We start from the raw sequence: 72,089 nt of genomic DNA on the forward strand, positions 1-72,089 counted from the left end.
GAATCCCCGTGTCTGATTTCCTGCCTCTGATTCCCCTCCTCTGATTCCCCATCTCTGATTCACCGCCTCTGATTCCCCACCTCTGATTCCCCATCTCTGATTCCGCACATCCGATTCCCTGCCTCTGATTCCCCGACTCTTATTCCCCACCTCTGATTCCCCAGCTCTGATTCCCCGACTCTGATTCCCCACGTCTGATTCCCTGCCTCTGAATCCCCGCCTCTGATTGCCCATCTCTGATTCCCCACCTCTGATTCCCCGTGTCTGATTCCCTGCCTCTGAATCCCCGCCTCTGATTCCCCGCCTCTGATTCCCTGCCACTGATTACCCGCCCCTGATTCCCCACCTCTGATTCCCCATATCTTATTCCCCGCCTCTGTTTCCCCCCTCTGATTCCCAGCCTCTGATTCCCCATATCTGATTCCCCGCCTCTGATTCCCCATATCTGATTCCCCGCCTCTATTTCCCCATATCTGCTTCGCCGCATCTGATTCCCCAACTCTGATTCCCCGCCTCTGATTCCCCAGCTCTGATTTCACGCCTCTGATTTCCGGCATCCGATTCCCTGCCTCTGATTCCCCGCCTCTGATTCCCCATCTCTGATTCCCCGCCTCTGATTCCCCGTGTCTGATTCCCTGCCTCTGATTCCCCGCCTCTGATTCCCCGCGTCTGATTCCCTGCCACTGATTCCCTGCCCCTGATTCCCCACCTCTGATTCCCCGCCTCTGATTCCCCGCCTCTGTTTCCCCGCCTCTGATTCCCCGCCTCTGATTCCCCTTCTCTGATTCACCACCTCTGAATCCCCACCTCTGATTCCCCATCTCTGATTCCGCACGTCCGATTCCCTGCCTCTGATTCCCCGCCTCTGATTCCCCGCCTCTGATTCGCAACCTCTAATTCCCCACCTCTGATTCCCCATATCTGATTCCCCGCCTCTGTTTCCCAATATCTGATTCCCCTCCTCTGATTCCCCAACTCTGATTCCCCACCTCTGATTCCCCAGCTCTGATTCCCAGCCTCTGATTCCCCATATCTGATTCCCCGCCTCTATTTCCCCATATCTGCTTCGCCGCATCTGATTCCCCAACTCTGATTCCCCGCCTCTGATTCCCCAGCTCTGATTTCACGCCTCTGATTTCCGGCATCCGATTCCCTGCCTCTGATTCCCCGCCTCTGATTCCCCATCTCTGATTCCCCGCCTCTGATTCCCCGTGTCTGATTCCCTGCCTCTGATTCCCCGCCTCTGATTCCCGGCGTCTGATTCCCTGCCACTGATTCCCTACCCCTGATTCCCCACCTCTGATTCCCCGCATCTGATTCCCCGCCTCTGTTTCCCCGCCTCTGATTCCCCGCCTCTGATTCCCCTTCTCTGATTCACCACCACTGAATCCCCACCTCTGATTCCCCATCTCTGATTCCGCACGTCCGATTCCCTGCCTCTGATTCCCCGCCTCTGATTCCCCGCCTCTGATTCGCAACCTCTAATTCCCCACCTCTGATTCCCCATATCTGATTCCCCGCCTCTGTTTCCCTGCCTCTGAATCCCGGCCTCTGTTTCCCAATATCTGATTCCCCTCCTCTGATTCCCCAACTCTGATTCCCCACCTCTGATTCCCCAGCTCTGATTCCCTGCCACTGATTCCCCGCCCATGATTCCCCACCTCTGATTCCCCATATCTGATTCCCCGCCTCTGTTTCCCCAGCTCTGATTCCCTGCCTCTGATTCCCTGCCCTGATTCCCCATCTCTGTTTCACCGCCTTTGTTTCTCCACCTCTGATTCCCCATATCTGATTCCCCGCCTCTGTTTCCCCGCCTCTGATTCCCTGCCTCTGATTCCCAACCTCTGATTCCACACCTCTGATTCCCAATATCTGATTCCCCGCCTCTATTTCCCCATATCTGATTCCCCGCCTCTGATTCCCCAACTCTGATTCCCCGCCTCTGATTCCCCAGCTCCGATTCCCCGCCTCTGATTCCCGGCGTCCGATTCCCTGCCTCTGATTCCCCGCCTCTGATTCCACATCTCTGATTCCCCGCCTCTGATTCCCCGTGTCTGATTCCCTGCCTCTGATTCCCCGCCTCTGATTCCCCACCTCTGATTCCCTGCCACTGATTCCCTGCCCCTGATTCGCCACCTCTGATTCCCCGCCTCTGTTTCCCCGCCTCTGATTCCCCGCCTCTGATTCCCCATATCTGATTCCCTGCCTCTGATTCCCCAACTCTGATTCCCCGCTTCTGATTCCCCAGCTCTGAATCCCCGCCTCTGATTCCCCGCGTCTGATTCCCTGCCTCTCATTCCCCGCCTTGATTCCCCATCTCTGATTCACAACCTCTGATTCCCCACCTCTGATTCCCCATATCTGAATCCCCGCCTCTGTTTCCCCGCCTCTGATTCCCCGCCTCTGATTCCCCATATCTGATTCCCCGGCTCTGATTGCCCACCTCTGATTCCCCGCCTCTGATTCGCCAGCTCTGATTCCCCGCCTCTGAATCCCCGCATCTGATTCCCTGCCTCTGATTCCCCGCCTCTGATTCCCCATCTCTGATTCACCGCCTTTGATTCGCCACCTCTGATTCCCCATATCTGATTCCCCACCTCTGTTTCCCCGCCTCTGATTCCCCGCCTCTGATTCTCTATATCTCATTCCCCGCCTCTGAATCCCCATCTCTGATTCCCGGACTCTGATTCCCCACCTCTGATTCCGGGCCTCTTATTCCCAGCATCTGATTCCCGGCCTCTGATTCCCGGCCTCTGATTCCCCGCTTCTGATTCTGATACCCTGCCTCTGATTCCCCATCTCTGATTCCGCACATCTGATTCCCTGCCTCTGATTCCCCACCTCTGATTCCCCATATCTGATTCCACGCCTCTGTTTCCCCGCCTCTCATTTCCCGCCTCTGTTTCCCCATATCTAATTCCCCACCTCTGTTTCCCCATATCTGATTCCCCGCCTCTGATTCCCCAGCTCTGATTCCCTGCCTCTGATTCCCCGCGTTCTATTCCCTGCCTCTGATTCCCCGCCTGTGATTCCCCATCTCTGATTCACCACCTCTGATTCCCCACCTCTGATTCCCCATATCTAATTCCCCGCCTCTGTTTGCCCGCCTCTGATTCCCCGCCTCTGTTTCCCCATATCTGATTCCCCGCCTCTGAATCCCCAACTCTGATTCCCTGCCTCTGATTCACCAGCTCTGATTCCCCGCCTTTGATTCCCCCCGTCTGATTCCCAGCCTCTGAATCCCCGTGTCTGATTTCCTGCCTCTGATTCCCCGCCTCTGATTCCCCATCTCTGATTCACTGCCTCTGATTCCCCACCTCTGATTCCCCATTTCTAATTCCGCACATCCAATTCCCTGCCTCTGATTCCCTGACTCTGATTCCCCACCTCTGATTCCCCAGCTCTGATTCCCCGCCTCTGATTCCCCGCGTCTGATTCCCTGCCTCTGATTCCCCGCCTCTGATTCCCCAGCTCTGATTCCCCGCCTCTGATTCCCCGCGCCTGGTTCCCTGCCTCTGATTCCCCGCCTCTGATTCCCCATCTCTGATTCCCCACCTCTGATTCCCCGTGTCTGATTCCCTGCCTCTGATTCCCCGCCTCTGATTCCCCGCCTCTGATTCCCAGCCTCTGATTCCCCATATCTGATTCCCTGCCTCTGATTCCCCATATCTGATTCCCCGCCTCTATTTCCCCATATCTGCTTCGCCGCCTCTGATTCCCCAACTCTGATTCCCCGCCGCTGATTCCCCAGCTCTGATTTCCAGCCTCTGATTCCCGGCATCCGATTCCCTGCCTCTGATTCCCCGCCTCTGATTCCCCATCTCTGATTCCCCGCCTCTGATTCCCCGTATCTGATTCCCTGCCTCTGATTCCCCGCCTCTGATTCCCCGCGTCTGATTCCCTGCCACTGATTCCCCACCTCTGATTCCCCATATCTGATTCCCCGCCTCTGTTTTCCCGCCTCTGATTCCCTGCCTCTGATTCCCCATATCTGATTCCCCGCCTCTGATTCCCCAACTCTGATTCCCCACCTCTGATTCCCCAGCTCTGAATCCCTGCCTCTGATTCCCCGCGTCTGATTCCCTGCCTCTGATTCCCCGCCTCTGATTCCCCATCTGTGATTCACAACCTCTGATGCCCCACCTCTGATTCCCCATATCTGATTCCCCGCCTCTGTTTCCCCGCCTCTGATTCCCCGCCTCTGATTCCCCATATCTGATTCCCCGCCTCTGATTGCCCACCTCGTATTCCCCGCGTCTGAATCCCTGCCTCTGATTCACCGCCTCTGATTCCCCATCTCTGATTCACCACCTCTGATTCCCGGCCTCTGATTCCCCATCTTTGATTCCGCACATCCGATTCCCTGCCTATGATTCCCCACCTCTGATTCCCCGCCTCTGATTCCCCATATCTGATTCCCTGCCTCTGTTTCCCCGCCTCTGATTCCCCATATGTGATTCCCCACCTCTGTTTCCACGCCTCTGATTCCCCGCCTCTGTTTCCCCATCTCTGATTCACCGCCTTTGATTCGCCACCTCTGATTCCCCATATGTGATTCCCAACCTCTGTTTCCCCGCCTCTGATTCCCCGCCTCTGATTCTCCATATCTCATTCCCCGCCTCTGAATCCCCATCTCTGATTCCCGGACTCTGATTCCCCACATCTGATTCCCAGCCTCTTATTCCCAGCATCTGATTCCCGGCCTCTGATTCCCGGCCTCTAATTCCCCGCTTCTGATTCTGATTCCCTGCCTCTGATTCCCCATCTCTGATTCCGCACATCTGATTCCCTGCCTCTGATTCCCCACCTCTCATTCCCCATATCTGATTCCCCGCCTCTGTTTCCCCGCCTCTGATTCCCCGCCTCTGCTTCCCCATATCTAATTCCCCACCTCTGATGCCCCAACTCTGATTCCCCGCCTCTGATTCCCCAGCTCTGATTCCCCACCTCTGATTCCCCGCATCCGATTCCCCATGTCTGATTCCCCGCCTCTGTTTCCCCGCCTCTGATTCCCCGCCTCTGTTTCCCCATATCTGATTCCCCGCCTCTGATTCCCCAGCTCTGATTCCCTGCCTCTGATTCCCCGCGTTCTATTCCATGCCTCTGATTCCCCGCCTGTGATTCCCCATCTCTGATTCACCACCTCTGATTCCCCACCTCTGATTCCCCATATCTAATTCCCCGCCACTGTTTGCCCGCCTCTCATTCCCCGCCTCTGAATCCCCGCGTCTGATTCCCTGCCACTGATTCCCTGCGCCTGATTCCCCAACTCTGATTCCCCATATCTGATTCCCCGCCTCCGTTTTCCCGCCTCTGATTCCCTGCCTCTGATTCCCCATATCTGATTCCCCGCCTCTGATTCCCCAACTCTGATTCCCCGCCTCTGATTCCCCAGCTCTGAATCCCCGCCTCTGATTCCCCGCGTCTGATTCCCTGCCACTGATTCCCCGCCTCTGATTCCCCATCTGTGATTCACAACCTCTGATGCCCCACCTCTGATTCCCCATATCTGACTCCCCGCCTCTGTTTCCCCGCCTCTGATTCCCCGCCTCTGATTCCCCATATCTGATTCCCCGCCTCTGATTGCCCACCTCTGATTCCCCGCGTCTGATTCCCTGCCTCTGATTCACCGCCTCTGATTCCCCATCTCTGATTCACCACCTCTGATTCCCGGCCTCTGATTCCCCATCTCTGATTCCGCACATCCGATTCCCTGCCTATGGTTCCCCACCTCTGATTCCCCGCCTCTGATTCCCCATATCTGATTCCCTGCCTCTGTTTCCCCGCCTCTGATTCCCCATATGTGATTCCCCACCTCTGTTTCCCCGCCTCTGATTCCCCGCCTCTGTTTCCCCATCTCTGATTCACCGCCTGTGATTCGCCACCTCTGATTCCCCATATCTGATTCCCCACCTCTGTTTCCCCGCCTCTGATTCCCCGCCTCTGATTCTCCATATCTCATTCCCCGCCTCTGAATCCCCATCTCTGATTCCCGGACTCTGATTCCCCACCTCTGATTCCCGGCCTCTTATTCCCAGCATCTGATTCCCGGCCTCTGATTCCCAGCCTCTAATTCCCCGCTTCTGATTCTGATTCCCTGCCTCTGATTCCCCATCTCTGATTCCGCACATCTGATTCCCTGCCTCTGATTCCCCACCTCTGATTCCCCATATCTGATTCCCCGCCTCTGTTTCCCCGTTCTGATTCCCCGCCTCTGTTTCCCCGCCTCTGATTCCCCGCCTCTGTTTCCCCATATCTGATTCCCCGCCTCTGATTCCCCAGCTCTGATTCCCTGCCTCTGATTCCCCACGTTCTATTCCCTGCCTCTGATTCCCCGCCTGTGATTCCCCATCTCTGATTCACCACCTCTGATTCCCCACCTCTGATTCCCCATATCTAATTCCCCGCCTCTGTTTGCCCGCCTCTGATTCCCCGCCTCTGAATCCCCGCGTCTGATTCCCTGCCACTGATTCCCTGCGCCTGATTCCTCACCTCTGATTCCCCATATCTGATTCCCCGCCTCCGTTTTCCCGCCTCTGATTCCCTGCCTCTGATTCCCCATATCTGATTCCCCGCCTCTGATTCCCCAACTCTGATTCCCCGCCTCTGATTCCCCAGCTCTGAATCCCCGCCTCTGATTCCCCGTGTCTGATTCCCTGCCACTGATTCCCCGCCTCTGATTCCCCATCTGTGATTCACAACCTCTGATGCCCCGCCTCTGATTCCCCGCCTCTGATTCCCCATATCTGATTCCGCGCCTCTGATTGCCCACCTCTGATTCCCCGCGTCTGATTCCCTGCCTCTGATTCACCGCCTCTGATTCCCCATCTCTGATTCACCACCTCTGATTCCCGGCCTCTGATTCCCCATCTCTGATTCCACACATCCGATTCCCTGCCTATGGTTCCCCACCTCTGATTCCCCGCCTCTGATTCCCCATATCTGATTCCCTGCCTCTGTTTCCCCGCCTCTGATTCCCCATATGTGATTCCCCACCTCTGTTTCCCCGCCTCTGATTCCCCGCCTCTGTTTCCCCATCTCTGATTCACCGCCTGTGATTCGCTACCTCTGATTCCCCATATCTGATTCCCCACCTCTGTTTCCCCGCCTCTGATTCCCCGCCTCTGATTCTCCATATCTCATTCCCCGCCTCTGAATCCCCATCTCTGATTCCCGGACTCTGATTCCCCACGTCTGATTCCCGGCCTCTTATTCCCAGCATCTGCTTCCCGGCCTCTGATTCCCAGCCTCTAATTCCCCGCTTCTGATTCTGATTCCCTGCCTCTGATTCCCCATCTCTGATTCCGCACATCTGATTCCCTGCCTCTGATTCCCCATCTCTGATTCCCCATATCTGATTCCCCGCCTCTGTTTCCCCGTTCTGATTCCTCGCCTCTGTTTCCCCATATCTAATTCCCCACCTCTGATGCCCCAACTCTGATTCCCCGCCTCTGATTCCCCAGCTCTGATTCCCCACCTCTGATTCCCCGCATCCGATTCCCCATGTCTGATTCCCCGCCTCTGTTTCCCCGCCTCTGATTCCCCGCCTCTGTTTCCCCATATCTGATTCCACGCCTCTGATTCCCCAGCTCTGATTCCCTGCCTCTGATTCCCCGCGTTCTATTCCCTGCCTCTGATTCCCCGCCTGTGATTCCCCATCTCTGATTCACCACCTCTGATTCCCCGCCTCTGTTTCCCCATATCTGATTCCCCGCCTCTGAATCCCCAACTCTGATTCCCTGCCTCTGATTCACCAGCTCTGATTCCCCGCCTTTGATTCACCCTGTCTGATTCCCAGCCTCTGAATCCCCGTGTCTGATTTCCTGCCTCTGATTCCCCGCCTCTGATTCCCCATCTCTGTTTCTCCGCCTCTGATTCCACACCTCTGATTCCACATCTCTGATTCCGTACATTCGATTCCCTGCCTCTGATTCCCCGACTCTGATTCCCCACCTCTGATTCCCCAGCTCTGATTCCCCGCCTCTGATTCCCCGCGTCTGATTCCCTGCCTCTGAATCCCCGCCTCTGATTCCCCATCTCTGATTCCCCACCTCTGATTCCCCGTGTCTGATTCCCTGCCTCTGAATCCCCGCCTCTGATTCCCCGCCTCTGATTCCCTGCCACTGATTACCCGCCCCTGATTCCCCACCTCTGATTCCCCATATCTTATTCCCCGCCTCTGTTTCCCCCCTCTGATTCCCAGTCTCTGATTCCCCATATCTGATTCCCCGCCTCTGATTCCCCATATCTGATTCCCCGCCTCTATTTTCCCATATCTGCTTCGCCGCCTCTGATTCCCCAACTCTGATTCCCCGCCTCTGATTCCCCAGCTCTGAATTCACGCCTCTGATTTCCGGCATCTGATTCCCTGCCTCTGATTCCCCGCCTCTGATTCCCCATCTCTGATTCCCCGCCTCTGATTCCCCGTGTCTGATTCCCTGCCACTGATTCCCCGCCTCTGATTCCCCATCTGTGATTCACAACCTCTGATGCCCCACCTCTGATTCCCCATATCTGACTCCCCGCCTCTGTTTCCCCGCCTCTGATTCCCCGCCTCTGATTCCCCATATCTGATTCCCCGCCTCTGATTGCCCACCTCTGATTCCCCGCGTCTGATTCCCTGCCTCTGATTCACCGCCTCTGATTCCCCATCTCTGATTCACCACCTCTGATTCCCGGCCTCTGAATCCCCATCTCTGATTCCGCACATCCGATTCCCTGCCTATGGTTCCCCACCTCTGATTTCCCGCCTCTGATTCCCCATATCTGATTCCCTGCCTCTGTTTCCCCGCCTCTGATTCCCCATATGTGATTCCCCACCTCTGTTTCCCCGCCTCTGATTCGCCGCCTCTGTTTCCCCATCTCTGATTCACCGCCTGTGATTCGCTACCTCTGATTCCCCATATCTGATTCCCCACCTCTGTTTCCCCGCCTCTGATTCCCCGCCTCTGATTCTCCATATCTCATTCCCCGCCTCTGAATCCCCATCTCTGATTCCCGGCCTCTTATTCCCAGCATCTGATTCCCGGCCTCTGATTCCCAGCCTCTAATTCCCCGCTTCTGATTCTGATTCCCTGCCTCTGATTCCCCATCTCTGATTCCGCACATCTGATTCCCTGCCTCTGATTCCCCACCTCTGATTCCCCATATCTGATTCCCCGCCTCTGTTTCCCCATTCTGATTCCTCGCATCTGTTTCCCCATATCTAATTCCCCACCTCTGATGCCCCAACTCTGATTCCCCGCCTCTGATTCCCCAGCTCTGATTCCCCACCTCTGATTCCCCGCATCCGATTCCCCATGTCTGATTCCCCGCCTCTGTTTCCCCGCCTCTGATTCCCCGCCTCTGTTTCCCCATTTCTGATTCCCCGCCTCTGATTCCCCAGCTCTGATTCCCTGCCTCTGATTCCCCGCGTTCTATTCCCTGCCTCTGATTCCCCGCCTGTGATTCCCCATCTCTGATTCACCACCTCTGATTCCCCACCTCTGATTCCCCATATCTAATTCCCCGCCTTTGTTTGCCCGCATCTGATTCCCCGCCTCTGTTTCCCCATATCTGATTCCCCGCCTCTGAATCCCCAACTCTGATTCCCTGCCTCTGATTCACCAGCTCTGATTCCCCGCCTTTGATTCCCCCTGTCTGATTCCCAGCCTCTGAATCCCCGTGTCTGATTTCCTGCCTCTGATTCCCCGCCTCTGGTTCCCCAACTCTGATTCCCCGCCTCTGATTCCCCAGCTCTGATTTCCAGCCTCTGATTCCCGGCATCCGATTCCCTGCCTCTGATTCCCCGCCTCTGATTCCCCATCTCTGATTCCCCGCCTCTGATTCCCCGTATCTGATTCCCTGCCTCTGATTCCCCGCCTCTGATTCCCCGCGTCTGATTCCCTGCCACTGATTCCCCACCTCTGATTCCCCATATCTGATTCCCCGCCTCTGTTTTCCCGCCTCTGATTCCCTGCCTCTGATTCCCCATATCTGATTCCCCGCCTCTGATTCCCCAACTCTGATTCCCCACCTCTGATTCCCCAGCTCTGAATCCCTGCCTCTGATTCCCCGCGTCTGATTCCCTGCCTCTGATTCCCCGCCTCTGATTCCCCATCTGTGATTCACAACCTCTGATGCCCCACCTCTGATTCCCCATATCTGATTCCCCGCCTCTGTTTCCCCGCCTCTGATTCCCCGCCTCTGATTCCCCATATCTGATTCCCCGCCTCTGATTGCCCACCTCGTATTCCCCGCGTCTGAATCCCTGCCTCTGAATCCCCGCCTCTGATTCCCCGCCTCTGATTCCCTGCCACTGATTACCCGCCCCTGATTCCCCATCTCTGATTCCCCATATCTTATTCCCCGCCTCTGTTTCCCCCCTCTGATTCCCAGCCTCTGATTCCCCATATCTGATTCCCCGCCTCTGATTCCCCATATCTGATTCCCCGCCTCTATTTTCCCATATCTGCTTCGCCGCCTCTGATTCCCCAACTCTGATTCCCCGCCTCTGATTCCCCAGCTCTGAATTCACGCCTCTGATTTCCGGCATCCGATTCCCTGCCTCTGATTCCCCGCCTCTGATTCCCCATCTCTGATTCCCCGCCTCTGATTCCCCGTGTCTGATTCCCTGCCACTGATTCCCCGCCTCTGATTCCCCATCTGTGATTCACAACCTCTGATGCCCCACCTCTGATTCCCCATATCTGACTCCCCGCCTCTGTTTCCCCGCCTCTGATTCCCCGCCTCTGATTCCCCATATCTGATTCCCCGCCTCTGATTGCCCACCTCTGATTCCCCGCATCTGATTCCCTGCCTCTGATTCACCGCCTCTGATTCCCCATCTCTGATTCACCACCTCTGATTCCCGGCCTCTGAATCCCCATCTCTGATTCCGCACATCCGATTCCCTGCCTATGGTTCCCCACCTCTGATTCCCCGCCTCTGATTCCCCGCCTCTGTTTCCCCATCTCTGATTCACCGCCTGTGATTCGCTACCTCTGATTCCCCATGTCTGATTCCCCACCTCTGTTTCCCCGCCTCTGATTCCCCGCCTCTGATTCTCCATATCTCATTCCCCGCCTCTGAATCCCCATCTCTGATTCCCGGCCTCTTATTCCCAGCATCTGATTCCCGGCCTCTGATTCCCAGCCTCTAATTCCCCGCTTCTGATTCTGATTCCCTGCCTCTGATTCCCCATCTCTGATTCCGCACATCTGATTCCCTGCCTCTGATTCCCCACCTCTGATTCCCCATATCTGATTCCCCGCCTCTGTTTCCCCATTCTGATTCCTCGCATCTGTTTCCCCATATCTAATTCCCCACCTCTGATGCCCCAACTCTGATTCCCCGCCTCTGATTCCCCAGCTCTGATTCCCCACCTCTGATTCCCCGCATCCGATTCCCCATGTCTGATTCCCCGCCTCTGTTTCCCCGCCTCTGATTCCCCGCCTCTGTTTCCCCATTTCTGATTCCCCGCCTCTGATTCCCCAGCTCTGATTCCCTGCCTCTGATTCCCCGCGTTCTATTCCCTGCCTCTGATTCCCCGCCTGTGATTCCCCATCTCTGATTCACCACCTCTGATTCCCCACCTCTGATTCCCCATATCTAATTCCCCGCCTTTGTTTGCCCGCATCTGATTCCCCGCCTCTGTTTCCCCATATCTGATTCCCCGCCTCTGAATCCCCAACTCTGATTCCCTGCCTCTGATTCACCAGCTCTGATTCCCCGCCTTTGATTCCCCCTGTCTGATTCCCAGCCTCTGAATCCCCGTGTCTGATTTCCTGCCTCTGATTCCCCGCCTCTGGTTCCCCAACTCTGATTCCCCGCCTCTGATTCCCCAGCTCTGATTTCCAGCCTCTGATTCCCGGCATCCGATTCCCTGCCTCTGATTCCCCGCCTCTGATTCCCCATCTCTGATTCCCCGCCTCTGATTCCCCGTATCTGATTCCCTGCCTCTGATTCCCCGCCTCTGATTCCCCGCGTCTGATTCCCTGCCACTGATTCCCCACCTCTGATTCCCCATATCTGATTCCTCGCCTCTGTTTTCCCGCCTCTGATTCCCTGCCTCTGATTCCCCATATCTGATTCCCCGCCTCTGATTCCCCAACTCTGATTCCCCACCTCTGATTCCCCAGCTCTGAATCCCTGCCTCTGATTCCCCGCGTCTGATTCCCTGCCTCTGATTCCCCGCCTCTGATTCCCCATCTGTGATTCACAACCTCTGATGCCCCACCTCTGATTCCCCATATCTGATTCCCCGCCTCTGTTTCCCCGCCTCTGATTCCCCGCCTCTGATTCCCCATATCTGATTACCCGCCTCTGATTGCCCACCTCGTATTCCCCGCGTCTGAATCCCTGCCTCTGAATCACCGCCTCTGATTCCCCATCTCTGATTAACCACCTCTGATTCCCGGCCTCTGATTCCCCATCTTTGATTCCGCACATCCGATTCCCTGCCTATGATTCCCCACCTCTGATTCCCCGCCTCTGATTCCCCATATCTGATTCCCTGCCTCTGTTTCCCCGCCTCTGATTCCCCATATGTGATTCCCCACCTCTGTTTCCACGCCTCTGATTCCCCGCCTCTGTTTCCCCATCTCTGATTCACCACCTTTGATTCGCCACCTCTGATTCCCCATATGTGATTCCCCACCTCTGTTTCCCCGCCTCTGATTCCCCGCCTCTGATTCTCCATATCTCATTCCCCGCCTCTGAATCCCCATCTCTGATTCCCGGACTCTGATTCCCCACATCTGATTCCCAGCCTCTTATTCCCAGCATCTGATTCCCGGCCTCTGATTCCCGGCCTCTAATTCCCCGCTTCTGATTCTGATTCCCTGCCTCTGATTCCCCATCTCTGATTCCGCACATCTGATTCCCTGCCTCTGATTCCCCACCTCTGATTCCCCATATCTGATTCCCCGCCTCTGTTTCCCCGCCTCTGATTCCCCGCCTCTGCTTCCCCATATCTAATTCCCCACCTCTGATGCCCCAACTCTGATTCCCCGCCTCTGATTCCCCAGCTCTGATTCCCCACCTCTGATTCCCCGCATCCGATTCCCCATGTCTGATTCCCCGCCTATGTTTCCCCGCCTCTGATTCCCCGCCTCTGTTTCCCCATATCTGATTCCCCGCCTCTGATTCCCCAGCTCTGATTCCCTGCCTCTGATTCCCCGCGTTCTATTCCCTGCCTCTGATTCCCCGCCTGTGATTCCCCATCTCTGATTCACCACCTCTGATTCCCCACCTCTGATTCCCCATATCTAATTCCCCGCCTCTGTTTGCCCGCCTCTCATTCCCTGCCTCTGAATCCCCGCGTCTGATTCCCTGCCACTGATTCCCTGCGCCTGATTCCCCAACTCTGATTCCCCATATCTGATTCCCCGCCTCCGTTTTCCCGCCTCTGATTCCCTGCCTCTGATTCCCCATATCTGATTCCCCGCCTCTGATTCCCCAACTCTGATTCCCCGCCTCTGATTCCCCAGCTCTGAATCCCCGCCTCTGATTCCCCGCGTCTGATTCCCTGCCACTGATTCCCCGCCTCTGATTCCCCATCTGTGATTCACAACCTCTGATGCCCCACCTCTGATTCCCCATATCTGACTCCCCGCCTCTGTTTCCCCGCCTCTGATTCCCCGCCTCTGATTCCCCATATCTGATTCCCCGCCTCTGATTGCCCACCTCTGATTCCCCGCGTCTGATTCCCTGCCTCTGATTCACCGCCTCTGATTCCCCATCTCTGATTCACCACCTCTGATTCCCGGCCTCTGATTCCCCATCTCTGATTCCGCACATCCGATTCCCTGCCTATGGTTCCCCACCTCTGATTCCCCGCCTCTGATTCCCCATATCTGATTCCCTGCCTCTGTTTCCCCGCCTCTGATTCCCCATATGTGATTCCCCACCTCTGTTTCCCCGCCTCTGATTCCCCGCCTCTGTTTCCCCATCTCTGATTCACCGCCTGTGATTCGCCACCTCTGATTCCCCATATCTGATTCCCCACCTCTGTTTCCCCGCCTCTGATTCCCCGCCTCTGATTCTCCATATCTCATTCCCCGCCTCTGAATCCCCATCTCTGATTCCCGGACTCTGATTCCCCACCTCTGATTCCCGGCCTCTTATTCCCAGCATCTGATTCCCGGCCTCTGATTCCCAGCCTCTAATTCCCCGCTTCTGATTCTGATTCCCTGCCTCTGATTCCCCATCTCTGATTCCGCACATCTGATTCCCTGCCTCTGATTCCCCACCTCTGATTCCCCATATCTGATTCCCCGCCTCTGTTTCCCCGTTCTGATTCCCCGCCTCTGTTTCCCCGCCTCTGATTCCCCGCCTCTGTTTCCCCATATCTGATTCCCCGCCTCTGATTCCCCAGCTCTGATTCCCTGCCTCTGATTCCCCGCGTTCTATTCCCTGCCTCTGATTCCCCGCCTGTGATTCCCCATCTCTGATTCACCACCTCTGATTCCCCACCTCTGATTCCCCATATCTAATTCCCCGCCTCTGTTTGCCCGCCTCTGATTCCCCGCCTCTGAATCCCCGCGTCTGATTCCCTGCCACTGATTCCCTGCGCCTGATTCCCCACCTCTGATTCCCCATATCTGATTCCCCGCCTCCGTTTTCCCGCCTCTGATTCCCTGCCTCTGATTCCCCATATATGATTCCCCGCCTCTGATTCCCCAACTCTGATTCCCCGCCTCTGATTCCCCAGCTCTGAATCCCCGCCTCTGATTCCCCGTGTCTGATTCCCTGCCACTGATTCCCCGCCTCTGATTCCCGATCTGTGATTCACAACCTCTGATGCCCCGCCTCTGATTCCCCGCCTCTGATTCCCCATATCTGATTCCCCGCCTCTGATTGCCCACCTCTGATTCCCCGCGTCTGATTCCCTGCCTCTGATTCACCGCCTCTGATTCCCCATCTCTGATTCACCACCTCTGATTCCCGGCCTCTGATTCCCCATCTCTGATTCCGCACATCCGATTCCCTGCCTATGGTTCCCCACCTCTGATTCCCCGCCTCTGATTCCCCATATCTGATTCCCTGCCTCTGTTTCCCCGCCTCTGATTCCCCATATATGATTCCCCACCTCTGTTTCCCCGCCTCTGATTCCCCGCCTCTGTTTCCCCATCTCTGATTCACCGCCTGTGATTCGCTACCTCTGATTCCCCATATCTGATTCCCCACCTCTGTTTCCCCGCCTCTGATTCCCCGCCTCTGATTCTCCATATCTCATTCCCCGCCTCTGAATCCCCATCTCTGATTCCCGGACTCTGATTCCCCACCTCTGATTCCTGGCCTCTTATTCCCAGCATCTGATTCCCGGCCTCTGATTCCCAGCCTCTAATTCCCCGCTTCTGATTCTGATTCCCTGCCTCTGATTCCCCATCTCTGATTCCGCACATCTGATTCCCTGCCTCTGATTCCCCACCTCTGATTCCCCATATCTGATTCCCCGCCTCTGTTTCCCCGTTCTGATTCCTCGCCTCTGTTTCCCCATATCTAATTCCCCACCTCTGATGCCCCAACTCTGATTCCCCGCCTCTGATTCCCCAGCTCTGATTCCCCACCTCTGAATCCCCGCATCCGATTCCCCATGTCTGATTCCCCGCCTCTGTTTCCCCGCCTCTGATTCCCCGCCTCTGTTTCCCCATATCTGATTCCCCGCCTCTGATTCCCCAGCTCTGATTCCCTGCCTCTGATTCCCCGCGTTCTATTCCCTGCCTCTGATTCCCCATCTGTGATTCACAACCTCTGATGCCCCGCCTCTGATTCCCCGCCTCTGATTCCCCATATCTGATTCCGCGCCTCTGATTGCCCACCTCTGATTCCCCGCGTCTGATTCCCTGCCTCTGATTCACCGCCTCTGATTCCCCATCTCTGATTCACCACCTCTGATTCCCGGCCTCTGATTCCCCATCTCTGATTCCACACATCCGATTCCCTGCCTATGGTTCCCCACCTCTGATTCCCCGCCTCTGATTCCCCATATCTGATTCCCTGCCTCTGTTTCCCCGCCTCTGATTCCCCATATGTGATTCCCCACCTCTGTTTCCCCGCCTCTGATTCCCCGCCTCTGTTTCCCCATCTCTGATTCACCGCCTGTGATTCGCTACCTCTGATTCCCCATATCTGATTCCCCACCTCTGTTTCCCCGCCTCTGATTCCCCGCCTCTGATTCTCCATATCTCATTCCCCGCCTCTGAATCCCCATCTCTGATTCCCGGACTCTGATTCCCCACCTCTGATTCCCGGCCTCTTATTCCCAGCATCTGCTTCCCGGCCTCTGATTCCCAGCCTCTAATTCCCCGCTTCTGATTCTGATTCCCTGCCTCTGATTCCCCATCTCTGATTCCGCACATCTGATTCCCTGCCTCTGATTCCCCATCTCTGATTCCCCATATCTAATTCCCCACCTCTGATGCCCCAACTCTGATTCCCCGCCTCTGATTCCCCAGCTCTGATTCCCCACCTCTGATTCCCCGCATCCGATTCCCCATGTCTGATTCCCCGCCTCTGTTTCCCCGCCTCTGATCCCCCGCCTCTGTTTCCCCATATCTGATTCCACGCCTCTGATTCCCCAGCTCTGATTCCCTGCCTCTGATTCCCCGCGTTCTATTCCCTGCCTCTGATTCCCCGCCTGTGATTCCCCATCTCTGATTCACCACCTCTGATTCCCCGCCTCTGTTTCCCCATATCTGATTCCCCGCCTCTGAATCCCCAACTCTGATTCCCTGCCTCTGATTCACCAGCTCTGATTCCCCGCCTTTGATTCACCCTGTCTGATTCCCAGCCTCTGAATCCCCGTGTCTGATTTCCTGCCTCTGATTCCCCGCCTCTGATTCCCCATCTCTGATTCACCGCCTCTGATTCCACACCTCTGATTCCCCATCTCTGATTCCGTACATCCGATTCCCTGCCTCTGATTCCCCGACTCTGATTCCCCACCTCTGATTCCCCAGCTCTGATTCCCCGCCTCTGATTCCCCGCGTCTGATTCCCTGCCTCTGAATCCCCGCCTCTGATTCCCCATCTCTGATTCCCCACCTCTGATTCCCCGTGTCTGATTCCCTGCCTCTGAATCCCCGCCTCTGATTCCCCGCCTCTGATTCCCTGCCACTGATTACCCGCCCCTGATTCCCCACCTCTGATTCCCCATATCTTATTCCCCGCCTCTGTTTCCCCCCTCTGATTCCCAGCCTCTGATTCCCCATATCTGATTCCCCGCCTCTGATTCCCCATATCTGATTCCCCGCCTCTATTTTCCCATATCTGCTTCGCCGCCTCTGATTCCCCAACTCTGATTCCCCGCCTCTGATTCCCCAGCTCTGAATTCACGCCTCTGATTTCCGGCATCTGATTCCCTGCCTCTGATTCCCCGCCTCTGATTCCCCATCTCTGATTCCCCGCCTCTGATTCCCCGTGTCTGATTCCCTGCCACTGATTCCCCGCCTCTGATTCCCCATCTGTGATTCACAACCTCTGATGCCCCACCTCTGATTCCCCATATCTGACTCCCCGCCTCTGTTTCCCCGCCTCTGATTCCCCGCCTCTGATTCCCCATATCTGATTCCCCGCCTCTGATTGCCCACCTCTGATTCCCCGCGTCTGATTCCCTGCCTCTGATTCACCGCCTCTGATTCCCCATCTCTGATTCACCACCTCTGATTCCCGGCCTCTGAATCCCCATCTCTGATTCCGCACATCCGATTCCCTGCCTATGGTTCCCCACCTCTGATTTCCCGCCTCTGATTCCCCATATCTGATTCCCTGCCTCTGTTTCCCCGCCTCTGATTCCCCATATGTGATTCCCCACCTCTGTTTCCCCGCCTCTGATTCGCCGCCTCTGTTTCCCCATCTCTGATTCACCGCCTGTGATTCGCTACCTCTGATTCCCCATATCTGATTCCCCACCTCTGTTTCCCCGCCTCTGATTCCCCGCCTCTGATTCTCCATATCTCATTCCCCGCCTCTGAATCCCCATCTCTGATTCCCGGCCTCTTATTCCCAGCATCTGATTCCCGGCCTCTGATTCCCAGCCTCTAATTCCCCGCTTCTGATTCTGATTCCCTGCCTCTGATTCCCCATCTCTGATTCCGCACATCTGATTCCCTGCCTCTGATTCCCCACCTCTGATTCCCCATATCTGATTCCCCGCCTCTGTTTCCCCATTCTGATTCCTCGCATCTGTTTCCCCATATCTAATTCCCCACCTCTGATGCCCCAACTCTGATTCCCCGCCTCTGATTCCCCAGCTCTGATTCCCCACCTCTGATTCCCCGCATCCGATTCCCCATGTCTGATTCCCCGCCTCTGTTTCCCCGCCTCTGATTCCCCGCCTCTGTTTCCCCATTTCTGATTCCCCGCCTCTGATTCCCCAGCTCTGATTCCCTGCCTCTGATTCCCCGCGTTCTATTCCCTGCCTCTGATTCCCCGCCTGTGATTCCCCATCTCTGATTCACCACCTCTGATTCCCCACCTCTGATTCCCCATATCTAATTCCCCGCCTTTGTTTGCCCGCATCTGATTCCCCGCCTCTGTTTCCCCATATCTGATTCCCCGCCTCTGAATCCCCAACTCTGATTCCCTTCCTCTGATTCACCAGCTCTGATTCCCCGCCTTTGATTCCCCCTGTCTGATTCCCAGCCTCTGAATCCCCGTGTCTGATTTCCTGCCTCTGATTCCCCGCCTCTGGTTCCCCAACTCTGATTCCCCGCCTCTGATTCCCCAGCTCTGATTTCCAGCCTCTGATTCCCGGCATCCGATTCCCTGCCTCTGATTCCCCGCCTCTGATTCCCCATCTCTGATTCCCCGCCTCTGATTCCCCGTATCTGATTCCCTGCCTCTGATTCCCCGCCTCTGATTCCCCGCGTCTGATTCCCTGCCACTGATTCCCCACCTCTGATTCCCCATATCTGATTCCCCGCCTCTGTTTTCCCGCCTCTGATTCCCTGCCTCTGATTCCCCATATCTGATTCCCCGCCTCTGATTCCCCAACTCTGATTCCCCACCTCTGATTCCCCAGCTCTGAATCCCTGCCTCTGATTCCCCGCGTCTGATTCCCTGCCTCTGATTCCCCGCCTCTGATTCCCCATCTGTGATTCACAACCTCTGATGCCCCACCTCTGATTCCCCATATCTGATTCCCCGCCTCTGTTTCCCCGCCTCTGATTCCCCGCCTCTGATTCCCCATATCTGATTCCCCGCCTCTGATTGCCCACCTCGTATTCCCCGCGTCTGAATCCCTGCCTCTGAATCCCCGCCTCTGATTCCCCGCCTCTGATTCCCTGCCACTGATTACCCGCCCCTGATTCCCCACCTCTGATTCCCCATATCTTATTCCCCGCCTCTGTTTCCCCCCTCTGATTCCCAGCCTCTGATTCCCCATATCTGATTCCCCGCCTCTGATTCCCCATATCTGATTCCCCGCCTCTATTTTCCCATATCTGCTTCGCCGCCTCTGATTCCCCAACTCTGATTCCCCGCCTCTGATTCCCCAGCTCTGAATTCACGCCTCTGATTTCCGGCATCCGATTCCCTGCCTCTGATTCCCCGCCTCTGATTCCCCATCTCTGATTCCCCGCCTCTGATTCCCCGTGTCTGATTCCCTGCCACTGATTCCCCGCCTCTGATTCCCCATCTGTGATTCACAACCTCTGATGCCCCACCTCTGATTCCCCATATCTGACTCCCCGCCTCTGTTTCCCCGCCTCTGATTCCCCGCCTCTGATTCCCCATATCTGATTCCCCGCCTCTGATTGCCCACCTCTGATTCCCCGCATCTGATTCCGTGCCTCTGATTCACCGCCTCTGATTCCCCATCTCTGATTCACCACCTCTGATTCCCGGCCTCTGAATCCCCATCTCTGATTCCGCACATCCGATTCCCTGCCTATGGTTCCCCACCTCTGATTCCCCGCCTCTGATTCCCCGCCTCTGTTTCCCCATCTCTGATTCACCGCCTGTGATTCGCTACCTCTGATTCCCCATGTCTGATTCCCCACCTCTGTTTCCCCGCCTCTGATTCCCCGCCTCTGATTCTCCATATCTCATTCCCCGCCTCTGAATCCCCATCTCTGATTCCCGGCCTCTTATTCCCAGCATCTGATTCCCGGCCTCTGATTCCCAGCCTCTAATTCCCCGCTTCTGATTCTGATTCCCTGCCTCTGATTCCCCATCTCTGATTCCGCACATCTGATTCCCTGCCTCTGATTCCCCACCTCTGATTCCCCATATCTGATTCCCCGCCTCTGTTTCCCCATTCTGATTCCTCGCATCTGTTTCCCCATATCTAATTCCCCACCTCTGATGCCCCAACTCTGATTCCCCGCCTCTGATTCCCCAGCTCTGATTCCCCACCTCTGATTCCCCGCATCCGATTCCCCATGTCTGATTCCCCGCCTCTGTTTCCCCGCCTCTGATTCCCCGCCTCTGTTTCCCCATTTCTGATTCCCCGCCTCTGATTCCCCAGCTCTGATTCCCTGCCTCTGATTCCCCGCGTTCTATTCCCTGCCTCTGATTCCCCGCCTGTGATTCCCCATCTCTGATTCACCACCTCTGATTCCCCACCTCTGATTCCCCATATCTAATTCCCCGCCTTTGTTTGCCCGCATCTGATTCCCCGCCTCTGTTTCCCCATATCTGATTCCCCGCCTCTGAATCCCCAACTCTGATTCCCTGCCTCTGATTCACCAGCTCTGATTCCCCGCCTTTGATTCCCCCTGTCTGATTCCCAGCCTCTGAATCCCCGTGTCTGATTTCCTGCCTCTGATTCCCCGCCTCTGGTTCCCCAACTCTGATTCCCCGCCTCTGATTCCCCAGCTCTTATTTCCAGCCTCTGATTCCCGGCATCCGATTCCCTGCCTCTGATTCCCCGCCTCTGATTCCCCATCTCTGATTCCCCGCCTCTGATTCCCCGTATCTGATTCCCTGCCTCTGATTCCCCGCCTCTGATTCCCCGCGTCTGATTCCCTGCCACTGATTCCCCACCTCTGATTCCCCATATCTGATTCCCCGCCTCTGTTTTCCCGCCTCTGATTCCCTGCCTCTGATTCCCCATATCTGATTCCCCGCCTCTGATTCCCCAACTCTGATTCCCCACCTCTGATTCCCCAGCTCTGAATCCCTGCCTCTGATTCCCCGCGTCTGATTCCCTGCCTCTGATTCCCCGCCTCTGATTCCCCATCTGTGATTCACAACCTCTGATGCCCCACCTCTGATTCCCCATATCTGATTCCCCGCCTCTGTTTCCCCGCCTCTGATTCCCCGCCTCTGATTCCCCATATCTGATTACCCGCCTCTGATTGCCCACCTCGTATTCCCCGCGTCTGAATCCCTGCCTCTGATTCACCGCCTCTGATTCCCCATCTCTGATTCACCACCTCTGATTCCCGGCCTCTGATTCCCCATCTTTGATTCCGCACATCCGATTCCCTGCCTATGATTCCCCACCTCTGATTCCCCGCCTCTGATTCCCCATATCTGATTCCCTGCCTCTGTTTCCCCGCCTCTGATTCCCCATATGTGATTCCCCACCTCTGTTTCCACGCCTCTGATTCCCCGCCTCTGTTTCCCCATCTCTGATTCACCACCTTTGATTCGCCACCTCTGATTCCCCATATGTGATTCCCCACCTCTGTTTCCCCGCCTCTGATTCCCCGCCTCTGATTCTCCATATCTCATTCCCCGCCTCTGAATCCCCATCTCTGATTCCCGGACTCTGATTCCCCACATCTGATTCCCAGCCTCTTATTCCCAGCATCTGATTCCCGGCCTCTGATTCCCGGCCTCTAATTCCCCGCTTCTGATTCTGATTCCCTGCCTCTGATTCCCCATCTCTGATTCCGCACATCTGATTCCCTGCCTCTGATTCCCCACCTCTGATTCCCCATATCTGATTCCCCGCCTCTGTTTCCCCGCCTCTGATTCCCCGCCTCTGCTTCCCCATATCTAATTCCCCACCTCTGATGCCCCAACTCTGATTCCCCGCCTCTGATTCCCCAGCTCTGATTCCCCACCTCTGATTCCCCGCATCCGATTCCCCATGTCTTATTCCCCGCCTCTGTTTCCCCGCCTCTGATTCCCCGCCTCTGTTTCCCCATATCTGATTCCCCGCCTCTGATTCCCCAGCTCTGATTCCCTGCCTCTGATTCCCCGCGTTCTATTCCCTGCCTCTGATTCCCCGCCTGTGATTCCCCATCTCTGATTCACCACCTCTGATTCCCCACCTCTGATTCCCCATATCTAATTCCCCGCCTCTGTTTGCCCGCCTCTCATTCCCTGCCTCTGAATCCCCGCGTCTGATTCCCTGCCACTGATTCCCTGCGCCTGATTCCCCAACTCTGATTCCCCATATCTGATTCCCCGCCTCCGTTTTCCCGCCTCTGATTCCCTGCCTCTGATTCCCCATATCTGATTCCCCGCCTCTGATTCCCCAACTCTGATTCCCCGCCTCTGATTCCCCAGCTCTGAATCCCCGCCTCTGATTCCCCGCGTCTGATTCCCTGCCACTGATTCCCCGCCTCTGATTCCCCATCTGTGATTCACAACCTCTGATGCCCCACCTCTGATTCCCCATATCTGACTCCCCGCCTCTGTTTCCCCGCCTCTGATTCCCCGCCTCTGATTCCCCATATCTGATTCCCCGCCTCTGATTGCCCACCTCTGATTCCCCGCGTCTGATTCCCTGCCTCTGATTCACCGCCTCTGATTCCCCATCTCTGATTCACCACCTCTGATTCCCGGCCTCTGATTCCCCATCTCTGATTCCGCACATCCGATTCCCTGCCTATGGTTCCCCACCTCTGATTCCCCGCCTCTGATTCCCCATATCTGATTCCCTGCCTCTGTTTCCCCGCCTCTGATTCCCCATATGTGATTCCCCACCTCTGTTTCCCCGCCTCTGATTCCCCGCCTCTGTTTCCCCATCTCTGATTCACCGCCTGTGATTCGCCACCTCTGATTCCCCATATCTGATTCCCCACCTCTGTTTCCCCGCCTCTGATTCCCCGCCTCTGATTCTCCATATCTCATTCCCCGCCTCTGAATCCCCATCTCTGATTCCCGGACTCTGATTCCCCACCTCTGATTCCCGGCCTCTTATTCCCAGCATCTGATTCCCGGCCTCTGATTCCCAGCCTCTAATTCCCCGCTTCTGATTCTGATTCCCTGCCTCTGATTCCCCATCTCTGATTCCGCACATCTGATTCCCTGCCTCTGATTCCCCACCTCTGATTCCCCATATCTGATTCCCCGCCTCTGTTTCCCCGTTCTGATTCCCCGCCTCTGTTTCCCCGCCTCTGATTCCCCGCCTCTGTTTCCCCATATCTGATTCCCCGCCTCTGATTCCCCAGCTCTGATTCCCTGCCTCTGATTCCCCGCGTTCTATTCCCTGCCTCTGATTCCCCGCCTGTGATTCCCCATCTCTGATTCACCACCTCTGATTCCCCACCTCTGATTCCCCATATCTAATTCCCCGCCTCTGTTTGCCCGCCTCTGATTCCCCGCCTCTGAATCCCCGCGTCTGATTCCCTGCCACTGATTCCCTGCGCCTGATTCCCCACCTCTGATTCCCCATATCTGATTCCCCGCCTCCGTTTTCCCGCCTCTGATTCCCTGCCTCTGATTCCCCATATCTGATTCCCCGCCTCTGATTCCCCAACTCTGATTCCCCGCCTCTGATTCCCCAGCTCTGAATCCCCGCCTCTGATTCCCCGTGTCTGATTCCCTGCCACTGATTCCCCGCCTCTGATTCCCGATCTGTGATTCACAACCTCTGATGCCCCGCCTCTGATTCCCCGCCTCTGATTCCCCATATCTGATTCCCCGCCTCTGATTGCCCACCTCTGATTCCCCGCGTCTGATTCCCTGCCTCTGATTCACCGCCTCTGATTCCCCATCTCTGATTCACCACCTCTGATTCCCGGCCTCTGATTCCCCATCTCTGATTCCGCACATCCGATTCCCTGCCTATGGTTCCCCACCTCTGATTCCCCGCCTCTGATTCCCCATATCTGATTCCCTGCCTCTGTTTCCCCGCCTCTGATTCCCCATATGTGATTCCCCACCTCTGTTTCCCCGCCTCTGATTCCCCGCCTCTGTTTCCCCATCTCTGATTCACCGCCTGTGATTCGCTACCTCTGATTCCCCATATCTGATTCCCCACCTCTGTTTCCCCGCCTCTGATTCCCCGCCTCTGATTCTCCATATCTCATTCCCCGCCTCTGAATCCCCATCTCTGATTCCCGGACTCTGATTCCCCACCTCTGATTCCTGGCCTCTTATTCCCAGCATCTGATTCCCGGCCTCTGATTCCCAGCCTCTAATTCCCCGCTTCTGATTCTGATTCCCTGCCTCTGATTCCCCATCTCTGATTCCGCACATCTGATTCCCTGCCTCTGATTCCCCACCTCTGATTCCCCATATCTGATTCCCCGCCTCTGTTTCCCCGTTCTGATTCCTCGCCTCTGTTTCCCCATATCTAATTCCCCACCTCTGATGCCCCAACTCTGATTCCCCGCCTCTGATTCCCCAGCTCTGATTCCCCACCTCTGAATCCCCGCATCCGATTCCCCATGTCTGATTCCCCGCCTCTGTTTCCCCGCCTCTGATTCCCCGCCTCTGTTTCCCCATATCTGATTCCCCGCCTCTGATTCCCCAGCTCTGATTCCCTGCCTCTGATTCCCCGCGTTCTATTCCCTGCCTCTGATTCCCCGCCTGTGATTCCCCATCTCTGATTCACCACCTCTGATTCCCCACCTCTGATTCCCCATATCTAATTCCCCGCCTTTGTTTGCCCGCATCTGATTCCCCGCCTCTGTTTCCCCATATCTGATTCCCCACCTCTGAATCCCCAACTCTGATTCCCTGCCTCTGATTCACCAGCTCTGATTCCCCGCCTTTGATTCCCCCTGTCTGATTCCCAGCCTCTGAATCCCCGTGTCTGATTTCCTGCCTCTGATTCCCCGCCTCTGATTCCCCATATCTGATTCCCCGCCTCTGATTGCCCACCTCGTATTCCCCGCGTCTGAATCCCTGCCTCTGATTCACCGCCTCTGATTCCCCATCTCTGATTCACCACCTCTGATTCCCGGCCTCTGATTCCCCATCTTTGATTCCGCACATCCGATTCCCTGCCTATGATTCCCCACCTCTGATTCCCCGCCTCTGATTCCCCATATCTGATTCCCTGCCTCTGTTTCCCCGCCTCTGATTCCCCATATGTGATTCCCCACCTCTGTTTCCCCGCCTCTGATTCCCCATATGTGATTCCCCACCTCTGTTTCCCCGCCTCTGATTCCCCTTCTCTGATTCACCACCTCTGAATCCCCACCTCTGATTCCCCATCTCTGATTCCGCACGTCCGATTCCCTGCCTCTGATTCCCCGCCTCTGATTCCCCGCCTCTGATTCGCAACCTCTAATTCCCCACCTCTGATTCCCCATATCTGATTCCCCGCCTCTGTTTCCCTGCCTCTGAATCCCGGCCTCTGTTTCCCAATATCTGATTCCCCTCCTCTGATTCCCCAACTCTGATTCCCCACCTCTGATTCCCCAGCTCTGATTCCCAGCCTCTGATTCCCCATATCTGATTCCCCGCCTCTGATTCCCCATATCTGATTCCCCGCCTCTATTTCCCCATATCTGCTTCGCCGCATCTGATTCCCCAACTCTGATTCCCCGCCTCTGATTCCCCAGCTCTGATTTCACGCCTCTGATTTCCGGCATCCGATTCCCTGCCTCTGATTCCCCATCTCTGATTCCCCTCCTCTGATTCCCCGTGTCTGATTCCCTGCCTCTGATTCCCCGCCTCTGATTCCCGGCGTCTGATTCCCTGCCACTGATTCCCTGCCCCTGATTCCCCACCTCTGATTCCCCGCCTCTGATTCCCCGCCTCTGTTTCCCCGCCTCTGATTCCCCGCCTCTGATTCCCCTTCTCTGATTCACCACCTCTGAATCCCCACCTCTGATTCCCCATCTCTGATTCCGCACGTCCGATTCCCTGCCTCTGATTCCCCGCCTCTGATTCCCCGCCTCTGATTCGCAACCTCTAATTCCCCACCTCTGATTCCCCATATCTGATTCCCCGCCTCTGTTTCCCTGCCTCTGAATCCCGGCCTCTGTTTCCCAATATCTGATTCCCCTCCTCTGATTCCCCAACTCTGATTCCCCACCTCTGATTCCCCAGCTCTGATTCCCTGCCACTGATTCCCCGCCCATGATTCCCCACCTCTGATTCCCCATATCTGATTCCCCGCCTCTGTTTCCCCAGCTCTGATTCCCTGCCTCTGATTCCCTGCCCTGATTCCCCATCTCTGTTTCACCGCCTTTGTTTCTCCACCTCTGATTCCCCATATCTGATTCCCCGCCTCTGTTTCCCCGCCTCTGATTCCCTGCCTCTGATTCCCAACCTCTGATTCCACACCTCTGATTCCCAATATCTGATTCCCCGCCTCTATTTCCCCATATCTGATTCCCCGCCTCTGATTCCCCAACTCTGATTCCCCGCCTCTGATTCCCCAGCTCCGATTCCCCGCCTCTGATTCCCGGCGTCCGATTCCCTGCCTCTGATTCCCCGCCTCTGATTCCCCATCTCTGATTCCCCGCCTCTGATTCCCCGTGTCTGATTCCCTGCCTCTGATTCCCCGCCTCTGATTCCCCACCTCTGATTCCCTGCCACTGATTCCCTGCCCCTGATTCCCCACCTCTGATTCCCCGCCTCTGTTTCCCCGCCTCTGATTCCCCGCCTCTGATTCCCCATATCTGATTCCCTGCCTCTGATTCCCCAACTCTGATTCCCCGCTTCTGATTCCCCAGCTCTGAATCCCCGCCTCTGATTCCCCGCGTCTGATTCCCTGCCTCTCATTCCCCGCCTTGATTCCCCATCTCTGATTCACAACCTCTGATTCCCCACCTCTGATTCCCCATATCTGAATCCCCGCCTCTGTTTCCCCGCCTCTGATTCCCCGCCTCTGATTCCCCATATCTGATTCCCCGGCTCTGATTGCCCACCTCTGATTCCCCGCCTCTGATTCGCCAGCTCTGATTCCCCGCCTCTGAATCCCCGCATCTGATTCCCTGCCTCTGATTTTCCGCCTCTGATTCCCCATCTCTGATTCACCGCCTTTGATTCGCCACCTCTGATTCCCCATATCTGATTCCCCACCTCTGTTTCCCCGCCTCTGATTCCCCGCCTCTGATTCTCTATATCTCATTCCCCGCCTCTGAATCCCCATCTCTGATTCCCGGACTCTGATTCCCCACCTCTGATTCCGGGCCTCTTATTCCCAGCATCTGATTCCCGGCCTCTGATTCCCGGCCTCTGATTCCCCGCTTCTGATTCTGATACCCTGCCTCTGATTCCCCATCTCTGATTCCGCACATCTGATTCCCTGCCTCTGATTCCCCACCTCTGATTCCCCATATCTGATTCCCCGCCTCTGTTTCCCCGCCTCTCATTTCCCGCCTCTGTTTCCCCATATCTAATTCCCCACCTCTGTTTCCCCATATCTGATTCCCCGCCTCTGATTCCCCAGCTCTGATTCCCTGCCTCTGATTCCCCGCGTTCTATTCCCTGCCTCTGATTCCCCGCCTGTGATTCCCCATCTCTGATTCACCACCTCTGATTCCCCACCTCTGATTCCCCATATCTAATTCCCCGCCTCTGTTTGCCCGCCTCTGATTCCCCGCCTCTGTTTCCCCATATCTGATTCCCCGCCTCTGAATCCCCAACTCTGATTCCCTGCCTCTGATTCACCAGCTCTGATTCCCCGCCTTTGATTCCCCCCGTCTGATTCCCAGCCTCTGAATCCCCGTGTCTGATTTCCTGCCTCTGATTCCCCGCCTCTGATTCCCCATCTCTGATTCACCGCCTCTGATTCCCCACCTCTGATTCCCCATTTCTAATTCCGCACATCCGATTCCCTGCCTCTGATTCCCTGACTCTGATTCCCCACCTCTGATTCCCCAGCTCTGATTCCCCGCCTCTGATTCCCCGCGTCTGATTCCCTGCCTCTGATTCCCCGCCTCTGATTCCCCAGCTCTGATTCCCCGCCTCTGATTCCCCGCGTCTGATTCCCTGCCTCTGATTCCCCGCCTCTGATTCCCCATCTCTGATTCCCCACCTCTGATTCCCCGTGTCTGATTCCCTGCCTCTGATTCCCCGCCTCTGATTCCCCGCCTCTGATTCTTAGCCTCTGATTCCCCATATCTGATTCCCTGCCTCTGATTCCCCATATCTGATTCCCCGCCTCTATTTCCCCATATCTGCTTCGCCGCCTCTGATTCCCCAACTCTGATTCCCCGCCTCTGATTCCCCAGCTCTGATTTCCATCCTCTGATTCCCGGCATCCGATTCCCTGCCTCTGATTCCCCGCCTCTGATTCCCCATCTCTGATTCCCCGCCTCTGATTCGCCGTATCTGATTCCCTGCCTCTGATTCCCCGCCTCTGATTCCCCGCGTCTGATTCCCTGCCACTGATTCCCCACCTCTGATTCCCCATATCTGATTCCCCGCCTCTGTTTTCCCGCCTCTGATTCCCTGCCTCTGATTCCCCATATCTGATTCCCCGCCTCTGATTCCCCAACTCTGATTCCCCACCTCTGATTCCCCAGCTCTGAATCCCTGCCTCTGATTCCCCGCGTCTGATTCCCTGCCTCTGATTCCCCGCCTCTGATTCCCCATCTGTGATTCACAACCTCTGATGCCCCACCTCTGATTCCCCATATCTGATTCCCCGCCTCTGTTTCCCCGCCTCTGATTCCCCGCCTCTGATTCCCCATATGTGATTCCCCGCCTCTGATTGCCCACCTCGTATTCCCCGCGTCTGAATCCCTGCCTCTGAATCACCGCCTCTGATTCCCCATCTCTGATTCACCACCTCTGATTCCCGGCCTCTGATTCCCCATCTTTGATTCCGCACATCCGATTCCCTGCCTATGATTCCCCACCTCTGATTCCCCGCCTCTGATTCCCCATATCTGATTCCCTGCCTCTGTTTCCCCGCCTCTGATTCCCCATATGTGATTCCCCACCTCTGTTTCCACGCCTCTGATTCCCCGCCTCTGTTTCCCCATCTCTGATTCACCGCCTTTGATTCGCCACCTCTGATTCCCCATATGTGATTCCCCACCTCTGTTTCCCCGCCTCTGATTCCCCGCCTCTGATTCTCCATATCTCATTCCCCGCCTCTGAATCCCCATCTCTGATTCCCGGACTCTGATTCCCCACATCTGATTCCCAGCCTCTTATTCCCAGCATCTGATTCCCGGCCTCTGATTCCCGGCCTCTAATTCCCCGCTTCTGATTCTGATTCCCTGCCTCTGATTCCCCATCTCTGATTCCGCACATCTGATTCCCTGCCTCTGATTCCCCACCTCTGATTCCCCATATCTGATTCCCCGCCTCTGTTTCCCCGCCTCTGATTCCCCGCCTCTGCTTCCCCATATCTAATTCCCCACCTCTGATGCCCCAACTCTGATTCCCCGCCTCTGATTCCCCAGCTCTGATTCCCCACCTCTGATTCCCCGCATCCGATTCCCCATGTCTGATTCCCCGCCTCTGTTTCCCCGCCTCTGATTCCCCGCCTCTGTTTCCCCATATCTGATTCCCCGCCTCTGATTCCCCAGCTCTGATTCCCTGCCTCTGATTCCCCGCGTTCTATTCCCTGCCTCTGATTCCCCGCCTGTGATTCCCCATCTCTGATTCACCACCTCTGATTCCCCACCTCTGATTCCCCATATCTAATTCCCCGCCTCTGTTTGCCCGCCTCTCATTCCCCGCCTCTGAATCCCCGCGTCTGATTCCCTGCCACTGATTCCCTGCGCCTGATTCCCCAACTCTGATTCCCCATATCTGATTCCCCGCCTCCGTTTTCCCGCCTCTGATTCCCTGCCTCTGATTCCCCATATCTGATTCCCCGCCTCTGATTCCCCAACTCTGATTCCCCGCCTCTGATTCCCCAGCTCTGAATCCCCGCCTCTGATTCCCCGCGTCTGATTCCCTGCCACTGATTCCCCGCCTCTGATTCCCCATCTGTGATTCACAACCTCTGATGCCCCACCTCTGATTCCCCATATCTGACTCCCCGCCTCTGTTTCCCCGCCTCTGATTCCCCTCCTCTGATTCCCCATATCTGATTCCCCGCCTCTGATTGCCCACCTCTGATTCCCCGCGTCTGATTCCCTGCCTCTGATTCACCGCCTCTGATTCCCCATCTCTGATTCACCACCTCTGATTCCCGGCCTCTGATTCCCCATCTCTGATTCCGCACATCCGATTCCCTGCCTATGGTTCCCCACCTCTGATTCCCCGCCTCTGATTCCCCATATCTGATTCCCTGCCTCTGTTTCCCCGCCTCTGATTCCCCATATGTGATTCCCCACCTCTGTTTCCCCGCCTCTGATTCCCCGCCTCTGTTTCCCCATCTCCGATTCACCGCCTGTGATTCGCCACCTCTGATTCCCCATATCTGATTCCCCACCTCTGTTTCCCCGCCTCTGATTCCCCGCCTCTGATTCTCCATATCTCATTCCCCGCCTCTGAATCCCCATCTCTGATTCCCGGACTCTGATTCCCCACCTCTGATTCCCGGCCTCTTATTCCCAGCATCTGATTCCCGGCCTCTGATTCCCAGCCTCTAATTCCCCGCTTCTGATTCTGATTCCCTGCCTCTGATTCCCCATCTCTGATTCCGCACATCTGATTCCCTGCCTCTGATTCCCCACCTCTGATTCCCCATATCTGATTCCCCGCCTCTGTTTCCCCGTTCTGATTCCCCGCCTCTGTTTCCCCGCCTCTGATTCCCCGCCTCTGTTTCCCCATATCTGATTCCCCGCCTCTGATTCCCCAGCTCTGATTCCCTGCCTCTGATTCCCCGCGTTCTATTCCCTGCCTCTGATTCCCCGCCTGTGATTCCCCATCTCTGATTCACCACCTCTGATTCCCCACCTCTGATTCCCCATATCTAATTCCCCGCCTCTGTTTGCCCGCCTCTGATTCCCCGCCTCTGAATCCCCGCGTCTGATTCCCTGCCACTGATTCCCTGCGCCTGATTCCTCACCTCTGATTCCCCATATCTGATTCCCCGCCTCCGTTTTCCCGCCTCTGATTCCCTGCCTCTGATTCCCCATATCTGATTCCCCGCCTCTGATTCCCCAACTCTGATTCCCCGCCTCTGATTCCCCAGCTCTGAATCCCCGCCTCTGATTCCCCGTGTCTGATTCCCTGCCACTGATTCCCCGCCTCTGATTCCCCATCTGTGATTCACAACCTCTGATGCCCCGCCTCTGATTCCCCGCCTCTGATTCCCCATATCTGATTCCGCGCCTCTGATTGCCCACCTCTGATTCCCCGCGTCTGATTCCCTGCCTCTGATTCACCGCCTCTGATTCCCCATCTCTGATTCACCACCTCTGATTCCCGGCCTCTGATTCCCCATCTCTGATTCCACACATCCGATTCCCTGCCTATGGTTCCCCACCTCTGATTCCCCGCCTCTGATTCCCCATATCTGATTCCCTGCCTCTGTTTCCCCGCCTCTGATTCCCCATATGTGATTCCCCACCTCTGTTTCCCCGCCTCTGATTCCCCGCCTCTGTTTCCCCATCTCTGATTCACCGCCTGTGATTCGCTACCTCTGATTCCCCATATCTGATTCCCCACCTCTGTTTCCCCGCCTCTGATTCCCCGCCTCTGATTCTCCATATCTCATTCCCCGCCTCTGAATCCCCATCTCTGATTCCCGGACTCTGATTCCCCACCTCTGATTCCTGGCCTCTTATTCCCAGCATCTGATTCCCGGCCTCTGATTCCCAGCCTCTAATTCCCCGCTTCTGATTCTGATTCCCTGCCTCTGATTCCCCATCTCTGATTCCGCACATCTGATTCCCTGCCTCTGATTCCTCATCTCTGATTCCCCATATCTGATTCCCCGCCTCTGTTTCCCCGTTCTGATTCCTCGCCTCTGTTTCCCCATATCTAATTCCCCACCTCTGATGCCCCAACTCTGATTCCCCGCCTCTGATTCCCCAGCTCTGATTCCCCACCTCTGATTCCCCGCATCCGATTCCCCATGTCTGATTCCCCGCCTCTGTTTCCCCGCCTCTGATTCCCCGCCTCTGTTTCCCCATATCTGATTCCCCGCCTCTGATTCCCCAGCTCTGATTCCCTGCCTCTGATTCCCCGCGTTCTATTCCCTGCCTCTGATTCCCCGCCTGTGATTCCCCATCTCTGATTCACCACCTCTGATTCCCCACCTCTGATTCCCCATATCTAATTCCCCGCCTTTGTTTGCCTGCATCTGATTCCCCGCCTCTGTTTCCCCATATCTGATTCCCCGCCTCTGAATCCCCAACTCTGATTCCCTGCCTCTGATTCACCAGCTCTGATTCCCCGCCTTTGATTCACCCTGTCTGATTCCCAGCCTCTGAATCCCCGTGTCTGATTTCCTGCCTCTGATTCCCCGCCTCTGATTCCCCATCTCTGATTCACCGCCTCTGATTCCACACCTCTGATTCCCCATCTCTGATTCCGTACATCCGATTCCCTGCCTCTGATTCCCCGACTCTGATTCCCCACCTCTGATTCCCCAGCTCTGATTCCCCGCCTCTGATTCCCCGCGTCTGATTCCCTGCCTCTGAATCCCCGCCTCTGATTCCCCATCTCTGATTCCCCACCTCTGATTCCCCGTGTCTGATTCCCTGCCTCTGAATCCCCGCCTCTGATTCCCCGCCTCTGATTCCCTGCCACTGATTACCCGCCCCTGATTCCCCACCTCTGATTCCCCATATCTTATTCCCCGCCTCTGTTTCCCCCCTCTGATTCCCAGCCTCTGATTCCCCATATCTGATTCCCCGCCTCTGATTCCCCATATCTGATTCCCCGCCTCTATTTTCCCATATCTGCTTCGCCGTCTCTGATTCCCCAACTCTGATTCCCCGCCTCTGATTCCCCAGCTCTGAATTCACGCCTCTGATTTCCGGCATCCGATTCCCTGCCTCTGATTCCCCGCCTCTGATTCCCCATCTCTGATTCCCCGCCTCTGATTCCCCGTGTCTGATTCCATGCCACTGATTCCCCGCCTCTGATTCCCCATCTGTGATTCACAACCTCTGATGCCCCACCTCTGATTCCCCATATCTGACTCCCCGCCTCTGTTTCCCCGCCTCTGATTCCCCGCCTCTGATTCCCCATATCTGATTCCCCGCCTCTGATTGCCCACCTCTGATTCCCCGCGTCTGATTCCCTGCCTCTGATTCACCGCCTCTGATTCCCCATCTCTGATTCACCACCTCTGATTCCCGGCCTCTGAATCCCCATCTCTGATTCCGCACATCCGATTCCCTGCCTATGGTTCCCCACCTCTGATTCCCCGCCTCTGATTCCCCATATCTGATTCCCTGCCTCTGTTTCCCCGCCTCTGATTCCCCATATGTGATTCCCCACCTCTGTTTCCCCGCCTCTGATTCCCCGCCTCTGTTTCCCCATCTCTGATTCACCGCCTGTGATTCGCTACCTCTGATTCCCCATATCTGATTCCCCACCTCTGTTTCCCCGCCTCTGATTCCCCGCCTCTGATTCTCCATATCTCATTCCCCGCCTCTGAATCCCCATCTCTGATTCCCGGCCTCTTATTCCCAGCATCTGATTCCCGGCCTCTGATTCCCAGCCTCTAATTCCCCGCTTCTGATTCTGATTCCCTGCCTCTGATTCCCCATCTCTGATTCCGCACATCTGATTCCCTGCCTCTGATTCCCCACCTCTGATTCCCCATATCTGATTCCCCGCCTCTGTTTCCCCATTCTGATTCCTCGCATCTGTTTCCCCATATCTAATTCCCCACCTCTGATGCCCCAACTCTGATTCCCCGCCTCTGATTCCCCAGCTCTGATTCCCCACCTCTGATTCCCCGCATCCGATTCCCCATGTCTGATTCCCCGCCTCTGTTTCCCCGCCTCTGATTCCCCGCCTCTGTTTCCCCATTTCTGATTCCCCGCCTCTGATTCCCCAGCTCTGATTCCCTGCCTCTGATTCCCCGCGTTCTATTCCCCGCCTGTGATTCCCCATCTCTGATTCACCACCTCTGATTCCCCACCTCTGATTCCCCATATCTAATTCCCCGCCTTTGTTTGCCCGCATCTGATTCCCCGCCTCTGTTTCACCATATCTGATTCCCCGCCTCTGAATCCCCAACTCTGATTCCCTGCCTCTGATTCACCAGCTCTGATTCCCCGCCTTTGATTCCCCCTGTCTGATTCCCAGCCTCTGAATCCCCGTGTCTGATTTCCTGCCTCTGATTCCCCGCCTCTGGTTCCCCAACTCTGATTCCCCGCCTCTGATTCCCCAGCTCTGATTTCCAGCCTCTGATTCCCGGCATCCGATTCCCTGCCTCTGATTCCCCGCCTCTGATTCCCCATCTCTGATTCCCCGCCTCTGATTCCCCGTATCTGATTCCCTGCCTCTGATTCCCCGCCTCTGATTCCCCGCGTCTGATTCCCTGCCACTGATTCCCCACCTCTGATTCCCCATATCTGATTCCCCGCCTCTGTTTTCCCGCCTCTGATTCCCTGCCTCTGATTCCCCATATCTGATTCCCCGCCTTTGATTCCCCAACTCTGATTCCCCACCTCTGATTCCCCAGCTCTGAATCCCTGCCTCTGATTCCCCGCGTCTGATTCCCTGCCTCTGATTCCCCGCCTCTGATTCCCCATCTGTGATTCACAACCTCTGATGCCCCACCTCTGATTCCCCATATCTGATTCCCCGCCTCTGTTTCCCCGCCTCTGATTCCCCGCCTCTGATTCCCCATATCTGATTCCCCGCCTCTAATTGCCCACCTCGTATTCCCCGCGTCTGAATCCCTGCCTCTGATTCACCGCCTCTGATTCCCCATCTCTGATTCACCACCTCTGATTCCCGGCCTCTGATTCCCCATCTTTGATTCCGCACATGCGATTCCCTGCCTATGATTCCCCACCTCTGATTCCCCGCCTCTGATTCCCCATATCTGATTCCCTGCCTCTGTTTCCCCGCCTCTGATTCCCCATATGTGATTCCCCACCTCTGTTTCCACGCCTCTGATTCCCCGCCTCTGTTTCCCCATCTCTGATTCACCACCTTTGATTCGCCACCTCTGATTCCCCATATGTGATTCCCCACCTCTGTTTCCCCGCCTCTGATTCCCCGCCTCTGATTCTCCATATCTCATTCCCCGCCTCTGAATCCCCATCTCTGATTCCCGGACTCTGATTCCCCACATCTGATTCCCAGCCTCTTATTCCCAGCATCTGATTCCCGGCCTCTGATTCCCGGCCTCTAATTCCCCGCTTCTGATTCTGATTCCCTGCCTCTGATTCCCCATCTCTGATTCCGCACATCTGATTCCCTGCCTCTGATTCCCCACCTCTGATTCCCCATATCTGATTCCCCGCCTCTGTTTCCCCGCCTCTGATTCCCCGCCTCTGCTTCCCCATATCTAATTCCCCACCTCTGATGCCCCAACTCTGATTCCCCGCCTCTGATTCCCCAGCTCTGATTCCCCACCTCTGATTCCCCGCATCCGATTCCCCATGTCTGATTCCCCGCCTCTGTTTCCCCGCCTCTGATTCCCCGCCTCTGTTTCCCCATATCTGATTCCCCGCCTCTGATTCCCCAGCTCTGATTCCCTGCCTCTGATTCCCCGCGTTCTATTCCCTGCCTTGGATTCCCCGCCTGTGATTCCCCATCTCTGATTCACCACCTCTGATTCCCCACCTCTGATTCCCCATATCTAATTCCCCGCCTCTGTTTGCCCGCCTCTCATTCCCCGCCTCTGAATCCCCGCGTCTGATTCCCTGCCACTGATTCCCTGCGCCTGATTCCCCAACTCTGATTCCCCATATCTGATTCCCCGCCTCCGTTTTCCCGCCTCTGATTCCCTGCCTCTGATTCCCCATATCTGATTCCCCGCCTCTGATTCCCCAACTCTGATTCCCCGCCTCTGATTCCCCAGCTCTGAATCCCCGCCTCTGATTCCCCGCGTCTGATTCCCTGCCACTGATTCCCCGCCTCTGATTCCCCATCTGTGATTCACAACCTCTGATGCCCCACCTCTGATTCCCCATATCTGACTCCCCGCCTCTGTTTCCCCGCCTCTGATTCCCCGCCTCTGATTCCCCATATCTGATTCCCCGCCTCTGATTGCCCACCTCTGATTCCCCGCGTCTGATTCCCTGCCTCTGATTCACCGCCTCTGATTCCCCATCTCTGATTCACCACCTCTGATTCCCGGCCTCTGATTCCCCATCTCTGATTCCGCACATCCGATTCCCTGCCTATGGTTCCCCACCTCTGATTCCCCGCCTCTGATTCCCCATATCTGATTCCCTGCCTCTGTTTCCCCGCCTCTGATTCCCCATATGTGATTCCCCACCTCTGTTTCCCCGCCTCTGATTCCCCGCCTCTGTTTCCCATCTCTGATTCACCGCCTGTGATTCGCCACCTCTGATTCCCCATATCTGATTCCCCACCTCTGTTTCCCCGCCTCTGATTCCCCGCCTCTGATTCTCCATATCTGATTCCCCGCCTCTGATTCCCCAGCTCTGATTCCCCACCTCTGATTCCCCGCATCCGATTCCCCATGTCTGATTCCCCGCCTCTGTTTCCCCGCCTCTGATTCCCCGCCTCTGTTTCCCCATTTCTGATTCCCCGCCTCTGATTCCCCAGCTCTGATTCCCTGCCTCTGATTCCCCGCGTTCTATTCCCCGCCTGTGATTCCCCATCTCTGATTCACCACCTCTGATTCCCCACCTCTGATTCCCCATATCTAATTCCCCGCCTTTGTTTGCCCGCATCTGATTCCCCGCCTCTGTTTCACCATATCTGATTCCCCGCCTCTGAATCCCCAACTCTGATTCCCTGCCTCTGATTCACCAGCTCTGATTCCCCGCCTTTGATTCCCCCTGTCTGATTCCCAGCCTCTGAATCCCCGTGTCTGATTTCCTGCCTCTGATTCCCCGCCTCTGGTTCCCCAACTCTGATTCCCCGCCTCTGATTCCCCAGCTCTGATTTCCAGCCTCTGATTCCCGGCATCCGATTCCCTGCCTCTGATTCCCCGCCTCTGATTCCCCATCTCTGATTCCCCGCCTCTGATTCCCCGTATCTGATTCCCTGCCTCTGATTCCCCGCCTCTGATTCCCCGCGTCTGATTCCCTGCCACTGATTCCCCACCTCTGATTCCCCATATCTGATTCCCCGCCTCTGTTTTCCCGCCTCTGATTCCCTGCCTCTGATTCCCCATATCTGATTCCCCGCCTTTGATTCCCCAACTCTGATTCCCCACCTCTGATTCCCCAGCTCTGAATCCCTGCCTCTGATTCCCCGCGTCTGATTCCCTGCCTCTGATTCCCCGCCTCTGATTCCCCATCTGTGATTCACAACCTCTGATGCCCCACCTCTGATTCCCCATATCTGATTCCCCGCCTCTGTTTCCCCGCCTCTGATTCCCCGCCTCTGATTCCCCATATCTGATTCCCCGCCTCTAATTGCCCACCTCGTATTCCCCGCGTCTGAATCCCTGCCTCTGATTCACCGCCTCTGATTCCCCATCTCTGATTCACCACCTCTGATTCCCGGCCTCTGATTCCCCATCTTTGATTCCGCACATGCGATTCCCTGCCTATGATTCCCCACCTCTGATTCCCCGCCTCTGATTCCCCATATCTGATTCCCTGCCTCTGTTTCCCCGCCTCTGATTCCCCATATGTGATTCCCCACCTCTGTTTCCACGCCTCTGATTCCCCGCCTCTGTTTCCCCATCTCTGATTCACCACCTTTGATTCGCCACCTCTGATTCCCCATATGTGATTCCCCACCTCTGTTTCCCCGCCTCTGATTCCCCGCCTCTGATTCTCCATATCTCATTCCCCGCCTCTGAATCCCCATCTCTGATTCCCGGACTCTGATTCCCCACATCTGATTCCCAGACTCTTATTCCCAGCATCTGATTCCCGGCCTCTGATTCCCGGCCTCTAATTCCCCGCTTCTGATTCTGATTCCCTGCCTCTGATTCCCCATCTCTGATTCCGCACATCTGATTCCCTGCCTCTGATTCCCCACCTCTGATTCCCCATATCTGATTCCCCGCCTCTGTTTCCCCGCCTCTGATTCCCCGCCTCTGCTTCCCCATATCTAATTCCCCACCTCTGATGCCCCAACTCTGATTCCCCGCCTCTGATTCCCCAGCTCTGATTCCCCACCTCTGATTCCCCGCATCCGATTCCCCATGTCTGATTCCCCGCCTCTGTTTCCCCGCCTCTGATTCCCCGCCTCTGTTTCCCCATATCTGATTCCCCGCCTCTGATTCCCCAGCTCTGATTCCCTGCCTCTGATTCCCCGCGTTCTATTCCCTGCCTTGGATTCCCCGCCTGTGATTCCCCATCTCTGATTCACCACCTCTGATTCCCCACCTCTGATTCCCCATATCTAATTCCCCGCCTCTGTTTGCCCGCCTCTCATTCCCCGCCTCTGAATCCCCGCGTCTGATTCCCTGCCACTGATTCCCTGCGCCTGATTCCCCAACTCTGATTCCCCATATCTGATTCCCCGCCTCCGTTTTCCCGCCTCTGATTCCCTGCCTCTGATTCCCCATATCTGATTCCCCGCCTCTGATTCCCCAACTCTGATTCCCCGCCTCTGATTCCCCAGCTCTGAATCCCCGCCTCTGATTCCCCGCGTCTGATTCCCTGCCACTGATTCCCCGCCTCTGATTCCCCATCTGTGATTCACAACCTCTGATGCCCCACCTCTGATTCCCCATATCTGACTCCCCGCCTCTGTTTCCCCGCCTCTGATTCCCCGCCTCTGATTCCCCATATCTGATTCCCCGCCTCTGATTGCCCACCTCTGATTCCCCGCGTCTGATTCCCTGCCTCTGATTCACCGCCTCTGATTCCCCATCTCTGATTCACCACCTCTGATTCCCGGCCTCTGATTCCCCATCTCTGATTCCGCACATCCGATTCCCTGCCTATGGTTCCCCACCTCTGATTCCCCGCCTCTGATTCCCCATATCTGATTCCCTGCCTCTGTTTCCCCGCCTCTGATTCCCCATATGTGATTCCCCACCTCTGTTTCCCCGCCTCTGATTCCCCGCCTCTGTTTCCCATCTCTGATTCACCGCCTGTGATTCGCCACCTCTGATTCCCCATATCTGATTCCCCACCTCTGTTTCCCCGCCTCTGATTCCCCGCCTCTGATTCTCCATATCTGATTCCCCGCCTCTGATTCCCCGTTCTGATTCCCCGCCTCTGTTTCCCCGCCTCTGATTCCCCGCCTCTGTTTCCCCATATCTGATTCCCCGCCTCTGATTCCCCAGCTCTGATTCCCTGCCTCTGATTCCCCGCGTTCTATTCCCTGCCTCTGATTCCCCGCCTGTGATTCCCCATCTCTGATTCACCACCTCTGATTCCCCACCTCTGATTCCCCATATCTAATTCCCCGCCTCTGTTTGCCCGCCTCTGATTCCCCGCCTCTGAATCCCCGCGTCTGATTCCCTGCCACTGATTCCCTGCACCTGATTCCCCACCTCTGATTCCCATATCTGATTCCCCGCCTCCGTTTTCCCGCCTCTGATTCCCTGCCTCTGATTCCCCATATCTGATTCCCCGCCTCTGATTCCCCAACTCTGATTCCCCGCCTCTGATTCCCCAGCTCTGAATCCCCGCCTCTGATTCCCCGTGTCTGATTCCCTGCCACTGATTCCCCGCCTCTGATTCCCGATCTGTGATTCACAACCTCTGATGCCCCGCCTCTGATTCCCCGCCTCTGATTCCCCATATCTGATTCCCCGCCTCTGATTGCCCACCTCTGATTCCCCGCGTCTGATTCCCTGCCTCTGATTCACCGCCTCTGATTCCCCATCTCTGATTCACCACCTCTGATTCCCGGCCTCTGATTCCCCATCTCTGATTCCGCACATCCGATTCCCTGCCTATGGTTCCCCACCTCTGATTCCCCGCCTCTGATTCCCCATATCTGATTCCCTGCCTCTGTTTCCCCGCCTCTGATTCCCCATATGTGATTCCCCACCTCTGTTTCCCCGCCTCTGATTCCCCGGTTCTGTTTCCCCATCTCTGATTCACTGCCTGTGATTCGCTACCTCTGATTCCCCATATCTGATTCCCCACCTCTGTTTCCCCGCCTCTGATTCCCCGCCTCTGATTCTCCATATCTCATTCCCCGCCTCTGAATCCCCATCTCTGATTCCCGGACTCTGATTCCCCACCTCTGATTCCCGGCCTCTTATTCCCAGCATCTGATTCCCGGCCTCTGATTCCCAGCCTCTAATTCCCCGCTTCTGATTCTGATTCCCTGCCTCTGATTCCCCATCTCTGATTCCGCACATCTGATTCCCTGCCTCTGATTCCCCACCTCTGATTCCCCATATCTGATTCCCCGCCTCTGTTTCCCCGTTCTGATTCCTCGCCTCTGTTTCCCCATATCTAATTCCCCACCTCTGATGCCCCAACTCTGATTCCCCGCCTCTGATTCCCCAGCTCTGATTCCCCACCTCTGAATCCCCGCATCCGATTCCCCATGTCTGATTCCCCGCCTCTGTTTCCCCGCCTCTGATTCCCCGCCTCTGTTTCCCCATATCTGATTCCCCGCCTCTGATTCCCCAGCTCTGATTCCCTGCCTCTGATTCCCCGCGTTCTATTCCCTGCCTCTGATTCCCCGCCTGTGATTCCCCATCTCTGATTCACCACCTCTGATTCCCCACCTCTGATTCCCCATATCTAATTCCCCGCCTTTGTTTGCCCGCATCTGATTCCCCGCCTCTGTTTCCCCATATCTGATTCCCCACCTCTGAATCCCCAACTCTGATTCCCTGCCTCTGATTCACCAGCTCTGATTCCCCGCCTTTGATTCCCCCTGTCTGATTCCCAGCCTCTGAATCCCCGTGTCTGATTTCCTGCCTCTGATTCCCCGCCTCTGATTCCCCATATCTGATTCCCCGCCTCTGATTGCCCACCTCGTATTCCCCGCGTCTGAATCCCTGCCTCTGATTCACCGCCTCTGATTCCCCATCTCTGATTCACCACCTCTGATTCCCGGCCTCTGATTCCCCATCTTTGATTCCGCACATCCGATTCCCTGCCTATGATTCCCCACCTCTGATTCCCCGCCTCTGATTCCCCATATCTGATTCCCTGCCTCTGTTTCCCCGCCTCTGATTCCCCATATGTGATTCCCCACCTCTGTTTCCCCGCCTCTGATTCCCCATATGTGATTCCCCACCTCTGTTTCCACGCCTCTGATTCCCCTTCTCTGATTCACCACCTCTGAATCCCCACCTCTGATTCCCCATCTCTGATTCCGCACGTCCGATTCCCTGCCTCTGATTCCCCGCATCTGATTCCCCGCCTCTGATTCGCAACCTCTAATTCCCCACCTCTGATTCCCCATATCTGATTCCCCGCCTCTGTTTCCCTGCCTCTGAATCCCGGCCTCTGTTTCCCAATATCTGATTCCCCTCCTCTGATTCCCCAACTCTGATTCCCCACCTCTGATTCCCCAGCTCTGATTCCCAGCCTCTGATTCCCCATATCTGATTCCCCGCCTCTGATTCCCCATATCTGATTCCCCGCCTCTATTTCCCCATATCTGCTTCGCCGCATCTGATTCCCCAACTCTGATTCCCCGCCTCTGATTCCCCAGCTCTGATTTCACGCCTCTGATTTCCGGCATCCGATTCCCTGCCTCTGATTCCCCGCCTCTGATTCCCCATCTCTGATTCCCCGCCTCTGATTCCCCGTGTCTGATTCCCTGCCTCTGATTCCCCGCCTCTGATTCCCGGCGTCTGATTCCCTGCCACTGATTCCCTGCCCCTGATTCCCCACCTCTGATTCCCCGCCTCTGATTCCCCGCCTCTGTTTCCCCGCCTCTGATTCCCCGCCTCTGATTCTGCTTCTCTGATTCACCACCTCTGAATCCCCACCTCTGATTCCCCATCTCTGATTCCGCACGTCCGATTCCCTGCCTCTGATTCCCCGCCTCTGATTCCCCGCCTCTGATTCGCAACCTCTAATTCCCCACCTCTGATTCCCCATATCTGATTCCCCGCCTCTGTTTCCCTGCCTCTGAATCCCGGCCTCTGTTTCCCAATATCTGATTCCCCTCCTCTGATTCCCCAACTCTGATTCCCCACCTCTGATTCCCCAGCTCTGATTCCCTGCCACTGATTCCCCGCCCATGATTCCCCACCTCTGATTCCCCATATCTGATTCCCCGCCTCTGTTTCCCCAGCTTTGATTCCCTGCCTCTGATTCCCTGCCCTGATTCCCCATCTCTGTTTCACCGCCTTTGTTTCTCCACCTCTGATTCCCCATATCTGATTCCCCGCCTCTGTTTCCCCGCCTCTGATTCCCTGCCTCTGATTCCCAACCTCTGATTCCACACCTCTGATTCCCAATATCTGATTCCCCGCCTCTATTTCCCCATATCTGATTCCCCGCCTCTGATTCCCCAACTCTGATTCCCCGCCTCTGATTCCCCAGCTCCGATTCCCCGCCTCTGATTCCCGGCGTCCGATTCCCTGCCTCTGATTCCCCGCCTCTGATTCCCCATCTCTGATTCCCCGCCTCTGATTCCCCGTGTCTGATTCCCTGCCTCTGATTCCCCGCCTCTGATTCCCCACCTCTGATTCCCTGCCACTGATTCCCTGCCCCTGATTCCCCACCTCTGATTCCCCGCCTCTGTTTCCCCGCCTCTGATTCCCCGCCTCTGATTCCCCATATCTGATTCCCTGCCTCTGATTCCCCAACTCTGATTCCCCGCTTCTGATTCCCCAGCTCTGAATCCCCGCCTCTGATTCCCCGCGTCTGATTCCCTGCCTCTCATTCCCCGCCTTGATTCCCCATCTCTGATTCACAACCTCTGATTCCCCACCTCTGATTCCCCATATCTGAATCCCCGCCTCTGTTTCCCCGCCTCTGATTCCCCGCCTCTGATTCCCCATATCTGATTCCCCGGCTCTGATTGCCCACCTCTGATTCCCCGCCTCTGATTCGCCAGCTCTGATTCCCCGCCTCTGAATCCCCGCATCTGATTCCCTGCCTCTGATTCCCCGCCTCTGATTCCCCATCTCTGATTCACCGCCTTTGATTCGCCACCTCTGATTCCCCATATCTGATTCCCCACCTCTGTTTCCCCGCCTCTGATTCCCCGCCTCTGATTCTCTATATCTCATTCCCCGCCTCTGAATCCCCATCTCTGATTCCCGGACTCTGATTCCCCACCTCTGATTCCGGGCCTCTTATTCCCAGCATCTGATTCCCGGCCTCTGATTCCCGGCCTCTGATTCCCCGCTTCTGATTCTGATACCCTGCCTCTGATTCCCCATCTCTGATTCCGCACATCTGATTCCCTGCCTCTGATTCCCCACCTCTGATTCCCCATATCTGATTCCCCGCCTCTGTTTCCCCGCCTCTCATTTCCCGCCTCTGTTTCCCCATATCTAATTCCCCACCTCTGTTTCCCCATATCTGATTCCCCGCCTCTGATTCCCCAGCTCTGATTCCCTGCCTCTGATTCCCCGCGTTCTATTCCCTGCCTCTGATTCCCCGCCTGTGATTCCCCATCTCTGATTCACCACCTCTGATTCCCCACCTCTGATTCCCCATATCTAATTCCCCGCCTCTGTTTGCCCGCCTCTGATTCCCCGCCTCTGTTTCCCCATATCTGATTCCCCGCCTCTGAATCCCCAACTCTGATTCCCTGCCTCTGATTCACCAGCTCTGATTCCCCGCCTTTGATTCCCCCCGTCTGATTCCCAGCCTCTGAATCCCCGTGTCTGATTTCCTGCCTCTGATTCCCCGCCTCTGATTCCCCATCTCTGATTCACCGCCTCTGATTCCCCACCTCTGATTCCCCATTTCTAATTCCGCACATCCGATTCCCTGCCTCTGATTCCCTGACTCTGATTCCCCACCTCTGATTCCCCAGCTCTGATTCCCCGCCTCTGATTCCCCGCGTCTGATTCCCTGCCTCTGATTCCCCGCCTCTGATTCCCCAGCTCTGATTCCCCGCCTCTGATTCCCCGCGTCTGATTCCCTGCCTCTGATTCCCCGCCTCTGATTCCCCATCTCTGATTCCCCACCTCTGATTCCCCGTGTCTGATTCCCTGCCTCTGATTCCCCGCCTCTGATTCCCCGCCTCTGATTCCCAGCCTCTGATTCCCCATATCTGATTCCCTGCCTCTGATTCCCCATATCTGATTCCCCGCCTCTATTTCCCCATATCTGCTTCGCCGCCTCTGATTCCCCAACTCTGATTCCCCGCCTCTGATTCCCCAGCTCTGATTTCCAGCCTCTGATTCCCGGCATCCGATTCCCTGCATCTGATTCCCCGCCTCTGATTCCCCATCTCTGATTCCCCGCCTCTGATTCCCCGTATCTGATTCCCTGCCTCTGATTCCCCGCCTCTGATTCCCCGCGTCTGATTCCCTGCCACTGATTCCCCACCTCTGATTCCCCATATCTGATTCCCCGCCTCTGTTTTCCCGCCTCTGATTCCCTGCCTCTGATTCCCCATATCTGATTCCCCGCCTCTGATTCCCCAACTCTGATTCCCCACCTCTGATTCCCCAGCTCTGAATCCCTGCCTCTGATTCCCCGCGTCTGATTCCCTGCCTCTGATTCCCCGCCTCTGATTCCCCATCTGTGATTCACAACCTCTGATGCCCCACCTCTGATTCCCCATATCTGATTCCCCGCCTCTGTTTCCCCGCCTCTGATTCCCCGCCTCTGATTCCCCATATCTGATTCCCCGCCTCTGATTGCTCACCTCGTATTCCCCGCGTCTGAATCCCTGCCTCTGATTCACCGCCTCTGATTCCCCATCTCTGATTCACCACCTCTGATTCCCGGCCTCTGATTCCCCATCTTTGATTCCGCACATCCGATTCCCTGCCTATGATTCCCCACCTCTGATTCCCCGCCTCTGATTCCCCATATCTGATTCCCTGCCTCTGTTTCCCCGCCTCTGATTCCCCATATGTGATTCCCCACCTCTGTTTCCACGCCTCTGATTCCCCGCCTCTGTTTCCCCATCTCTGATTCACCGCCTTTGATTCGCCACCTCTGATTCCCCATATGTGATTCCCCACCTCTGTTTCCCCGCCTCTGATTCCCCGCCTCTGATTCTCCATATCTCATTCCCCGCCTCTGAATCCCCATCTCTGATTCCCGGACTCTGATTCCCCACATCTGATTCCCAGCCTCTTATTCCCAGCATCTGATTCCCGGCCTCTGATTCCCGGCCTCTAATTCCCCGCTTCTGATTCTGATACCCTGCCTCTGATTCCCCATCTCTGATTCCGCACATCTGATTCCCTGCCTCTGATTCCCCACCTCTGATTCCCCATATCTGATTCCCCGCCTCTGTTTCCCCGCCTCTGATTCCCCGCCTCTGCTTCCCCATATCTAATTCCCCACCTCTGATGCCCCAACTCTGATTCCCCGCCTCTGATTCCCCAGCTCTGATTCCCCACCTCTGATTCCCCGCATCCGATTCCCCATGTCTGATTCCCCGCCTCTGTTTCCCCGCCTCTGATTCCCCGCCTCTGTTTCCCCATATCTGATTCCCCGCCTCTGATTCCCCAGCTCTGATTCCCTGCCTCTGATTCCCCGCGTTCTATTCCCTGCCTCTGATTCCCCGCCTGTGATTCCCCATCTCTGATTCACCACCTCTGATTCCCCACCTCTGATTCCCCATATCTAATTCCCCGCCTCTGTTTGCCCGCCTCTCATTCCCCGCCTCTGAATCCCCGCGTCTGATTCCCTGCCACTGATTCCCTGCGCCTGATTCCCCAACTCTGATTCCCCATATCTGATTCCCCGCCTCCGTTTTCCCGCCTCTGATTCCCTGCCTCTGATTCCCCATATCTGATTCCCCGCCTCTGATTCCCCAACTCTGATTCCCCGCCTCTGATTCCCCAGCTCTGAATCCCCGCCTCTGATTCCCCGCGTCTGATTCCCTGCCACTGATTCCCCGCCTCTGATTCCCCATCTGTGATTCACAACCTCTGATGCCCCACCTCTGATTCCCCATATCTGACTCCCCGCCTCTGTTTCCCCGCCTCTGATTCCCCTCCTCTGATTCCCCATATCTGATTCCCCGCCTCTGATTGCCCACCTCTGATTCCCCGCGTCTGATTCCCTGCCTCTGATTCACCGCCTCTGATTCCCCATCTCTGATTCACCACCTCTGATTCCCGGCCTCTGATTCCCCATCTCTGATTCCGCACATCCGATTCCCTGCCTATGGTTCCCCACCTCTGATTCCCCGCCTCTGATTCCCCATATCTGATTCCCTGCCTCTGTTTCCCCGCCTCTGATTCCCCATATGTGATTCCCCACCTCTGTTTCCCCGCCTATGATTCCCCGCCTCTGTTTCCCCATCTCTGATTCACCGCCTGTGATTCGCCACCTCTGATTCCCCATATCTGATTCCCCACCTCTGTTTCCCCGCCTCTGATTCCCCGCCTCTGATTCTCCATATCTCATTCCCCGCCTCTGAATCCCCATCTCTGATTCCCGGACTCTGATTCCCCACCTCTGATTCCCGGCCTCTTATTCCCAGCATCTGATTCCCGGCCTCTGATTCCCAGCCTCTAATTCCCCGCTTCTGATTCTGATTCCCTGCCTCTGATTCCCCATCTCTGATTCCGCACATCTGATTCCCTGCCTCTGATTCCCCACCTCTGATTCCCCATATCTGATTCCCCGCCTCTGTTTCCCCGTTCTGATTCCCCGCCTCTGTTTCCCCGCCTCTGATTCCCCGCCTCTGTTTCCCCATATCTGATTCCCCGCCTCTGATTCCCCAGCTCTGATTCCCTGCCTCTGATTCCCCGCGTTCTATTCCCTGCCTCTGATTCCCCGCCTGTGATTCCCCATCTCTGATTCACCACCTCTGATTCCCCACCTCTGATTCCCCACCTCTGATTCCCCATATCTAATTCCCCGCCTCTGTTTGCCCGCCTCTGATTCCCCGCCTCTGAATCCCCGCGTCTGATTCCCTGCCACTGATTCCCTGCGCCTGATTCCTCACCTCTGATTCCCCATATCTGATTCCCCGCCTCCGTTTTCCCGCCTCTGATTCCCTGCCTCTGATTCCCCATATCTGATTCCCCGCCTCTGATTCCCCAACTCTGATTCCCCGCCTCTGATTCCCCAGCTCTGAATCCCCGCCTCTGATTCCCCGTGTCTGATTCCCTGCCACTGATTCCCCGCCTCTGATTCCCCATCTGTGATTCACAACCTCTGATGCCCCGCCTCTGATTCCCCGCCTCTGATTCCCCATATCTGATTCCGCGCCTCTGAATGCCCACCTCTGATTCCCCGCGTCTGATTCCCTGCCTCTGATTCACCGCCTCTGATTCCCCATCTCTGATTCACCACCTCTGATTCCCGGCCTCTGATTCCCCATCTCTGATTCCACACATCCGATTCCCTGCCTATGGTTCCCCACCTCTGATTCCCCGCCTCTGATTCCCCATATCTGATTCCCTGCCTCTGTTTCCCCGCCTCTGATTCCCCATATGTGATTCCCCACCTCTGTTTCCCCGCCTCTGATTCCCCGCCTCTGTTTCCCCATCTCTGATTCACCGCCTGTGATTCGCTACCTCTGATTCCCCATATCTGATTCCCCACCTCTGTTTCCCCGCCTCTGATTCCCCGCCTCTGATTCTCCATATCTCATTCCCCGCCTCTGAATCCCCATCTCTGATTCCCGGACTCTGATTCCCCACCTCTGATTCCTGGCCTCTTATTCCCAGCATCTGATTCCCGGCCTCTGATTCCCAGCCTCTAATTCCCCGCTTCTGATTCTGATTCCCTGCCTCTGATTCCCCATCTCTGATTCCGCACATCTGATTCCCTGCCTCTGATTCCCCATCTCTGATTCCCCATATCTGATTCCCCGCCTCTGTTTCCCCGTTCTGATTCCTCGCCTCTGTTTCCCCATATCTAATTCCCCACCTCTGATGCCCCAACTCTGATTCCCCGCCTCTGATTCCCCAGCTCTGATTCCCCACCTCTGATTCCCCGCATCCGATTCCCCATGTCTGATTCCCCGCCTCTGTTTCCCCGCCTCTGATTCCCCGCCTCTGTTTCCCCATATCTGATTCCCCGCCTCTGATTCCCCAGCTCTGATTCCCTGCCTCTGATTCCCCGCGTTCTATTCCCTGCCTCTGATTCCCCGCCTCTGATTCCCCAGCTCTGAATCCCCGCCTCTGATTCCCCGCGTCTGATTCCCTGCCACTGATTCCCCGCCTCTGATTCCCCATCTGTGATTCACAACCTCTGATGCCCCACCTCTGATTCCCCATATCTGACTCCCCGCCTCTGTTTCCCCGCCTCTGATTCCCCTCCTCTGATTCCCCATATCTGATTCCCCGCCTCTGATTGCCCACCTCTGATTCCCCGCGTCTGATTCCCTGCCTCTGATTCACCGCCTCTGATTCCCCATCTCTGATTCACCACCTCTGATTCCCGGCCTCTGATTCCCCATCTCTGATTCCGCACATCCGATTCCCTGCCTATGGTTCCCCACCTCTGATTCCCCGCCTCTGATTCCCCATATCTGATTCCCTGCCTCTGTTTCCCCGCCTCTGATTCCCCATATGTGATTCCCCACCTCTGTTTCCCCGCCTATGATTCCCCGCCTCTGTTTCCCCATCTCTGATTCACCGCCTGTGATTCGCCACCTCTGATTCCCCATATCTGATTCCCCACCTCTGTTTCCCCGCCTCTGATTCCCCGCCTCTGATTCTCCATATCTCATTCCCCGCCTCTGAATCCCCATCTCTGATTCCCGGACTCTGATTCCCCACCTCTGATTCCCGGCCTCTTATTCCCAGCATCTGATTCCCGGCCTCTGATTCCCAGCCTCTAATTCCCCGCTTCTGATTCTGATTCCCTGCCTCTGATTCCCCATCTCTGATTCCGCACATCTGATTCCCTGCCTCTGATTCCCCACCTCTGATTCCCCATATCTGATTCCCCGCCTCTGTTTCCCCGTTCTGATTCCCCGCCTCTGTTTCCCCGCCTCTGATTCCCCGCCTCTGTTTCCCCATATCTGATTCCCCGCCTCTGATTCCCCAGCTCTGATTCCCTGCCTCTGATTCCCCGCGTTCTATTCCCTGCCTCTGATTCCCCGCCTGTGATTCCCCATCTCTGATTCACCACCTCTGATTCCCCACCTCTGATTCCCCACCTCTGATTCCCCATATCTAATTCCCCGCCTCTGTTTGCCCGCCTCTGATTCCCCGCCTCTGAATCCCCGCGTCTGATTCCCTGCCACTGATTCCCTGCGCCTGATTCCTCACCTCTGATTCCCCATATCTGATTCCCCGCCTCCGTTTTCCCGCCTCTGATTCCCTGCCTCTGATTCCCCATATCTGATTCCCCGCCTCTGATTCCCCAACTCTGATTCCCCGCCTCTGATTCCCCAGCTCTGAATCCCCGCCTCTGATTCCCCGTGTCTGATTCCCTGCCACTGATTCCCCGCCTCTGATTCCCCATCTGTGATTCACAACCTCTGATGCCCCGCCTCTGATTCCCCGCCTCTGATTCCCCATATCTGATTCCGCGCCTCTGAATGCCCACCTCTGATTCCCCGCGTCTGATTCCCTGCCTCTGATTCACCGCCTCTGATTCCCCATCTCTGATTCACCACCTCTGATTCCCGGCCTCTGATTCCCCATCTCTGATTCCACACATCCGATTCCCTGCCTATGGTTCCCCACCTCTGATTCCCCGCCTCTGATTCCCCATATCTGATTCCCTGCCTCTGTTTCCCCGCCTCTGATTCCCCATATGTGATTCCCCACCTCTGTTTCCCCGCCTCTGATTCCCCGCCTCTGTTTCCCCATCTCTGATTCACCGCCTGTGATTCGCTACCTCTGATTCCCCATATCTGATTCCCCACCTCTGTTTCCCCGCCTCTGATTCCCCGCCTCTGATTCTCCATATCTCATTCCCCGCCTCTGAATCCCCATCTCTGATTCCCGGACTCTGATTCCCCACCTCTGATTCCTGGCCTCTTATTCCCAGCATCTGATTCCCGGCCTCTGATTCCCAGCCTCTAATTCCCCGCTTCTGATTCTGATTCCCTGCCTCTGATTCCCCATCTCTGATTCCGCACATCTGATTCCCTGCCTCTGATTCCCCATCTCTGATTCCCCATATCTGATTCCCCGCCTCTGTTTCCCCGTTCTGATTCCTCGCCTCTGTTTCCCCATATCTAATTCCCCACCTCTGATGCCCCAACTCTGATTCCCCGCCTCTGATTCCCCAGCTCTGATTCCCCACCTCTGATTCCCCGCATCCGATTCCCCATGTCTGATTCCCCGCCTCTGTTTCCCCGCCTCTGATTCCCCGCCTCTGTTTCCCCATATCTGATTCCCCGCCTCTGATTCCCCAGCTCTGATTCCCTGCCTCTGATTCCCCGCGTTCTATTCCCTGCCTCTGATTCCCCGCCTGTGATTCCCCATCTCTGATTCACCACCTCTGATTCCCCACCTCTGATTCCCCATATCTAATTCCCCGCCTTTGTTTGCCTGCATCTGATTCCCCGCCTCTGTTTCCCCATATCTGATTCCCCGCCTCTGAATCCCCAACTCTGATTCCCTGCCTCTGATTCACCAGCTCTGATTCCCCGCCTTTGATTCACCCTGTCTGATTCCCAGCCTCTGAATCCCCGTGTCTGATTTCCTGCCTCTGATTCCCCGCCTCTGATTCCCCATCTCTGATTCACCGCCTCTGATTCCACACCTCTGATTCCCCATCTCTGATTCCGTACATCCGATTCCCTGCCTCTGATTCCCCGACTCTGATTCCCCACCTCTGATTCCCCAGCTCTGATTCCCCGCCTCTGATTCCCCGCGTCTGATTCCCTGCCTCTGAATCCCCGCCTCTGATTCCCCATCTCTGATTCCCCACCTCTGATTCCCCGTGTCTGATTCCCTGCCTCTGAATCCCCGCCTCTGATTCCCCGCCTCTGATTCCCTGCCACTGATTACCCGCCCCTGATTCCCCACCTCTGATTCCCCATATCTTATTCCCCGCCTCTGTTTCCCCCCTCTGATTCCCAGCCTCTGATTCCCCATATCTGATTCCCCGCCTCTGATTCCCCATATCTGATTCCCCGCCTCTATTTTCCCATATCTGCTTCGCCGCCTCTGATTCCCCAACTCTGATTCCCCGCCTCTGATTCCCCAGCTCTGAATTCACGCCTCTGATTTCCGGCATCAGATTCCCTGCCTCTGATTCCCCGCCTCTGATTCCCCATCTCTGATTCCCCGCCTCTGATTCCCCGTGTCTGATTCCCTGCCACTGATTCCCCGCCTCTGATTCCCCATCTGTGATTCACAACCTCTGATGCCCCACCTCTGATTCCCCATATCTGACTCCCCGCCTCTGTTTCCCCGCCTCTGATTCCCCGCCTCTGATTCCCCATATCTGATTCCCCGCCTCTGATTGCCCACCTCTGATTCCCCGCGTCAGATTCCCTGCCTCTGATTCACCGCCTCTGATTCCCCATCTCTGATTCACCACCTCTGATTCCCGGCCTCTGAATCCCCATCTCTGATTCCGCACATCCGATTCCCTGCCTATGGTTCCCCACCTCTGATTCCCCGCCTCTGATTCCCCATATCTGATTCCCTGCCTCTGTTTCCCCGCCTCTGATTCCCCATATGTGATTCCCCACCTCTGTTTCCCCGCCTCTGATTCCCCGCCTCTGTTTCCCCATCTCTGATTCACCGCCTGTGATTCGCTACCTCTGATTCCCCATATCTGATTCCCCACCTCTGTTTCCCCGCCTCTGATTCCCCGCCTCTGATTCTCCATATCTCATTCCCCGCCTCTGAATCCCCATCTCTGATTCCCGGCCTCTTATTCCCAGCATCTGATTCCCGGCCTCTGATTCCCAGCCTCTAATTCCCCGCTTCTGATTCTGATTCCCTGCCTCTGATTCCCCATCTCTGATTCCGCACATCTGATTCCCTGCCTCTGATTCCCCACCTCTGATTCCCCATATCTGATTCCCCGCCTCTGTTTCCCCATTCTGATTCCTCGCATCTGTTTCCCCATATCTAATTCCCCACCTCTGATGCCCCAACTCTGATTCCCCGCCTCTGATTCCCCAGCTCTGATTCCCCACCTCTGATTCCCCGCATCCGATTCCCCATGTCTGATTCCCCGCCTCTGTTTCCCCGCCTCTGATTCCCCGCCTCTGTTTCCCCATTTCTGATTCCCCGCCTCTGATTCCCCAGCTCTGATTCCCTGCCTCTGATTCCCCGCGTTCTATTCCCTGCCTCTGATTCCCCGCCTGTGATTCCCCATCTCTGATTCACCACCTCTGATTCCCCACCTCTGATTCCCCATATCTAATTCCCCGCCTTTGTTTGCCCGCATCTGATTCCCCGCCTCTGTTTCCCCATATCTGATTCCCCGCCTCTGAATCCCCAACTCTGATTCCCTGCCTCTGATTCACCAGCTCTGATTCCCCGCCTTTGATTCCCCCTGTCTGATTCCCAGCCTCTGAATCCCCGTGTCTGATTTCCTGCCTCTGATTCCCCGCCTCTGGTTCCCCAACTCTGATTCCCCGCCTCTGATTCCCCAGCTCTGATTTCCAGCCTCTGATTCCCGGCATCCGATTCCCTGCCTCTGATTCCCCGCCTCTGATTCCCCATCTCTGATTCCCCGCCTCTGATTCCCCGTATCTGATTCCCTGCCTCTGATTCCCCGCCTCTGATTCCCCGCGTCTGATTCCCTGCCACTGATTCCCCACCTCTGATTCCCCATATCTGATTCCCCGCCTCTGTTTTCCCGCCTCTGATTCCCTGCCTCTGATTCCCCATATCTGATTCCCCGCCTCTGATTCCCCAACTCTGATTCCCCACCTCTGATTCCCCAGCTCTGAATCCCTGCCTCTGATTCCCCGCGTCTGATTCCCTGCCTCTGATTCCCCGCCTCTGATTCCCCATCTGTGATTCACAACCTCTGATGCCCCACCTCTGATTCCCCATATCTGATTCCCCGCCTCTGTTTCCCCGCCTCTGATTCCCCGCCTCTGATTCCCCATATCTGATTCCCCGCCTCTGATTGCCCACCTCGTATTCCCCGCGTCTGAATCCCTGCCTCTGATTCACCGCCTCTGATTCCCCATCTCTGATTCACCACCTCTGATTCCCGGCCTCTGATTCCCCATCTTTGATTCCGCACATGCGATTCCCTGCCTATGATTCCCCACCTCTGATTCCCCGCCTCTGATTCCCCATATCTGATTCCCTGCCTCTGTTTCCCCGCCTCTGATTCCCCATATGTGATTCCCCACCTCTGTTTCCACGCCTCTGATTCCCCGCCTCTGTTTCCCCATCTCTGATTCACCACCTTTGATTCGCCACCTCTGATTCCCCATATGTGATTCCCCACCTCTGTTTCCCCGCCTCTGATTCCCCGCCTCTGATTCTCCATATCTCATTCCCCGCCTCTGAATCCCCATCTCTGATTCCCGGACTCTGATTCCCCACATCTGATTCCCAGCCTCTTATTCCCAGCATCTGATTCCCGGCCTCTGATTCCCGGCCTCTAATTCCCCGCTTCTGATTCTGATTCCCTGCCTCTGATTCCCCATCTCTGATTCCGCACATCTGATTCCCTGCCTCTGATTCCCCACCTCTGATTCCCCATATCTGATTCCCCGCCTCTGTTTCCCCGCCTCTGATTCCCCGCCTCTGCTTCCCCATATCTAATTCCCCACCTCTGATGCCCCAACTCTGATTCCCCGCCTCTGATTCCCCAGCTCTGATTCCCCACCTCTGATTCCCCGCATCCGATTCCCCATGTCTGATTCCCCGCCTCTGTTTCCCCGCCTCTGATTCCCCGCCTCTGTTTCCCCATATCTGATTCCCCGCCTCTGATTCCCCAGCTCTGATTCCCTGCCTCTGATTCCCCGCGTTCTATTCCCTGCCTCTGATTCCCCGCCTGTGATTCCCCATCTCTGATTCACCACCTCTGATTCCCCACCTCTGATTCCCCATATCTAATTCCCCGCCTCTGTTTGCCCGCCTCTCATTCCCCGCCTCTGAATCCCCGCGTCTGATTCCCTGCCACTGATTCCCTGCGCCTGATTCCCCAACTCTGATTCCCCATATCTGATTCCCCGCCTCCGTTTTCCCGCCTCTGATTCCCCATATCTGATTCCCCATATCTGATTCCCCGCCTCTGATTCCCCAACTCTGATTCCCCGCCTCTGATTCCCCAGCTCTGAATCCCCGCCTCTGATTCCCCGCGTCTGATTCCCTGCCACTGATTCCCCGCCTCTGATTCCCCATCTGTGATTCACAACCTCTGATGCCCCACCTCTGATTCCCCATATCTGACTCCCCGCCTCTGTTTCCCCGCCTCTGATTCCCCGCCTCTGATTCCCCATATCTGATTCCCCGCCTCTGATTGCCCACCTCTGATTCCCCGCGTCTGATTCCCTGCCTCTGATTCACCGCCTCTGATTCCCCATCTCTGATTCACCACCTCTGATTCCCGGCCTCTGATTCCCCATCTCTGATTCCGCACATCCGATTCCCTGCCTATGGTTCCCCACCTCTGATTCCCCGCCTCTGATTCCCCATATCTGATTCCCTGCCTCTGTTTCCCCGCCTCTGATTCCCCATATGTGATTCCCCACCTCTGTTTCCCCGCCTCTGATTCCCCGCCTCTGTTTCCCCATCTCTGATTCACCGCCTGTGATTCGCCACCTCTGATTCCCCATATCTGATTCCCCACCTCTGTTTCCCCGCCTCTGATTCCCCGCCTCTGATTCTCCATATCTCATTCCCCGCCTCTGAATCCCCATCTCTGATTCCCGGACTCTGATTCCCCACCTCTGATTCCCGGCCTCTTATTCCCAGCATCTGATTCCCGGCCTCTGATTCCCAGCCTCTAATTCCCCGCTTCTGATTCTGATTCCCTGCCTCTGATTTCCCATCTCTGATTCCGCACATCTGATTCCCTGCCTCTGATTCCCCACCTCTGATTCCCCATATCTGATTCCCCGCCTCTGTTTCCCCGTTCTGATTCCCCGCCTCTGTTTCCCCGCCTCTGATTCCCCGCCTCTGTTTCCCCATATCTGATTCCCCGCCTCTGATTCCCCAGCTCTGATTCCCTGCCTCTGATTCCCCGCGTTCTATTCCCTGCCTCTGATTCCCCGCCTGTGATTCCCCATCTCTGATTCACCACCTCTGATTCCCCACCTCTGATTCCCCATATCTAATTCCCCGCCTCTGTTTGCCCGCCTCTGATTCCCCGCCTCTGAATCCCCGCGTCTGATTCCCTGCCACTGATTCCCTGCGCCTGATTCCCCACCTCTGATTCCCCATATCTGATTCCCCGCCTCCGTTTTCCCGCCTCTGATTCCCTGCCTCTGATTCCCCATATCTGATTCCCCGCCTCTGATTCCCCAACTCTGATTCCCCGCCTCTGATTCCCCAGCTCTGAATCCCCGCCTCTGATTCCCCGTGTCTGATTCCCTGCCACTGATTCCCCGCCTCTGATTCCCCATCTGTGATTCACAACCTCTGATGCCCCGCCTCTGATTCCCCGCCTCTGATTCCCCATATCTGATTCCCCGCCTCTGATTGCCCACCTCTGATTCCCCGCGTCTGATTCCCTGCCTCTGATTCACCGCCTCTGATTCCCCATCTCTGATTCCCTGCCTCTGATTCCCGGCCTCTGATTCCCCATCTCTGATTCCGCACATCCGATTCCCTGCCTATGGTTCCCCACCTCTGATTCCCCGCCTCTGATTCCCCATATCTGATTCCCTGCCTCTGTTTCCCCGCCTCTGATTCCCCATATGTGATTCCCCACCTCTGTTTCCCCGCCTCTGATTCCCCGCCTCTGTTTCCCCATCTCTGATTCACCGCCTGTGATTCGCTACCTCTGATTCCCCATATCTGATTCCCCACCTCTGTTTCCCCGCCTCTGATTCCCCGCCTCTGATTCTCCATATCTCATTCCCCGCCTCTGAATCCCCATCTCTGATTCCCGGACTCTGATTCCCCACCTCTGATTCCCGGCCTCTTATTCCCAGCATCTGATTCCCGGCCTCTGATTCCCAGCCTCTAATTCCCCGCTTCTGATTCTGATTCCCTGCCTCTGATTCCCCATCTCTGATTCCGCACATCTGATTCCCTGCCTCTGATTCCCCACCTCTGATTCCCCATATCTGATTCCCCGCCTCTGTTTCCCCGTTCTGATTCCTCGCCTCTGTTTCCCCATATCTAATTCCCCACCTCTGATGCCCCAACTCTGATTCCCCGCCTCTGATTCCCCAGCTCTGATTCCCCACCTCTGAATCCCCGCATCCGATTCCCCATGTCTGATTCCCCGCCTCTGTTTCCCCGCCTCTGATTCCCCGCCTCTGTTTCCCCATATCTGATTCCCCGCCTCTGATTCCCCAGCTCTGATTCCCTGCCTCTGATTCCCCGCGTTCTATTCCCTGCCTCTAATTCCCCGCCTGTGATTCCCCATCTCTGATTCACCACCTCTGATTCCCCACCTCTGATTCCCCATATCTAATTCCCCGCCTTTGTTTGCCCGCATCTGATTCCCCGCCTCTGTTTCCCCATATCTGATTCCCCACCTCTGAATCCCCAACTCTGATTCCCTGCCTCTGATTCACCAGCTCTGATTCCCCGCCTTTGATTCCCCCTGTCTGATTCCCAGCCTCTGAATCCCCGTGTCTGATTTCCTGCCTCTGATTCCCCGCCTCTGATTCCCCATATCTGATTCCCCGCCTCTGATTGCCCACCTCGTATTCCCCGCGTCTGAATCCCTGCCTCTGATTCACCGCCTCTGATTCCCCATCTCTGATTCACCACCTCTGATTCCCGGCCTCTGATTCCCCATCTTTGATTCCGCACATCCGATTCCCTGCCTATGATTCCCCACCTCTGATTCCCCGCCTCTGATTCCCCATATCTGATTCCCTGCCTCTGTTTCCCCGCCTCTGATTCCCCATATGTGATTCCCCACCTCTGTTTCCACGCCTCTGATTCCCCGCCTCTGTTTCCCCATCTCTGATTCACCGCCTTTGATTCGCCACCTCTGATTCCCCATATGTGATTCCCCACCTCTGTTTCCCCGCCTCTGATTCCCCGCCTCTGATTCTCCATATCTCATTCCCCGCCTCTGAATCCCCATCTCTGATTCCCGGACTCTGATTCCCCACATCTGATTCCCAGCCTCTTATTCCCAGCATCTGATTCCCGGCCTCTGATTCCCGGCCTCTAATTCCCCGCTTCTGATTCTGATTCCCTGCCTCTGATTCCCCATCTCTGATTCCGCACATCTGATTCCCTGCCTCTGATTCCCCACCTCTGATTCCCCATATCTGATTCCCCGCCTCTGTTTCCCCGCCTCTGATTCCCCGCCTCTGCTTCCCCATATCTAATTCCCCACCTCTGATGCCCCAACTCTGATTCCCCGCCTCTGATTCCCCAGCTCTGATTCCCCACCTCTGATTCCCCGCATCCGATTCCCCATGTCTGATTCCCCGCCTCTGTTTCCCCGCCTCTGATTCCCCGCCTCTGTTTCCCCATATCTGATTCCCCGCCTCTGATTCCCCAGCTCTGATTCCCTGCCTCTGATTCCCCGCGTTCTATTCCCTGCCTCTGATTCCCCGCCTGTGATTCCCCATCTCTGATTCACCACCTCTGATTCCCCACCTCTGATTCCCCATATCTAATTCCCCGCCTCTGTTTGCCCGCCTCTCATTCCCCGCCTCTGAATCCCCGCGTCTGATTCCCTGCCACTGATTCCCTGCGCCTGATTCCCCAACTCTGATTCCCCATATCTGATTCCCCGCCTCCGTTTTCCCGCCTCTGATTCCCCATATCTGATTCCCCATATCTGATTCCCCGCCTCTGATTCCCCAACTCTGATTCCCCGCCTCTGATTCCCCAGCTCTGAATCCCCGCCTCTGATTCCCCGCGTCTGATTCCCCGCCTCTGTTTCCCCAGCTCTGAATCCCCGCCTCTGATTCCCCGTGTCTGATTCCCTGCCACTGATTCCCCGCCTCTGATTCCCCATCTGTGATTCACAACCTCTGATGCCCCGCCTCTGATTCCCCGCCTCTGATTCCCCATATCTGATTCCCCGCCTCTGATTGCCCACCTCTGATTCCCCGCGTCTGATTCCCTGCCTCTGATTCACCGCCTCTGATTCCCCATCTCTGATTCCCTGCCTCTGATTCCCGGCCTCTGATTCCCCATCTCTGATTCCGCACATCCGATTCCCTGCCTATGGTTCCCCACCTCTGATTCCCCGCCTCTGATTCCCCATATCTGATTCCCTGCCTCTGTTTCCCCGCCTCTGATTCCCCATATGTGATTCCCCACCTCTGTTTCCCCGCCTCTGATTCCCCGCCTCTGTTTCCCCATCTCTGATTCACCGCCTGTGATTCGCTACCTCTGATTCCCCATATCTGATTCCCCACCTCTGTTTCCCCGCCTCTGATTCCCCGCCTCTGATTCTCCATATCTCATTCCCCGCCTCTGAATCCCCATCTCTGATTCCCGGACTCTGATTCCCCACCTCTGATTCCCGGCCTCTTATTCCCAGCATCTGATTCCCGGCCTCTGATTCCCAGCCTCTAATTCCCCGCTTCTGATTCTGATTCCCTGCCTCTGATTCCCCATCTCTGATTCCGCACATCTGATTCCCTGCCTCTGATTCCCCACCTCTGATTCCCCATATCTGATTCCCTGCCTCTGTTTCCCCGTTCTGATTCCTCGCCTCTGTTTCCCCATATCTAATTCCCCACCTCTGATGCCCCAACTCTGATTCCCCGCCTCTGATTCCCCAGCTCTGATTCCCCACCTCTGAATCCCCGCATCCGATTCCCCATGTCTGATTCCCCGCCTCTGTTTCCCCGCCTCTGATTCCCCGCCTCTGTTTCCCCATATCTGATTCCCCGCCTCTGATTCCCCAGCTCTGATTCCCTGCCTCTGATTCCCCGCGTTCTATTCCCTGCCTCTAATTCCCCGCCTGTGATTCCCCATCTCTGATTCACCACCTCTGATTCCCCACCTCTGATTCCCCATATCTAATTCCCCGCCTTTGTTTGCCCGCATCTGATTCCCCGCCTCTGTTTCCCCATATCTGATTCCCCACCTCTGAATCCCCAACTCTGATTCCCTGCCTCTGATTCACCAGCTCTGATTCCCCGCCTTTGATTCCCCCTGTCTGATTCCCAGCCTCTGAATCCCCGTGTCTGATTTCCTGCCTCTGATTCCCCGCCTCTGATTCCCCATATCTGATTCCCCGCCTCTGATTGCCCACCTCGTATTCCCCGCGTCTGAATCCCTGCCTCTGATTCACCGCCTCTGATTCCCCATCTCTGATTCACCACCTCTGATTCCCGGCCTCTGATTCCCCATCTTTGATTCCGCACATCCGATTCCCTGCCTATGATTCCCCACCTCTGATTCCCCGCCTCTGATTCCCCATATCTGATTCCCTGCCTCTGTTTCCCCGCCTCTGATTCCCCATATGTGATTCCCCACCTCTGTTTCCACGCCTCTGATTCCCCGCCTCTGTTTCCCCATCTCTGATTCACCGCCTTTGATTCGCCACCTCTGATTCCCCATATGTGATTCCCCACCTCTGTTTCCCCGCCTCTGATTCCCCGCCTCTGATTCTCCATATCTCATTCCCCGCCTCTGAATCCCCATCTCTGATTCCCGGACTCTGATTCCCCACATCTGATTCCCAGCCTCTTATTCCCAGCATCTGATTCCCGGCCTCTGATTCCCGGCCTCTAATTCCCCGCTTCTGATTCTGATTCCCTGCCTCTGATTCCCCATCTCTGATTCCGCACATCTGATTCCCTGCCTCTGATTCCCCACCTCTGATTCCCCATATCTGATTCCCCGCCTCTGTTTCCCCGCCTCTGATTCCCCGCCTCTGCTTCCCCATATCTAATTCCCCACCTCTGATGCCCCAACTCTGATTCCCCGCCTCTGATTCCCCAGCTCTGATTCCCCACCTCTGATTCCCCGCATCCGATTCCCCATGTCTGATTCCCCGCCTCTGTTTCCCCGCCTCTGATTCCCCGCCTCTGTTTCCCCATATCTGATTCCCCGCCTCTGATTCCCCAGCTCTGATTCCCTGCCTCTGATTCCCCGCGTTCTATTCCCTGCCTCTGATTCCCCGCCTGTGATTCCCCATCTCTGATTCACCACCTCTGATTCCCCACCTCTGATTCCCCATATCTAATTCCCCGCCTCTGTTTGCCCGCCTCTCATTCCCCGCCTCTGAATCCCCGCGTCTGATTCCCTGCCACTGATTCCCTGCGCCTGATTCCCCAACTCTGATTCCCCATATCTGATTCCCCGCCTCCGTTTTCCCGCCTCTGATTCCCCATATCTGATTCCCCATATCTGATTCCCCGCCTCTGATTCCCCAACTCTGATTCCCCGCCTCTGATTCCCCAGCTCTGAATCCCCGCCTCTGATTCCCCGCGTCTGATTCCCTGCCACTGATTCCCCGCCTCTGATTCCCCATCTGTGATTCACAACCTCTGATGCCCCACCTCTGATTCCCCATATCTGACTCCCCGCCTCTGTTTCCCCGCCTCTGATTCCCCGCCTCTGATTACCCATATCTGATTCCCCGCCTCTGATTGCCCACCTCTGATTCCACGCGTCTGATTCCCTGCCTCTGATTCACCGCCTCTGATTCCCCATCTCTGATTCACCACCTCTGATTCCCAGCCTCTGATTCCCCATCTCTGATTCCGCACATCCGATTCCCTGCCTATGGTTCCCCACCTCTGATTCCCCGCCTCTGATTCCCCATATCTGATTCCCTGCCTCTGTTTCCCCTCCTCTGATTCCCCATATGTGATTCCCCACCTCTGTTTCCCCGCCTCTGATTCCCCGCCTCTGTTTCCCCATCTCTGATTCACCGCCTGTGATTCGCCACCTCTGATTCCCCATATCTGATTCCCCACCTCTGTTTCCCCGCCTCTGATTCCCCGCCTCTGATTCTCCATATCTCATTCCCCGCCTCTGAATCCCCATTTCTGATTCCCGGACTCTGATTCCCCACCTCTGATTCCCGGCCTCTTATTCCCAGCATCTGATTCCCGGCCTCTGATTCCCAGCCTCTAATTCCCCGCTTCTGATTCTGATTCCCTGCCTCTGATTCCCCATCTCTGATTCCGCACATCTGATTCCCTGCCTCTGATTCCCCACCTCTGATTCCCCATATCTGATTCCCCGCCTCTATTTCCCCGTTCTGATTCCCCGCCTCTGTTTCCCCGCCTCTGATTCCCCGCCTCTGTTTCCCCATATCTGAATCCCCGCCTCTGATTCCCCAGCTCTGATTCCCTGCCTCTGATACCCCGCGTTCTATTCCCTGCCTCTGATTCCCCGCCTGTGATTCCCCATCTCTGATTCACCACCTCTGATTCCCCACCTCTGATTCCCCATATCTAATTCCCCGCCTCTGTTTGCCCGCCTCTGATTCCCCGCCTCTGAATCCCCGCGTCTGATTCCCTGCCACTGATTCCCTGCGCCTGATTCCTCACCTCTGATTCCCCATATCTGATTCCCCGCCTCCGTTTTCCCGCCTCTGATTCCCTGCCTCTGATTCCCCATATCTGATTCCCCGCCTCTGATTCCCCAACTCTGATTCCCCGCCTCTGATTCCCCAGCTCTGAATCCCCGCCTCTGATTCCCCGTGTCTGATTCCCTGCCACTGATTCCCCGCCTCTGATTCCCCATCTGTGATTCACAACCTCTGATGCCCCGCCTCTGATTCCCCGCCTCTGATTCCCCATATCTGATTCCGCGCCTCTGATTGCCGACCTCTGATTCCCCGCGTCTGATTCCCTGCCTCTGATTCACCGCCTCTGATTCCCCATCTCTGATTCACCACCTCTGATTCCCGGCCTCTGATTCCCCATCTCTGATTCCACACATCCGATTCCCTGCCTATGGTTCCCCACCTCTGATTCCCCGCCTCTGATTCCCCATATCTGATTCCCTGCCTCTGTTTCCCCGCCTCTGATTCCCCATATGTGATTCCCCACCTCTGTTTCCCCGCCTCTGATTCCCCGCCTCTGTTTCCCCATCTCTGATTCACCGCCTGTGATTCGCTACCTCTGATTCCCCATATCTGATTCCCCACCTCTGTTTCCCCGCCTCTGATTCCCCGCCTCTGATTCTCCATATCTCATTCCCCGCCTCTGAATCCCCATCTCTGATTCCCGGACTCTGATTCCCCACCTCTGATTCCCGGCCTCTTATTCCCAGCATCTGATTCCCGGCCTCTGATTCCCAGCCTCTAATTCCCCGCTTCTGATTCTGATTCCCTGCCTCTGATTCCCCATCTCTGATTCCGCACATCTGATTCCCTGCCTCTGATTCCCCACCTCTGATTCCCCATATCTGATTCCCCGCCTCTGTTTCCCCGTTCTGATTCCTCGCCTCTGTTTCCCCATATCTAATTCCCCACCTCTGATGCCCCAACTCTGATTCCCCGCCTCTGATTCCCCAGCTCTGATTCCCCACCTCTAATTCCCCGCATCCGATTCCCCATGTCTGATTCCCCGCCTCTGTTTCCCCGCCTCTGATTCCCCGCCTCTGTTTCCCCATATCTGATTCCCCGCCTCTGATTCCCCAGCTCTGATTCCCTGCCTCTGATTCCCCGCGTTCTATTCCCTGCCTCTGATTCCCCGCCTGTGATTCCCCATCTCTGATTCACCACCTCTGATTCCCCACCTCTGATTCCCCATATCTAATTCCCTGCCTTTGTTTGCCCGCATCTGATTCCCCGCCTCTGTTTCCCCATATCTGATTCCCCGCCTCTGAATCCCCAAATCTGATTCCCTGCCTCTGAGTCACCAGCTCTGATTCCCCGCCTTTGATTCACCCTGTCTGATTCCCAGCCTCTGAATCCCCGTGTCTGATTTCCTGCCTCTGATTCCCCGCCTCTGATTCCCCATCTCTGATTCACCGCCTCTGATTCCACACCTCTGATTCCCCATCTCTGATTCCGTACATCCGATTCCCTGCCTCTGATTCCCCGACTCTGATTCCCCACCTCTGATTCCCCAGCTCTGATTCCCCGCCTCTGATTCCCCGCGTCTGATTCCCTGCCTCTGAATCCCCGCCTCTGATTCCCCATCTCTGATTCCCCACCTCTGATTCCCCGTGTCTGATTCCCTGCCTCTGAATCCCCGCCTCTGATTCCCCGCCTCTGATTCCCTGCCACTGATTACCCGCCCCTGATTCCCCACCTCTGATTCCCCATATCTTATTCCCCGCCTCTGTTTCCCCCCTCTGATTCCCAGCCTCTGATTCCCCATATCTGATTCCCCGCCTCTGATTCCCCATATCTGATTCCCCGCCTCTATTTTCCCATATCTGCTTCGCCGCCTCTGATTTCCCAACTCTGATTCCCCGCCTCTGATTTCCCAGCTCTGAATTCACGCCTCTGATTTCCGGCATCCGATTCCCTGCCTCTGATTCCACGCCTCTGATTCCCCATCTCTGATTCCCCGCCTCTGATTCCCCGTGTCTGATTCCCTGCCACTGATTCCCCGCCTCTGATTCCCCATCTGTGATTCACAACCTCTGATGCCCCACCTCTGATTCCCCATATCTGACTCCCCGCCTCTGTTTCCCCGCCTCTGATTCCCCGCCTCTGATTCCCCATATCTGATTCCCCGCCTCTGATTGCCCACCTCTGATTCCCCGCGTCTGATTCCCTGCCTCTGATTCACCGCCTCTGATTCCCCATCTCTGATTCACCACCTCTGATTCCCGGCCTTTGAATCCCCATCTCTGATTCCGCACATCCGATTCCCTGCCTATGGTTCCCCACCTCTGATTCCCCGCCTCTGATTCCCCATATCTGATTCCCTGCCTCTGTTTCCCCGCCTCTGATTCCCCATATGTGATTCCCCACCTCTGTTTCCCCGCCTCTGATTCCCCGCCTCTGTTTCCCCATCTCTGATTCACCGCCTGTGATTCGCTACCTCTGATTCCCCATATCTGATTCCCCACCTCTGTTTCCCCGCCTCTGATTCCCCGCCTCTGATTCTCCATATCTCATTCCCCGCCTCTGAATCCCCATCTCTGATTCCCTGCCTCTTATTCCCAGCATCTGATTCCCGGCCTCTGATTCCCAGCCTCTAATTCCCCGCTTCTGATTCTGATTCCCTGCCTCTGATTCCCCATCTCTGATTCCGCACATCTGATTCCCTGCCTCTGATTCCCCACCTCTGATTCCCCATATCTGATTCCCCGCCTCTGTTTCCCCATTCTGATTCCTCGCCTCTGTTTCCCCATATCTAATTCCCCACCTCTGATGCCCCAACTCTGATTCCCCGCCTCTGATTCCCCAGCTCTGATTCCCCACCTCTGATTCCCCGCATCCGATTCCCCATGTCTGATTCCCCGCCTCTGTTTCCCCGCCTCTGATTCCCCGCCTCTGTTTCCCCATATCTGATTCCCCGCCTCTGATTCCCCAGCTCTGATTCCCTGCCTCTGATTCCCCGCGTTCTATTCCCTGCCTCTGATTCCCCGCCTGTGATTCCCCATCTCTGATTCACCACCTCTGATTCCCCACCTCTGATTCCCCATATCTAATTCCCCGCATCTGTTTGCCCGCCTCTCATTCCCCGCCTCTGAATCCCCGCGTCTGATTCCCTGCCACTGATTCCCTGCGCCTGATTCCCCAACTCTGATTCCCCATATCTGATTCCCCGCCTCCGTTTTCCCGCCTCTGATTCCCCATATCTGATTCCCCATATCTGATTCCCCGCCTCTGATTCCCCAACTCTGATTCCCCGCCTCTGATTCCCCAGCTCTGAATCCCCGCCTCTGATTCCCCGCGTCTGATTCCCTGCCACTGATTCCCCGCCTCTGATTCCCCATCTGTGATTCACAACCTCTGATGCCCCACCTCTGATTCCCCATATCTGACTCCCCACCTCTGTTTCCCCGCCTCTGATTCCCCACCTCTGATTACCCATATCTGATTCCCCGCCTCTGATTGCCCACCTCTGATTCCCCGCGTCTGATTCCCTGCCTCTGATTCACCGCCTCTGATTCCCCATCTCTGATTCACCACCTCTGATTCCCGGCCTCTGATTCCCCATCTCTGATTCCGCACATCCGATTCCCTGCCTATGGTTCCCCACCTCTGATTCCCCGCCTCTGATTCCCCATATCTGATTCCCTGCCTCTGTTTCCCCTCCTCTGATTCCCCATATGTGATTCCCCACCTCTGTTTCCCCGCCTCTGATTCCCCGCCTCTGTTTCCCCATCTCTGATTCACCGCCTGTGATTCGCCACCTCTGATTCCCCATATCTGATTCCCCACCTCTGTTTCCCCACCTCTGATTCCCCGCCTCTGATTCTCCATATCTCATTCCCCGCCTCTGAATCCCCATCTCTGATTCCCGGACTCTGATTCCCCACCTCTGATTCCCGGCCTCTTATTCCCAGCATCTGATTCCCGGCCTCTGATTCCCAGCCTCTAATTCCCCGCTTCTGATTCTGATTCCCTGCCTCTGATTCCCCATCTCTGATTCCGCACATCTGATTCCCTGCCTCTGATTCCCCACCTCTGATTCCCCATATCTGATTCCCCGCATCTGTTTCCCCGTTCTGATTCCCCGCCTCTGTTTCCCCGCCTCTGATTCCCCGCCTCTGTTTCCCCATATCTGATTCCCCGCCTCTGATTCCCCAGCTCTGATTCCCTGCCTCTGATTCCCCGCGTTCTATTCCCTGCCTCTGATTCCCCGCCTGTGATTCCCCATCTCTGATTCACCACCTCTGATTCCCCACCTCTGATTCCCCATATCTAATTCCCCGCCTCTGTTTGCCCGCCTCTGATTCCCCGCCTCTGAATCCCCGCGTCTGATTCCCTGCCACTGATTCCCTGCGCCTGATTCCTCACCTCTGATTCCCCATATCTGATTCCCCGCCTCCGTTTTCCCGCCTCTGATTCTCTGCCTCTGATTCCCCATATCTGATTCCCCGCCTCTGATCCCCCAACTCTGATTCCCCGCCTCTGATTCCCCAGCTCTGAATCCCTGCCTCTGATTCCCCGTGTCTGATTCCCTGCCACTGATTCCCCGCCTCTGATTCCCCATCTGTGATTCACAACCTCTGATGCCCCGCCTCTGATTCCCCGCCTCTGATTCCCCATATCTGATTCCGCGCCTCTGATTGCCGACCTCTGATTCCCCGCGTCTGATTCCCTGCCTCTGATTCACCGCCTCTGATTCCCCATCTCTGATTCACCACCTCTGATTCCCGGCCTCTGATTCCCCATCTCTGATTCCACACATCCGATTCCCTGCCTATGGTTCCCCACCTCTGATTCCCCGCCTCTGATTCCCCATATCTGATTCCCTGCCTCTGTTTCCCCGCCTCTGATTCCCCATATGTGATTCCCCACCTCTGTTTCCCCGCCTCTGATTCCCCGCCTCTGTTTCCCCATCTCTGATTCACCGCCTGTGATTCGCTACCTCTGATTCCCCATATCTGATTCCCCACCTCTGTTTCCCCGCCTCTGATTCCCCGCCTCTGATTCTCCATATCTCATTCCCCGCCTCTGAATCCCCATCTCTGATTCCCGGACTCTGATTCCCCACCTCTGATTCCCGGCCTCTTATTCCCAGCATCTGATTCCCGGCCTCTGATTCCCAGCCTCTAATTCCCCGCTTCTGATTCTGATTCCCTGCCTCTGATTCCCCATCTCTGATTCCGCACATCTGATTCCCTGCCTCTGATTCCCCACCTCTGATTCCCCATATCTGATTCCCCGCCTCTGTTTCCCCGTTCTGATTCCTCGCCTCTGTTTCCCCATATCTAATTCCCCACCTCTGATGCCCCAACTCTGATTCCCCGCCTCTGATTCCCCAGCTCTGATTCCCCACCTCTGATTCCCCGCATCCGATTCCCCATGTCTGATTCCCCGCCTCTGTTTCCCCGCCTCTGATTCCCCGCCTCTGTTTCCCCATATCTGATTCCCCGCCTCTGATTCCCCAGCTCTGATTCCCTGCCTCTGATTCCCCGCGTTCTATTCCCTGCCTCTGATTCCCCGCCTGTGATTCCCCATCTCTGATTCACCACCTCTGATTCCCCACCTCTGATTCCCCATATCTAATTCCCTGCCTTTGTTTGCCCGCATCTGATTCCCCGCCTCTGTTTCCCCATATCTGATTCCCCGCCTCTGAATCCCCAACTCTGATTCCCTGCCTCTGATTCACCAGCTCTGATTCCCCGCCTTTGATTCACCCTGTCTGATTCCCAGCCTCTGAATCCCCGTGTCTGATTTCCTGCCTCTGATTCCCCGCCTCTGATTCCCCATCTCTGATTCACCGCCTCTGATTCCACACCTCTGATTCCCCATCTCTGATTCCGTACATCCGATTCCCTGCCTCTGATTCCCCGACTCTGATTCCCCACCTCTGATTCCCCAGCTCTGATTCCCCGCCTCTGATTCCCCGCGTCTGATTCCCTGCCTCTGAATCCCCGCCTCTGATTCCCCATCTCTGATTCCCCACCTCTGATTCCCCGCGTCTGATTCCCTGCCTCTGAATCCCCGCCTCTGATTCCCCATCTCTGATTCCCCACCTCTGATTCCCCGTGTCTGATTCCCTGCCTCTGAATCCCCGCCCCTGATTCCCCACCTCTGATTCCCCATATCTTATTCCCCGCCTCTGTTTCCCCCCTCTGATTCCCAGCCTCTGATTCCCCATATCTGATTCCCCGCCTCTGATTCCCCATATCTGATTCCCCGCCTCTATTTTCCCATATCTGCTTCGCCGCCTCTGATTCCCCAACTCTGATTCCCCGCCTCTGATTCCCCAGCTCTGAATTCACGCCTCTGATTTCTGGCATCCGATTCCCTGCCTCTGATTCCCCGCCTCTGATTCCCCATTTCTGATTCCCCGCCTCTGATTCCCCGTGTCTGATTCCCTGCCACTGATTCCCCGCCTCTGATTCCCCATCTGTGATTCACAACCTCTGATGCCCCACCTCTGATTCCCCATATCTGACTCCCCGCCTCTGTTTCCCCGCCTCTGATTCCCCGCCTCTGATTCCCCATATCTGATTCCCCGCCTCTGATTGCCCACCTCTGATTCCCCGCGTCTGATTCCCTGCCTCTGATTCACCGCCTCTGATTCCCCATCTCTGATTCACCACCTCTGATTCCCGGCCTCTGAATCCCCATCTCTGATTCCGCACATCCGATTCCCTGCCTATGGTTCCCCACCTCTGATTCCCCGCCTCTGATTCCCCATATCTGATTCCCTGCCTCTGTTTCCCCGCCTCTGATTCCCCATATGTGATTCCCCACCTCTGTTTCCCCGCCTCTGATTCCCCGCCTCTGTTTCCCCATCTCTGATTCACCGCCTGTGATTCGCTACCTCTGATTCCCCATATCTGATTCCCCACCTCTGTTTCCCCGCCTCTGATTCCCCGCCTCTGATTCTCCATATCTCATTCCCCGCCTCTGAATCCCCATCTCTGATTCCCTGCCTCTTATTCCCAGCATCTGATTCCCGGCCTCTGATTCCCAGCCTCTAATTCCCCGCTTCTGATTCTGATTCCCTGCCTCTGATTCCCCATCTCTGATTCCGCACATCTGATTCCCTGCCTCTGATTCCCCACCTCTGATTCCCCATATCTGATTCCCCGCCTCTGTTTCCCCATTCTGATTCCTCGCCTCTGTTTCCCCATATCTAATTCCCCACCTCTGATGCCCCAACTCTGATTCCCCGCCTCTGATTCCCCAGCTCTGATTCCCCACCTCTGATTCCCCGCATCCGATTCCCCATGTCTGATTCCCCGCCTCTGTTTCCCCGCCTCTGATTCCCCGCCTCTGTTTCCCCATATCTGATTCCCCGCCTCTGATTCGCCAGCTCTGATTCCCTACCTCTGATTCCCCGCGTTCTATTCCCTGCCTCTGATTCCCCGCCTGTGATTCCCCATCTCTGATTCACCACCTCTGATTCCCCACCTCTGATTCCCCATATCTAATTCCCCGCCTTTGTTTGCCCGCATCTGATTCCCCGCCTCTGTTTCCCCATATCTGATTCCCCGCCTCTGAATCCCCAACTCTGATTCCCTGCCTCTGATTCACCAGCTCTGATTCCCCGCCTTTGATTCCCCCTGTCTGATTCCCAGCCTCTGAATCGCCGTGTCTGATTTCCTGCCTCTGATTCCCCGCCTCTGGTTCCCCAACTCTGATTCCCCGCCTCTGATTCCCCAGCTCTGATTTCCAGCCTCTGATTCCCGGCATCCGATTCCCTGCCTCTGATTCCCCGCCTCTGATTCCCCATCTCTGATTCCCCGCCTCTGATTCCCCGTATCTGATTCCCTGCCTCTGATTCCCCGCCTCTGATTCCCCGCGTCTGATTCCCTGCCACTGATTCCCCACCTCTGATTCCCCATATCTGATTCCCCGCCTCTGTTTTCCCGCCTCTGATTCCCTGCCTCTGATTCCCCATATCTGATTCCCCGCCTCTGATTCCCCAACTCTGATTCCCCACCTCTGATTCCCCAGCTCTGAATTCCTGCCTCTGATTCCCCGCGTCTGATTCCCTGCCTCTGATTCCCCGCCTCTGATTCCCCATCTGTGATTCACAACCTCTGATGCCCCACCTCTGATTCCCCATATCTGATTCCCCGCCTCTGTTTCCCCGCCTCTGATTCCCCGCCTCTGATTCCCCATATCTGATTCCCCGCCTCTGATTGCCCACCTCGTATTCCCCGCGTCTGAATCCCTGCCTCTGATTCACCGCCTCTGATTCCCCATCTCTGATTCACCACGTCTGATTCCCGGCCTCTGATTCCCCATCTTTGATTCCGCACATCCGATTCCCTGCCTATGATTCCCCACCTCTGATTCCCCGCCTCTGATTCCCCATATCTGATTCCCTGCCTCTGTTTCCCCGCCTCTGATTCCCCATGTGTGATTCCCCACCTCTGTTTCCACGCCTCTGATTCCCCGCCTCTGTTTCCCCATCTCTGATTCACCACCTTTGATTCGCCACCTCTGATTCCCCATATGTGATTCCCCACCTCTGTTTCCCCGCCTCTGATTCCCCGCATCTGATTCTCCATATCTCATTCCCCGCCTCTGAATCCCCATCTCTGATTCCCGGACTCTGATTCCCCACATCTGATTCCCAGCCTCTTATTCCCAGCATCTGATTCCCGGCCTCTGATTCCCGGCCTCTAATTCCCCGCTTCTGATTCTGATTCCCTGCCTCTGATTCCCCATCTCTGATTCCGCACATCTGATTCCCTGCCTCTGATTCCCCACCTCTGATTCCCCATATCTGATTCCCCGCCTCTGTTTCCCCGCCTCTGATTCCCCGCCTCTGCTTCCCCATATCTAATTCCCCACCTCTGATGCCCCAACTCTGATTCCCCACCTCTGATTCCCCAGCTCTGATTCCCCACCTCTGATTCCCCGCATCCGATTCCCCATGTCTGATTCCCCGCCTCTGTTTCCCCGCCTCTGATTCCCCGCCTCTGTTTCCCCATATCTGATTCCCCGCCTCTGATTCCCCAGCTCTGATTCCCTGCCTCTGATTCCCCGCGTTCTATTCCCTGCCTCTGATTCCCCGCCTGTGATTCCCCATCTCTGATTCACCACCTCTGATTCCCCACCTCTGATTCCCCATATCTAATTCCCCGCCTCTGTTTGCCCGCCTCTCATTCCCCGCCTCTGAATCCCCGCGTCTGATTCCCTGCCACTGATTCCCTGCGCCTGATTCCCCAACTCTGATTCCCCATATCTGATTCCCCGCCTCCGTTTTCCCGCCTCTGATTCCCTGCCTCTGATTCCCCATATCTGATTCCCCGCCTCTGATTCCCCAACTCTGATTCCCCGCCTCTGATTCCCCAGCTCTGAATCCCCGCCTCTGATTCCCCGCGTCTGATTCCCTGCCACTGATTCCCCGCCTTTGATTCCCCATCTGTGATTCACAACCTCTGATGCCCCACCTCTGATTCCCCATATCTGACTCCCCGCCTCTGTTTCCCCGCCTCTGATTCCCCGCCTCTGATTCCCCATATCTGATTCCCCGCCTCTGATTGCCCACCTCTGATTCCCCGCGTCTGATTCCCTGCCTCTGATTCACCGCCTCTGATTCCCCATCTCTGATTCACCACCTCTGATTCCCGGCCTCTGATTCCCCATCTCTGATTCCGCACATCCGATTCCCTGCCTATGGTTCCCCACCTCTGATTCCCCGCCTCTGATTCCCCATATCTGATTCCCTGCCTCTGTTTCCCCGCCTCTGATTCCCCATATGTGATTCCCCACCTCTGTTTCCCCGCCTCTGATTCCCCGCCTCTGTTTCCCCATCTCTGATTCACCGCCTGTGATTCGCCACCTCTGATTCCCCATATCTGATTCCCCACCTCTGTTTCCCCGCCTCTGATTCCCCGCCTCTGATTCTCCATATCTCATTCCCCGCCTCTGAATCCCCATCTCTGATTCCCGGACTCTGATTCCCCACCTCTGATTCCCGGCCTCTTATTCCCAGCATCTGATTCCCGGCCTCTGATTCCCAGCCTCTAATTCCCCGCTTCTGATTCTGATTCCCTGCCTCTGATTCCCCATCTCTGATTCCGCACATCTGATTCCCTGCCTCTGATTCCCCACCTCTGATTCCCCATATCTGATTCCCCGCCTCTGTTTCCCCGTTCTGATTCCCCGCCTCTGTTTCCCCGCCTCTGATTCCCCGCCTCTGTTTCCCCATATCTGATTCCCCGCCTCTGATTCCCCAGCTCTGATTCCCTGCCTCTGATTCCCCGCGTTCTATTCCCTGCCTCTGATTCCCCGCCTGTGATTCCCCATCTCTGATTCACCACCTCTGATTCCCCACCTCTGATTCCCCATATCTAATTCCCCGCCTTTGTTTGCCCGCATCTGATTCCCCGCCTCTGTTTCCCCATATCTGATTCCCCGCCTCTGAATCCCCAACTCTGATTCCCTGCCTCTGATTCACCAGCTCTGATTCCCCGCC

This window comes from Narcine bancroftii, chromosome 4, assembly GCF_036971445.1.
Source record: "Narcine bancroftii isolate sNarBan1 chromosome 4, sNarBan1.hap1, whole genome shotgun sequence".
Lineage (NCBI taxonomy): Eukaryota > Metazoa > Chordata > Chondrichthyes > Torpediniformes > Narcinidae > Narcine > Narcine bancroftii.